Source organism: Muntiacus reevesi, chromosome 2 (assembly GCF_963930625.1).
Source record: "Muntiacus reevesi chromosome 2, mMunRee1.1, whole genome shotgun sequence".
Classification (NCBI taxonomy): Eukaryota; Metazoa; Chordata; class Mammalia; order Artiodactyla; family Cervidae; genus Muntiacus; species Muntiacus reevesi.
In genome coordinates, this window is record NC_089250.1 from 257,855,485 (window position 1) to 257,924,912 (window position 69,428).

At 50.8% G+C, this 69,428-nt stretch overlaps 4 protein-coding genes across 8 annotated transcripts in view; 2 read left to right on the top strand and 2 right to left on the bottom strand.

Moving 5' to 3' along the window:
• Positions 1 to 19,816: 19,816 nt before the first annotated feature.
• LOC136161255 (lipolysis-stimulated lipoprotein receptor-like) lies at positions 19,817 to 45,985 on the bottom strand. 2 transcript variants are annotated; one of them, XM_065925965.1, is made up of 4 exons: positions 45,622 to 45,978; positions 43,615 to 43,959; positions 38,696 to 38,815; positions 19,817 to 19,986 (listed from the first exon to the last, which is right to left on the bottom strand). In XM_065925965.1, the coding sequence occupies exons 1-4, from the start codon at positions 45,857 to 45,859 to the stop codon at positions 19,952 to 19,954; spliced, it is 738 nt and encodes a 245-aa protein (XP_065782037.1). In that variant the 5' UTR covers positions 45,860 to 45,978; the 3' UTR covers positions 19,817 to 19,951. The 2 variants fall into 2 exon arrangements, with proteins under 2 accessions (XP_065782037.1, XP_065782038.1); XM_065925966.1 differs by lacking the exon at positions 19,817 to 19,986 and adding an exon at positions 31,009 to 31,158 and having other exon boundaries at positions 45,622 to 45,985.
• On the bottom strand, positions 22,399 to 24,679 carry FAM187B (family with sequence similarity 187 member B). The gene has a single exon (XM_065921111.1). It carries the CDS (start codon positions 24,677 to 24,679, stop codon positions 23,966 to 23,968), a length of 714 nt encoding a protein of 237 aa, XP_065777183.1. The 3' UTR covers positions 22,399 to 23,965.
• Positions 45,986 to 52,722: 6,737 nt separating the features above from the next.
• On the top strand, positions 52,723 to 67,480 carry LOC136161199 (lipolysis-stimulated lipoprotein receptor-like). 2 transcript variants are annotated; one of them, XM_065925831.1, is made up of 10 exons: positions 52,723 to 53,128; positions 54,311 to 54,655; positions 60,128 to 60,247; positions 62,264 to 62,320; positions 62,845 to 62,991; positions 65,732 to 65,893; positions 66,063 to 66,122; positions 66,221 to 66,352; positions 66,636 to 67,270; positions 67,355 to 67,480. In XM_065925831.1, exons 1-10 carry the CDS (start codon positions 52,891 to 52,893, stop codon positions 67,388 to 67,390), a joined length of 1,932 nt encoding a protein of 643 aa, XP_065781903.1. In that variant the 5' UTR covers positions 52,723 to 52,890; the 3' UTR covers positions 67,391 to 67,480. The 2 variants fall into 2 exon arrangements, with proteins under 2 accessions (XP_065781903.1, XP_065781904.1); XM_065925832.1 differs by lacking the exon at positions 62,264 to 62,320.
• Positions 67,481 to 68,592: 1,112 nt separating this feature from the next.
• Positions 68,593 to 69,428, top strand: part of USF2 (upstream transcription factor 2, c-fos interacting) — a 9,716-nt gene continuing 8,880 nt past the window's right edge. The window contains exons 1-4 of one of the 3 annotated variants that reach the window (XM_065925944.1): positions 68,593 to 68,691; positions 68,962 to 69,008; positions 69,119 to 69,237; positions 69,377 to 69,428. The exon at positions 69,377 to 69,428 is cut by the window's right edge and continues 68 nt beyond it. In XM_065925944.1, coding sequence (XP_065782016.1) covers positions 68,630 to 68,691; positions 68,962 to 69,008; positions 69,119 to 69,237; positions 69,377 to 69,428 — 280 coding nt within the window. In that variant the 5' untranslated portion in view covers positions 68,593 to 68,629. The remainder of the gene's footprint in view (positions 68,692 to 68,961; positions 69,009 to 69,118; positions 69,238 to 69,376) is intronic. The other 2 variants (XM_065925943.1, XM_065925945.1) reach the window with 2 other exon arrangements.

Below are 69,428 nucleotides of genomic sequence, written 5' to 3' on the forward strand. Positions count from 1 at the left end.
GATCCCACAAGCCTCAACAAAGATGGAAGATCCTGTGTGCCATACCTAAGACTTGGCACAGTCAAATAAACATATATTTTCAAAATTCACCAGATAAACCACACGGATCAATGAATGAATGAAGGGAAAGACACGTATGTGTGTGTGCTCATTCACTCAGTTGTGTCTGACTCTTTGCAACCCCATGAACTGTAGCCTGCCAGACTCCTTTGTCCATGGAATTATCCAGGCAAGAATACTGGAATGGGTAGCCATTCCCTTCTCCAGCAGATCTTCCCAATCCAGGGATTGAATCCCAGTCTCCTGCATTGCAGGCAGATTCTTTACTGTCTGAGCCACAAGGGAAGCCCAAAGACAGGTATATGATGAGGCAAACATGGAAAAATGTCAACATTTGCAAAATCTAGATGGATATATGCATATTATGGTAAACTGCGTTTAACTTCTCTGTCGGTTTGAAAGTTTTCATAACTAAATATTGAGGGAAAAGTAAAAGCCTGGGCAACTGGTTCCACTACTGTGGCAGATACCTAAAGTAATCGTGGCTCAGACCAGGCAGAATTCTGGATCTTTCTTGGTGGCAGTCCAGTTGGCCCTTTTCTCCCGCTGCAGCGTCACCCAAGGATCCTGTCCTCAGCGGCTGATGACTGTCCATGCCCCTTGACTGCCAGGCCCTCAGCCTCCAGACCGAGGAAGTGAAAAAGTAAAAACTGCAAATCTTTGTTGTTGAGAGTTATGAAAATAACTAAAAGAGAAATCAAAAATAATGATGGTGATTTTAACAACAACAGCCAAGGTCCTGTTCTAAGGAAGTCACATGAATGAGTTCATTTACTCCTCAAACAACCTTATGAGATTTGTTGTTGTTGTTTAGTCGATAAGTCCTGTCCGATTCTTTTGTGACCCCATGGACTTTAACTTACCTAGCAGGCTCCTCTGCTCATGGGATTTCCCAATTAAGAATACTGGAGTGGGTTGCCTCGCCCTTCTCCAGGGGATCTTCCCGACCCAAGGATTGAACCTGTGTCTCCTGCATTGGCAGGCAGATTCTTTATTGTCTGAACCACCAGGAAAGCCCCTCATGAGGTAAGTTCTGTTATTATTCTCACCTATGGATTCAGAAATTGAGGCCCCAGGAGGCTAAGTGGTATCTTCATATCAGAAGAGGATGGTGGGAATCGAATCCGCATCTTCCAGGGCAGGAAGTCGACAGACAATGGCTTTGTGGGTAACACTGAGTCAAAAACCAGAGGCAGAAACATCTTGCTAAGAGATGTGGAAACTGTGACAGAGGAGGAACTACAGAATCTGTGACTACTGCCTCTGGAGGGAGGAAGTGGTGTGAGGAGGAGCCAGGGGTGGGGATGGAGACCATGGCAACATCATCATGGGCCGGCAGGAAATGAGACCGGAAGTCGTGAATCTCTGAACCTGGCAGCCTCCACTTCTGTGATTCCCAAGTGACTGTACCTCTCATTCATGTGAGTGTCCACACCCCACCGATGGTATCTGGGAAAAAGCGGGCAACAAGATGAGAGTTGATGATGGAGCTTTGGAGGCCCCCACTGGAAGCTGGACAGTCTGCCAGCAGGGAAGACTCAGCCAGCAAGCGTGAGGCCAGGAGCAGGCCACGTGAGCAAGCCCATAGCACTTTGACTGGTGTCCTGCCTAAAGCTCTCCAAAGCCAGAATTGAATGACACCAGCGTCAGCTACCGCAACAAACACTGATGAAAGGTGTGTTGGGCCAGACACTGTTGTAGGCACTACACACGCATCAGTTCATCTGATCCTTCCAACAACAAGGGGGAAACTGAGGTACAGAGGAGCAACACCTGTCTCTCAAAAAGTCATCACACTGGGGACTCCTCTGTGAACCTCTTGCCACAAAGGATCACTACAGAGTAAGAGCAAACCAAACATCAGATTTCTCCAAAGGTGGATGCTTTCTTGATTCATTTCTGGTGCCCTTGCTTGAATTTCAATCACAGTGACCAGATCATTGTCTGGGCAGGGTGCTGAGAGCATCAGTGGCAGGAAGGTGTGTGTGTGTTGTGTTAGTCGCTGGGTCTCGTCTGACTCTTTGTGACCCCATGGACTGTAGCCAGCCAGGCTCCTGTATCCATGGGATTTCCCAGGAGAGAATACTGGAGTTGGTTGCCACTTCCTTCTCCAGGGGATCTTTCTGACCTAGGGATCGAACTCACAGTTCTTGTATCTCCTGCATTGCAGGCAGATTCTTTACCACTAGCACCACCTGGAAAGCCCAAGGAGGGTGGCAGATTCTAAATGCATCAGGAGACATAGCCTGGGGGAGCCACCTTGGCATTCTTGTCAATGTGGGTGGATTATTCTGATGTAAGCCTTGGGACTACGAATAGCATTTATTAGAGAGTCGGCTGAGGCTGGGTGAGTCTCCATTTGTGGAGGGCTGAGGGCACCCCATCCCTCTCTAATGTCCCCTATTGTGTTATGATGATTGCCTTAATAAAAAGACATAAACAAGAAAGAGGAAAACATTTTAACATCAAAGAGAAAGGAAGAGTGTGGGGAGGAAGAGGTGGGTGAGGAAAGAGGACAGTAGGAGGTGGTAAAATGTTTCAAAGATTCACTTGAAAAACTGAGAAAAGACTTTTGTCCTCAAAGGAACTGTTGGCAGGGTCCTGACCAGGCAGCCCAGGTGATTTACTGGGTGGGCTGAGTCCTCCTGGATTCTATTCCCAGCTTTGCCACGTCCCAGCTATGAGGAAATGAGAGTGCCTCGGTTTCCCCAGGTGATTATGAGAACGGATGAGCCCATGTGGCAAGGCACGCTAGCTGTCTGTGTTAATGGGTGGGTGGGCTCATCTGCATTCTGCTTGTGGGATGTTACTACACTTACCCAGTTCTCAGCTGGCAGGCAAATTGAAAGATTATAAATAGTCACCTCTCAGTTTCTCATCGATGCATTAAATGTGACTTGGCAGCCTGCCCAGCCTCCCTCTCCGGGCAGTTGGTGGGCAAGGGCTGTTTTGCAGAGGTCTAGAGGGTGTCCAAGACACGGGCTCCAACCCCCAGCTGCCCTGTGACACCAGGTGTCATCCCTCCCACTCCATGCCCGCCTTGGCATCAGCTCACACAGCCTCTCCGGGCCACTGCCTGTTTGTCTGGACTCAGCCGTCCAGCCCCAGCCTGCATGAGGTCAGTCTGTTCACAAATGGGTTCTGGGAAGGCTGTGCCAGGCGGCGGGTGGAGGGGAGGGGAGGGATGGGCGGGCACGGCTGGAGAGAGCTGGGCTGTCCTGGGGCCTCCCTCCATTTCACTGCATTGACTTCTCAAAGGCTGAGCTCTCCCCTGGCTCTGGAGTGGGACCCTAAAGGCAGCAACAGATTCTGAACCCCAGTCTCTGGGTTCAAGTCTCATTTTGCCCCACATATGACCTAACACTCATTGCCTATCTTCTCATTGCCTCAATTTCCCCATCTGTAAAATGGAGATAATAACAGTGCCTACTCCATATGGTTGCTGGAAGGATTAAATGGATATTATTATTATTATCATATTCTGATGTTCCAGACAGTGTCAGAGTGCATGTGTGCTAAGTCATTTCAGTCATGTCCAACTCTATGCGACTCCATGGACTGTAGCCCGTCAGGCTCCTCTGTCAAAGGGATTCTCCAGGCACGAATACTGGAGTGGGTTGCTGTGCCCTCCTCCAGGGAATCTGCCCAACCAGGGATCGAACCCAGATCTCTTATGTCTACCTGCATTGGCAGGCAGGTTCTTCACCACTAGCACCACCTGGGAAGCCCTAGCGTCAGAGTATCTGCTGTGAATAGGGTTGGCTATTATTACTAATTTCCCACCAGACTAACTCAATTGGTAAAGAATCTGCCTGCAAAGCAGGAGACTTGGGTTCAATTCCTGGGTCAGGAAGATCCCCTGGAATAAGAAATGACAACCGATTCCAGTGATCTTGCCTGGAGAATCCCACGGAGGAGGAGCCTGGAGGGTTATAGTCCATGGGGTCCCAAGAGTCAGACACGACTGAGTGACTAACACTTTCACTTTTTTCCCCACCAGGTTAGGTAAGTAATTAAGAGTAAAATCTCTGGCACCAACCTGGTTGGGCTCAACTCCCAGCCCCAGCATTTATTACCTATGTATTACCTATTACCTTTGACATTATTTATTTATTTATTTTAGGCAGTGCTGGGTCTTTGTTGCTGCTTGGCTTTTCTCTATTTGTAGCAAATGGAGACTACTCTAGTCTCAGTATGTGGGCTTCTCATTGCAGTGGCTTCTTTTATTGCAGAGCCCAGGCTCGAGGACACACAGGCTCAGTAGTTGTGGCTCCAGGGTTCTAGAGCACAGGCTCAATAGTTGCAGTGCACAAGTTTAGTTGCTTCACCACTTCCCAGATCAGGGATCGAACCCTTGTCTCCTGCATTGGTGGGCGGATTCTTTACCGCTGAGCCAACACGGAAGCTCCCCATGTACCCTTAGATATGGGTCTTGACCTCTCTGTTCCTCAGTTCCCTCATATGTAAAATGGGGATGATGATTATGCCTTCTAGAGTGTTGTGAGGAGTGATAAATTAAACTTGCAAAGTTCTTAGAATGATGTCTGGCACACAGTGGGTGTGCCATTGTTGCCGTTGTTACTGGAGGTCTGCTCTCTTTCCATCGAGGTTGCTAAGCTGCTGTGATATGATCCTGGAGCAGCCCTCATCTCTTCTAAGGAAGCATTGCTTGAGGATTAAGGCAACACAGAAAAAAGGTGGAGTAGAGAGATGAAGGAAGATGATACTGGAGAACATTTTTGGAGCACTTGGATCTAACTGTGCCTGAAGCAAGACCTGCCCCTGACTTCTTGATTCCAGTTCACTTCAGTTCAGTTCAGTTGCTCAGTCATGTCCGACTCTTTGTGACCCCATGAACCACAGCATGCCAGGCCTTCCTGTCCATCACCAACTCCCAGAGTTTACCCAAACTCATGTCCATTGAGTCAGTGATGCCATCTAACCATCTCATCCTCTGTTGTCCCCTTCTGCTCCTGCCCTCAATCTTTCCCAACATTAGGGTCTTTTCAAATGAGTCAGCTCTTCGCATCATGTGGCCAAAGTATTGGAGTTTCAGCTTCAGCATCAGTCCTTCCAATGAACACCCAGGACTGATCTCCTTTAGGATGGACTGGTTGGATCTCCTTGCAGTCCAAGGGACTCTCAAGAGTCTCCTTCAACACCACAGTTCAAAAGCACCAATTCTTCGGCCCTCAGCTTTTTTTATAGTCCAACTTTCACATCCATACATGACTACTGGAAAAACCATAGCTTTAACTAGACAGACCTTTGTTGGCAAAGTAATGTCTCTGCTTTTTAATATGCTGTCTAGGTTGGTCATAACTTTCCTTCCAAGAAGCAAGTGTCTTTTAATTTCATGGCTGCAATCACCATCTGCAGTGATTTTGGAGCCCCCAAAAATAAAGTCTGACACTGTTTCCCCATCTATTTGCCATGAAGTGATGGGACCGGATGCCAAGATCTTAGTTTTCTGAATGTTGAGCTTTAAGCCAACTTTTTCACTCTCCTCTTTCATTTTCATCAAGAGGCTCTTTAGTTCCTCTTCACTTTCTGCCATAAGGGTGGTGTCATCTGCATATCTGAGGTTATTGATATTTCTCCCAGCAATCTTGATTTCAGCTTGTGCTTCATCCAGCCCAGTGTTTCTCATGATGTACTCTGCATATAAGTTAAATAAGCAGGGTGATAATATACAACCTTGATGTACTCCTTTTCCTATTTGGAACCAGTCTGTTGTTCCATGTCTAGTTCTAATTGTTGCTTCCTGACCTGCATACAGGTTTCTCAAGAGGCAGGTCAGGTGGTCTGGTATTCCCATCTCTTTAAGAATTTTCCACAGTTTGTTGTGACCCACACAGTCAAAGGCTTTGGCATAGTCAATAAAGCAGAAATAGATGTTTTTCTGGAACCCTCTTGCTTTTTCAATGATCCAGCGAATGTTGGCAATTAGATCTCTGGTTCCTCTGCCTTTTCTAAATCCACCTTGAACATCTGCAAGTTCATGGTTCATGTACTGTTGAAGCCTGGCTTGGAGAATTTTGAGCATTTCTTTACTAGCGTGTGAGATCAGTGCAATTGTGCGGTAGTTTGTGCATTCTTTGGCATTGCCTTTCTTTGGGGTTGGAATGAAAACTGACCTTTTCCAGTCCTGTGGCCACTGCTGAGTTTTCCAAATTTGCTGGCATATTGAGTGCAGCACTTTCACAGCATCATCTTTCAGGATTTGAAATAGTTCAACTGGAATTCTATCACCTCCACTAGCTTTGTTCGTAGTGATGCTTTCTAAGGCCCACCTGACTTCACATTCCAGGATGTCTGGCTCTAGGTGAGTGATCACACCATCATGATTATCTGGGTCATGAAGATCTTTTTTGTACAGTTCTTCTGTGTATTCTTGCCACCTCTTCTTAATATCTTCTGCTTCTGTTAGGTCCATACCATTTCTGTCCTTTATCAAACCCATCTTTGCATGAAATGTTCCCTTGGTATCTCTAATTTTCTTGAAGAGATCTCTAGTCTTTCCCATTCTGTTGTTTTCCTCTATTTCTTTCTTTCTTTTTTTTTTTCCCCCTCAATTTCTTTGCATTGATTGCTGAGAAAGGCTTTCTTATCTCTCCTTCACATAGAACCAATAAATTCCTTCTTAGCTTAAACAACTTTGCTTGGATTTCCTTACAGCTAAATCTGTTCTAAGACAGAAAGTTATTGGAGGGCTCAAATAACAGATAGGGAAGATATTAGAGGACGTATGGAAGCTGAAGAGAGGACACAGGTAATACGTCTTGAGAAGAGAAAGCTATGTGGAAGCAGTGTGCATTCCAGATTAGAATCCCAGCTATGTTACTTACTGTCCTTGGTAGAGTGATTACATAATGATTGTAATACTTCACTCCTTTATGTACACATTCTTACAATATGACTGTTAGTCTTCACATCAAAAAATGTAGTCTATTCCCCTACCCCTTGAATCTGGGCTGACCTTGTAACTTGTTTTGGCCAACAGAACATGGTGAGAGTAATGCTGAATTAGTTCTAAGGTTAGGCTTCCAGCTCCTGTTTGCTCTCTTGGACTCTTGCCATGACCTTGTGAACAATCCGGGCTCACCTATGAGCGGATAAGAGATTGGAAGTTCCCCAGCCAAGTATCTTTCGTCCCCCAGAAGCAGAGCCATCTAGCCTCCGAGAGATGACCACAGATACATGAATGAGTCCAGCTAAGACCTGAAGAACCACCCATGTGAGCCCAGCCTATACTGGCAACCTACAGATTGGAGAGAGAAAGAAGCAATTGCTGTATTAAGCTACTGAGTTTTGGGTGGTTTCTCTTCTTTAAAAAAATTTTTTTTTCATCTCTTTATTTATTTTTGACTGCATTGTATCCTAGGTGCAGCGTGTGGGATTTTCATTGCGGTGTTTGGGCTTATTTGCCCCCAGCATGTGGGATAGCAGTTCCCCGACTAGGGATCAAACCTGTGTTCCCTGCATTGGAAGGAGGATTCTTAACCACTGGACCACCAGAGAAATCTCTTGGATGGTATTATGCAGCAGTAGATAACTGATACCTTGTCCAGGGGTCTTCCGCAAACCTGACCTTCAGATTGCATAGCAAACAAAAGCCACTCTGTCCCAGTCCTGATCATGCGCTAGTTCTGAGCCTGGATCTCAAGAGGCCCTGCAGCTCCTAGTCACTTTCTTGGACTCCTGCCTCCACCTTGTGGACAAGCCTGGGTTGGTCTTCTAGAGAATGGGAGCTCACATGGAGGGGAGCCCAGCTGCTCCAGCTGATGGCACCTGGTCCAGCCTACAGACAGCCGACTCCTAAACATGTGAGAGAGCTCAGCCAAAATCAGTAGAGCCAACCCTAGCCCACTGCTGATCAGAGAGTCACGAACAATCCATCTCAGCAGAGACCAGAACTGCACAATTGGTTTGCAGACTTGTAAGCAATAATGAATGCTTACTATTTTAAATCTCTGATTTGGGAGTATTTTGTTTCGCAGCTGTAACTGATCCACTAACTTTCCATGGGCAAGTGAATTCACCTCTCTGGCCCTCAGTTTCCTCCCATGATAAATAGAAACCAGTACATGCCTATCAAAATGACCAAAGTCGAGAACACTGAATCATCATTATGTAAACTGTGGACTTGGGATGATTATGATGAGTCAGTGTAGGTTCATCAGTTGTAACAGATGAACCACACTGGTGGGAGACGCTGAAAATGGGGGAGGCCATGTATGTGTGGGGCAGGGGTATCTATGGGACAACTCTGTACTTTCTGCTACTTTGCTGTGAACCTAAAACTGCTCTAAAACTTGTCTTTAAAAAATTGAAATAGGAAACGGTAGAAAGAGGATAGCTAAAAGTGGAATATGGGGCATGTTGTGTCTTAACACTGCACTCGGAGGTGTGGGAAGAAGTGGTATTTTTCCCGCTAGGTGATGAAAGATTCTCATTGTCCAGTGGGCTACGTGGAGAGTGGCCGCTCCTCTGTGCTCCAATCTCAGGGTCGCCCCTCCCCCTACCTGTAAGGAGCTCCACCTGCCAGTATTATCTTCTTCAATGGACGTCAGATCACGTCCCTACAACTACTCAGCAGCCTCCCATGGCTCCCATCTCACTACAGTGAGTGAAAGTCGCTCAGTCGTGTCCGACTCTGTGACGCTATGGACATCTCACTACAAATAAAGTAAATCCTGGCCCACAAGCCCTACATGATCTGTCCCCTGGCTACCTGCCTGGTGTCCATCCTGCTCTCGTCAGCTCCATCCAGCACGGACATCCACTCAGAGCCCTTTTGAACACTTCCTCTGCTTAGAACTGCTTATGGTAGTAGGCTAAATAGTGTTGCCCCAAAGAGGGTCGCAGCTAACCCCCAGAACCTAGGAATATGTTGCTAACACACTGGAAGGGACTTTGCAGGTGTGACCAAGTTAAGGATCTTGGGATGGGGAGAGAATTTTGGATTATTGGGTGGGCCCAATGTAATCATGGAGTTCTTCTAAGAGGGAAGCAGGAGGACTTCCCTGGAGGTCCAGCGGTTAAGAATCCACCTTCCAATGCAGGGGACACAGTTTTGATCCCTGCTCTGGGAAGACTCCACATGCCTTGGGGCAACTCAGCCTGCACCCTGCAGCCATTGAACCTGCGCACCCTAGAGCCTGTGCTTTGCAACAAAAGAAGCCACTGCAATGAGAAGCCCGTGTACTGTAACTAGAGAGTAGGCTGCGCTCACTGCAACTGGAGAAAGCCTGCTAGCAGCAAAAAAGACCAGCCAAAAATAAAATAAATAAATTTAAAAAAAAAGAGGGAAGCAGGAGAGTCAGAGAGAGACAGAGTCAGAGAGTCAGTGAAAATATAATGTGGTGGGTCTTCCCTGGTGGTCCAGTGGCTAAGACTCTGCCCTTCCAATGCAGGGAGCCCAGGTTCAATCTCTGCTCGGGAAACTAGATCCCACATGCTTCAGCTAAGATCTGGTGGTGCAGCCAAATAAATAAAAATAAATATTAAAAAAATACAATGTTGCTGGCTTCGAAGTTGGAGGCATAGGCAAGATGGAGGATGCAAGGAAATGAATTCTCCCCCTCAAGACTCCAGAAGAACCCAGTTGCTGACACCTTGATTTTAGCCAAGTAAGACCCATTTTGGACTTCTGACCTTCAGAACTACAGGATTAAAAATGTGTATTGCTTTAAGGCCTTCAGTTCAGTTCAGTCGCTCTGTTGTGTCCAACTCTTTGCGATCCCATGGACCACAGCACACCAGGCCTCCCTGTCCATCACCAACTCCCAGAGTCCACCCAAATTCATGTCCATTGAGTTGGTGATGCCATCCAACCATCTCATCCTCTGTCATCCCCTTCTCCTACTGCCCTCAATCTTTCCCAACATCAGGGTCTTTTCAAACGAGTCAGCTCTTCGCATCAGGTGGCCAAAGTATTGGAGTTTCAGCTTCAGCATCAGTCCTTCCAAATGAACACCCAGGACTGATCTCCTTTAGGATGGACTGGTTGGATCTCCTTGCAGTCCAAGGGACTCTCAAGAGTCTTCTCCAACACCACAGTTCAAAAGCATCAATTCTTTGGCACTCAGCATTCTTTATAGCCCAACTCTCACATCCATACATGACTACTGGAAAAACCATAGCCCTAACTAGACAGACCTTTGTTGGCAAAGCAATGTCTCTGCTTTTTAATATGCTGTCTAGGTTGGTCATAACTTTCCTTCCAAGAAGCAAGCGTCTTTTAATTTCATGGCTGCAGTCACCATCTGCAGTGATTTAAGGCATTAAGCTTGTGGTAATTTGTCACAGCTGCTATAGGAAACTAACATGCCCTTCCTCCAAACCCCTACTTGCTCAGTTTTTTGTTATTCAGGCTCAATGTCATCTTTTCAGAGAAACTGTCCCTGGCTACTTCAGCTTAGTAAATATTTTTTGAATTAATCATTGAAAATGATTCACTTGACCCTAATCAAGGTTGAAGCAAGAGTTCTCAAATTAACCACCATGGGCTGAATTCAGCCTGCACATGTGTCTTATTTGACTGACACTGTGTTTGAAAACTTGTTTGAGACAACATTCATCAGTTGGACAGTTTCCCTCAAACATCTCAACTTCCAGAATCACACGGGACTTTCAGAAGAACCAGGCCCGTCACTCCGTGTTAGAACTCCCATGTCACAGCAGCCTCCCAAGGCCTTTCCCCTGACTTGTGTTTTCTGCTTGGCTCAGGGAGCCATTGACTTGGCAACATTGGTGTCTCTGTTAAGGATTCCCTAAAAGCAAATATGAAAATACTGGGTTGGCCAAAAAGTTCATTCGAGTTTTGTCTTTTTTGTTTGCTTTTTTCCCATACATTCTTTTTTTTTTTTTCCATACATTCTTAAAGAAAAATCCGAACAAACTTTTTGCCTAACCCAATAGAGTGCATCAATAAGGAGACAGAAGACACTATGAAACAACCAGATGGAAATGTTAGGACTGAAAAATACAAAAACCGAAGTAAAGGGCTCACTGGATGGACTGAACAGCAGAATGGAGATGACAGAGGAAGAAAGTGAACTTGAAGATGGATCGGATCCGTAGACATTCTCCAACCTAAACAATAAGGAATACTGGAGGAAAAATAACCAAGTCTCAGGGACCTGTGAGACAACAATAGGTCTAAATTCATGTCTTTGGAGTCCCAGGAGAGAAAAGGGAATGGGGAGCTGAAAAACTGTTTGAAGAATATTTTCTTGGGAAGCAGAGTGGAGGGACAAATGAGGCGGGGAACAGGGTAAGCTGATAAAAGGTGCCCTAATGAGCTGATGCCTTCAAACTGTGGAACAGATGCCTTTGAACTGTGGTGCTGGAAAAGACTCCTGAGAGTTCCTTGGACAACAAGGAGATCAAACCAGTCTATCTTAAGGAAAATCAACCCTGAATACTCATTGGAAGGACTGATGCTGAAGCTTAAACTCCAAATTTTGATTGTCTGATGCAAACAGCCGACTCATTAGAAAAGTCCTTGATGCTGGGAAAGATTGAGGGCAGAAGAGGGTATCAGAGGATGAGATGGCTGGATGGCATCTCCCATGCAGTGGACATGAACTTGGGCAAACTTTGGGAGATGTTGAAGGACAAGGAGGCCTGGTGTATTGCAGACCAAGGGGGTCACAAAGAATCAGACATGACTCGGTGACAGTCTGTGCCCCCTGGTGGCTGCAGCTGTGCCCCCTGGGGTCACTGGGGTTACTGGGGACCGTCTGAGAGGAGGTGTGGAATGTGCCTCTGAGTTGTACCATCCAGGACTGGTGAAGCTGGATGTCTACCCTCCCATTCCCACTCTTCATGAGTAAGGATTGCTCCTGGGAGCACTGACAGCCAGGCTGCCAGCCGGCCCCATGCCTGGCCCAGCAGGCCTCTGAGCGAAGTTAGGAAGCCACTGCTGCATTTAGGAGCCATCCATGAGAGAGCTGATGCTAGGACTTCATGGTGGGCTGGGGGATACGGCTGGATGTGCTGTGCTAAATTGCTCCAATCATGCCCAATGTTTTTGTGACCCTATAGACTATAGCCTGCCAGGCTTCTCTGTCCATGGAATTCTCCAAGCAAGAATACTGGAGTGGATTGCTTGGCTGGGTGTTATCAGTTGCCTATCGCTGCTTAAAAAATTGCCATACATTTCACAACTTAAACGGCACCATTTATGATCCCCTAGTTTCTGTGGGTCAGGAGTCCAGACACGGCTTGGCTGAGTCCTCTACCCAGTCAAGGTGTTGATCAGGATGTGTTCTCATCTGGTGGCTCAACTGGAGAAGAATCTACTTCCAAACTCATTCAAGTTTTTGGCAGAAGTCATTCCATTGCAGCCATGTGATAGAGACTCTGGCTTTCAGAGGGCTTCACCCTCAAAGGGTGACCCTTGCAGCTCCCAGAGGCTGCCCACAGCTCCCTGCCAAGTGGGCTTCCTCAACACAGCGGCCTGCTTCATCGAGCCAGAAGAGCCTCTCCTGCTCTAGATGGCTGAGACAGAGTCTTCTGTGATATAACCTAATCAAAGGAGCGACACGCAACACCTTCATAATATTCTGTTGGTTGGAAGCAAGTCACAGTGAAGGGTGGGTAGTCACACAAAGGCATGGACACCAGGAACTGGGACTCACTGGGGTCACCTTAAGGTCTACCCACCACAGCAGGGCACTAATAGCCTTGGTGTGGGTTGTATGAATTTTAGTTCAGTGCTGTGCAGATTGGCATTGGACCCATGCTTAGCTTTGGCTGTTTCACTTTCAGCTGCTATGCAGTGAGCTGCCGTGGATACAGGGCACTGCGGGTTTCCTAGGAGCAGGTCTGGGGGCCACCAAGAGGTCTCCTTTCTCTCTCCCATTGCCAGCCCCTTCCCAAGTTCACTGTGTGACCTCAGGCAGCTTGCTTGAGAGCTCTGTGCTTTAGGGTTTTCGGCTACAATAGAGAGGTTCACAGTGTGGCTCATAGTTGGCTGTGAGGACCATAACGTTGGGGTCCTGTGAGTTCTGGCCATGCCAGGTGATCCCCCAAAATAACAATAAAAATAATTGTTTTTGTTATTCTCTGCCTCTGCTTCCCAGTGGGCCCCCCTTAAGCTCTCCACAAACACTCCCCCTTTCTGGAGGCATCTTTGCCTCCCTGGGTACCACGTGAAGCCTTAGGTGTTTCACCAACAGTGTCTGGGGTGTGAGGGGTGAGCACTGCCCTCTTCTCGGGGACAGAAGTTCTGGAAGTTTCAGATCTGCCCTGTTGTTGTTTCACAGTGGAATATCAGGGCCATGAATTTTACAAGGCATTAATATTTATTTCTGACTCTTGCACTCTGTTAAGTAGTGTATAACATTTCCGGGAACAGCCAGCCAGGCCTGGTGATGGCCACAGGTCAGCTGGGCCAGCCTAGAGCCTTGTCCCAGCACAGAGGCCTGTCTCTCCTTTCTCGGGGTGTCTGAGGGAGCCCTCGCCATTGCAAGAATCAGGAGGGGGGTGCTCATCTGCTAACTGGGCCACCACTCTGGTGGCCCCTCTAACCTGGGGAGCTATGGTGAGGCCTGGAGGCCCCAGGTGCCACTGAGACGGTGGGGGAGGCGGGGTGCAAGGAATGGGCAAGGAAACACAGCAGTCCAGTGTGGATCCGGGGGGTCTGGGGTGACCCACTGCCATCCCCCAGCCCTGCCCTTGTCCTTGGAGAGTGTGGTGAGTGAGGTGGCTACAATTTACACACCCAGAGACTCACTCCCCAAATGGCCTCATTCCAGCCCTTCCTTCCTCCCTGTGAGGACCACAAGGCTTCAGACAGGCCACCTGGGTTTGAACTGGTGTCCCCCAACTCCCACCCCAGGCGACCAGATAGGAAATCTAGCCTGTTTCCTCACCTGTGGCACGGGGATTATGAATGAGTTAACAGAGCAGGACTTGGACCGGGGAGAGGTCAGTTGCCCTTAGCTGCGGCCCTGTGTCTGTTTTGGTCCACACACATTCAGAGTGAGGTGTGGGTGAGCCCAGGGCAGCAGGATGCGTGGAGCAACGAAGGCACAGGAGACCAGGTCTCCACGACCCAAAGGGCTGACTTTATTTCACCAACAACATCTTGTTTCTCTTCCATCTCCGGGAAAAGCGAAATTGTTTGAGGAGACACCCCAGCAGAGTCAAGACCGTGCCCACGAGCATCATCACGCCCAGCCCCTTAAGGACAGAGCTGTCTTTTTCTTTCCGGGTCTCCTTTGCCTCTGGTTGTTGTTCAGACTTTCCTGGGCTTAGAAACCTCAGTGGATCCACGTTGCTCTGGGAGTTGAATTGAGCCGTGAGCTCTTGCTGCACGAAGCACCTGTAAGTGGCCGGCTGGAAGACCTGCAGCCAGCTGCCGCCGTTGGAGGTGTCCATGATGGTGCTGATGCTCTTGCCGGAGAGCTGGTCCTTCCAGGTCAGGGAGAGGTTGTTCGCTTCCCAGAATACGGGCCTGCGAAGGATGACAAGGTCAGTTGCAAAACCCCAGAGAGGGGGAGGGTGGACCGATGTCTGAAAGGAGGTAGAGATGGCAGCACCCTTCTCCCTGGGAACAGCAAACAGAGCAGCCCCCTCCAAGGAGAGCTATGCAGCAAAGGACAAGGGGAAGGTGGGGGAGGATGGGTGGGAGCTCTCAGAGCCCAGCCCCTTACTTCCCCAGGACCACTTAACTAAATGCCTCTATCTCTGTTTCTTCATCTGAAATCTGAGAGTGTCATGATTGCAGTGACCTCAGAGGGTTATTTAGAGGAATTAGCAAGACACTCCCTAATTGTGTGTGTACCTCTTTACCAGCCTGACCCTATTTCCTCTGCTCTCTCTCATTCACTCTGCCCAGCCACACCTCCTAGGGGCTCCTCCAATGGCTGGGCACAGTCCTGCCTTGGGGTCTTTGCACTCAGCTTGGAATGCTCTCCCTCAATGCACACAGCTCTCTCACCTCCTCTCAGCCTTGGCTGAATGGCACCTTCTCAGGAATGCTTTCTCTGCTCTCCTTATTTAAACTTTCACCTCCCCCACTCTCACTCTCCCTCCTTTATCGCCTACTAAAATGCTGGGTTCTTAACCTTGTAAAAGCAATTATACTACAATTTTTTAAAAAATGAAATACTGTGTGTTTCATTCATGTCATTGGTTTATCGCTGCATGAGACTAGGTATCTTTTTTGGTTTTGTTCTTCATTGCCTCTCTGATGCCTAGAGTTTAGATGTTTGGTTTATAAATGCTCAGTGAAAAACATGATCAGTGAACACATGAATCAGGGATATGACATACCCATCGTGGCTGGGAAACAAAAGGGACAAGCAACAGACAATAAAGACAAGGTGAAAGATCATAAAAGCTATAGTAACACCTATTAGTGTGTGGGACCCTGTCATAAATGTCTTTACCGGCATTTGCTCTCTTAGGGATCATAATGACCCCGAGGCCAAGTCCCCCAAGACCTCTGTACTCCCCAAATTCATGTCCTAACTGGAACCTCAGAATGTGACTTTATTTGAAAATAGAGTTGTTGCAGTTGTAATTAGCTCAGATGAGGTCAGATGGGCGTTGTGAAAAGGAAAGTCACTCAGTCGTGTCCAACTCTGCGACTCTATGGACTGTAGCCTGCCAGGCACCTCTGGCCATGGAATTCTCCAGGCCCCATTGGAGTGCATAGCCATTCCCTTCTCCAAGGGATCTTCCCCACCGAGGTCTCCTGCATTGCAGGCAGATTTTCTGCCATTTGAGCCACCAGAATGGGAGTCAGGTGGGCCTTAAATCCACCAGTATAACCTGTATCCATGTAAGAAGAGAGAAGAGGCAGACACACGAGACACATGGGGAGAACCCCAGCTGGTGACAGAGGCAGCCGCTGTGGGTGCAGTCACAAGTCAAGGCAGGCCAAGGACTGCGGCCACCCCCAGATGCCAGAAAGAGGCGAGGAAGGGTCCCATCCAGCCTCTCAGAGGGTATGTGGCCCTGCTGACAGCTTGATCTGTCTGCAGAACTGAAAGAGAAGAATTCCCTGTTGGTTGAAGCCACCTGGTTGGTGGTGTTTTGTTACCGTGGTCGTAGCAAACGAATACAACCCATATTCTACAGATGGGGAAACTGAGGCCCAGAGAGGCCACAGGCTAAAGTCACACAGCAGGAAAGTGGCAGAGGCCGGGACAGTAACCTCATATGAAATGCCCTTCCCCTCAGCTCCCTGGAGACATAGCAATTCTTGAAGCCTCAGTGACCTCTCTTTTCATGTTCCCTGTGATGGGCACCCAGGTGCCCCTTACTTGGCAAAGGACATGGAATAGGTGTGCGGATCTAGATGGAAGGAGGAGTCACATGCACGTTCACATTTCTGAATTGTGGGCTTTTTTTTTTTTTTAAAGGAAGCAGGTGTTACTTTTATACTTCAAGGAGGAGGAAGAAAGGAGAAAGGGAGACAAAAAGATATGAGGAGAGAAAAAGAGAAAGAAAAAGTTGGCATAAAACTCAGCATTAAAAAAACTAAGATCATGGCATCTGGTCCTATCACTTCATGGCAAATAGAAGGGGAAAAAGTGGAAGCGGTGACAGATTTTATTTTCTTGAGCTCCAAATTACTGAGGGCGGTGACTGCAGCCATGAATTTAAAAGACACTTGCTCCTTGGAAGAAAAGCTATGACAAACCTAGACAAAATATTAAAAAAGAGACATAACTTTGCCAACAAAGGTCTGTATAGTCAAAGCTAGGGTTCTTCCAGTAGTCATGTATGGGATGTGAGAGTTGGACCATAAATAAGACTGAGCACTGAAGAATTGATGCTTTTGAACTGTGGTGCTGGAGAAGACTCTTGAAAGTCCTTTGGACAGCAAAGAGATAAAACCAGTCAATCCTAAAGGAAATCAACTCTGAATATTCATTGGAAAGACTGATGCTGAAGCTGAAGCTCCAATACTTTGGCCACCTTAGAGACAACTCACTGGAAAAGACTCTGATGCTGGGAAAGATTGAAGGCAGAAGAGGGTATCAGAGGATGAGATGGCTGGATGGCATCTCCCATGCAGTGGACATGAACTTGGGCAAACTTTGGGAGATGTTGAAGGACAAGGAGGCCTGGTGTATTGCAGACCAAGGGGGTCACAAAGAATCAGACATGACTCGGTGACAGTCTGTGCCCCCTGGTGGCTGCAGCTGTGCCCCCTGGGGTCACTGGGGTTACTGGGGACCGTCTGAGAGGAGGTGTGGAATGTGCCTCTGAGTTGTACCATCCAGGACTGGTGAAGCTGGATGTCTACCCTCCCATTCCCACTCTTCATGAGTAAGGATTGCTCCTGGGAGCACTGACAGCCAGGCTGCCAGCCGGCCCCATGCCTGGCCCAGCAGGCCTCTGAGCGAAGTTAGGAAGCCACTGCTGCATTTAGGAGCCATCCATGAGAGAGCTGATGCTAGGACTTCATGGTGGGCTGGGGGATACGGCTGGATGTGCTGTGCTAAATTGCTCCAATCATGCCCAATGTTTTTGTGACCCTATAGACTATAGCCTGCCAGGCTTCTCTGTCCATGGAATTCTCCAAGCAAGAATACTGGAGTGGATTGCTTGGCTGGGTGTTATCAGTTGCCTATCGCTGCTTAAAAAATTGCCATACATTTCATAACTTAAACGGCACCATTTATGATCCCCTAGTTTCTGTGGGTCAGGAGTCCAGACACGGCTTGGCTGAGTCCTCTACCCAGTCAAGGTGTTGATCAGGATGTGTTCTCATCTGGTGGCTCAACTGGAGAAGAATCTACTTCCAAACTCATTCAAGTTTTTGGCAGAAGTCATTCCATTGCAGCCATGTGATAGAGACTCTGGCTTTCAGAGGGCTTCACCCTCAAAGGGTGACCCTTGCAGCTCCCAGAGGCTGCCCACAGCTCCCTGCCAAGTGGGCTTCCTCAACACAGCGGCCTGCTTCATCGAGCCAGAAGAGCCTCTCCTGCTCTAGATGGCTGAGACAGAGTCTTCTGTGATATAACCTAATCAAAGGAGCGACACGCAACACCTTCATAATATTCTGTTGGTTGGAAGCAAGTCACAGTGAAGGGTGGGTAGTCACACAAAGGCATGGACACCAGGAACTGGGACTCACTGGGGTCACCTTAAGGTCTACCCACCACAGCAGGGCACTAATAGCCTTGGTGTGGGTTGTATGAATTTTAGTTCAGTGCTGTGCAGATTGGCATTGGACCCATGCTTAGCTTTGGCTGTTTCACTTTCAGCTGCTATGCAGTGAGCTGCCGTGGATACAGGGCACTGCGGGTTTCCTAGGAGCAGGTCTGGGGGCCACCAAGAGGTCTCCTTTCTCTCTCCCATTGCCAGCCCCTTCCCAAGTTCACTGTGTGACCTCAGGCAGCTTGCTTGAGAGCTCTGTGCTTTAGGGTTTTCGGCTACAATAGAGAGGTTCACAGTGTGGCTCATAGTTGGCTGTGAGGACCATAACGTTGGGGTCCTGTGAGTTCTGGCCATGCCAGGTGATCCCCCAAAATAACAATAAAAATAATTGTTTTTGTTATTCTCTGCCTCTGCTTCCCAGTGGGCCCCCCTTAAGCTCTCCACAAACACTCCCCCTTTCTGGAGGCATCTTTGCCTCCCTGGGTACCACGTGAAGCCTTAGGTGTTTCACCAACAGTGTCTGGGGTGTGAGGGGTGAGCACTGCCCTCTTCTCGGGGACAGAAGTTCTGGAAGTTTCAGATCTGCCCTGTTGTTGTTTCACAGTGGAATATCAGGGCCATGAATTTTACAAGGCATTAATATTTATTTCTGACTCTTGCACTCTGTTAAGTAGTGTATAACATTTCCGGGAACAGCCAGCCAGGCCTGGTGATGGCCACAGGTCAGCTGGGCCAGCCTAGAGCCTTGTCCCAGCACAGAGGCCTGTCTCTCCTTTCTCGGGGTGTCTGAGGGAGCCCTCGCCATTGCAAGAATCAGGAGGGGGGTGCTCATCTGCTAACTGGGCCACCACTCTGGTGGCCCCTCTAACCTGGGGAGCTATGGTGAGGCCTGGAGGCCCCAGGTGCCACTGAGACGGTGGGGGAGGCGGGGTGCAAGGAATGGGCAAGGAAACACAGCAGTCCAGTGTGGATCCGGGGGGTCTGGGGTGACCCACTGCCATCCCCCAGCCCTGCCCTTGTCCTTGGAGAGTGTGGTGAGTGAGGTGGCTACAATTTACACACCCAGAGACTCACTCCCCAAATGGCCTCATTCCAGCCCTTCCTTCCTCCCTGTGAGGACCACAAGGCTTCAGACAGGCCACCTGGGTTTGAACTGGTGTCCCCCAACCCCCACCCCAGGCGACCAGATAGGAAATCTAGCCTGTTTCCTCACCTGTGGCACGGGGATTATGAATGAGTTAACAGAGCAGGACTTGGACCGGGGAGAGGTCAGTTGCCCTTAGCTGCGGCCCCGTGTCTGTTTTGGTCCACACACATTCAGAGTGAGGTGTGGGTGAGCCCAGGGCAGCAGGATGCGTGGAGCAACGAAGGCACAGGAGACCAGGTCTCCACGACCCAAAGGGCTGACTTTATTTCACCAACAACATCTTGTTTCTCTTCCATCTCCGGGAAAAGCGAAATTGTTTGAGGAGACACCCCAGCAGAGTCAAGACCGTGCCCACGAGCATCATCACGCCCAGCCCCTTAAGGACAGAGCTGTCTTTTTCTTTCCGGGTCTCCTTTGCCTCTGGTTGTTGTTCAGACTTTCCTGGGCTTAGAAACCTCAGTGGATCCACGTTGCTCTGGGAGTTGAATTGAGCCGTGAGCTCTTGCTGCACGAAGCACCTGTAAGTGGCCGGCTGGAAGACCTGCAGCCAGCTGCCGCCGTTGGAGGTGTCCATGATGGTGCTGATGCTCTTGCCGGAGAGCTGGTCCTTCCAGGTCAGGGAGAGGTTGTTCGCTTCCCAGAATACGGGCCTGCGAAGGATGACAAGGTCAGTTGCAAAACCCCAGAGAGGGGGAGGGTGGACCGATGTCTGAAAGGAGGTAGAGATGGCAGCACCCTTCTCCCTGGGAACAGCAAACAGAGCAGCCCCCTCCAAGGAGAGCTATGCAGCAAAGGACAAGGGGAAGGTGGGGGAGGATGGGTGGGAGCTCTCAGAGCCCAGCCCCTTACTTCCCCAGGACCACTTAACTAAATGCCTCTATCTCTGTTTCTTCATCTGAAATCTGAGAGTGTCATGATTGCAGTGACCTCAGAGGGTTATTTAGAGGAATTAGCAAGACACTCCCTAATTGTGTGTGTACCTCTTTACCAGCCTGACCCTATTTCCTCTGCTCTCTCTCATTCACTCTGCCCAGCCACACCTCCTAGGGGCTCCTCCAATGGCTGGGCACAGTCCTGCCTTGGGGTCTTTGCACTCAGCTTGGAATGCTCTCCCTCAACGCACACAGCTCTCTCACCTCCTCTCAGCCTTGGCTGAATGGCACCTTCTCAGGAATGCTTTCTCTGCTCTCCTTATTTAAACTTTCACCTCCCCCACTCTCACTCTCCCTCCTTTATCGCCTACTAAAATGCTGGGTTCTTAACCTTGTAAAAGCAATTATACTACAATTTTTTAAAAAATGAAATACTGTGTGTTTCATTCATGTCATTGGTTTATCGCTGCATGAGACTAGGTATCTTTTTTGGTTTTGTTCTTCATTGCCTCTCTGATGCCTAGAGTTTAGATGTTTGGTTTATAAATGCTCAGTGAAAAACATGATCAGTGAACACATGAATCAGGGATATGACATACCCATCGTGGCTGGGAAACAAAAGGGACAAGCAACAGACAATAAAGACAAGGTGAAAGATCATAAAAGCTATAGTAACACCTATTAGTGTGTGGGACCCTGTCATAAATGTCTTTACCGGCATTTGCTCTCTTAGGGATCATAATGACCCCGAGGCCAAGTCCCCCAAGACCTCTGTACTCCCCAAATTCATGTCCTAACTGGAACCTCAGAATGTGACTTTATTTGAAAATAGAGTTGTTGCAGTTGTAATTAGCTCAGATGAGGTCAGATGGGCGTCGTGAAAAGGAAAGTCACTCAGTCGTGTCCAACTCTGCGACTCTATGGACTGTAGCCTGCCAGGCACCTCTGGCCATGGAATTCTCCAGGCCCCATTGGAGTGCATAGCCATTCCCTTCTCCAAGGGATCTTCCCCACCGAGGTCTCCTGCATTGCAGGCAGATTTTCTGCCATTTGAGCCACCAGAATGGGAGTCAGGTGGGCCTTAAATCCACCAGTATAACCTGTATCCATGTAAGAAGAGAGAAGAGGCAGACACACGAGACACATGGGGAGAACCCCAGTTGGTGACAGAGGCAGCCGCTGTGGGTGCAGTCACAAGTCAAGGCAGGCCAAGGACTGCGGCCACCCCCAGATGCCAGAAAGAGGCGAGGAAGGGTCCCATCCAGCCTCTCAGAGGGTATGTGGCCCTGCTGACAGCTTGATCTGTCTGCAGAACTGAAAGAGAAGAATTCCCTGTTGGTTGAAGCCACCTGGTTGGTGGTGTTTTGTTACCGTGGTCGTAGCAAACGAATACAACCCATATTCTACAGATGGGGAAACTGAGGCCCAGAGAGGCCACAGGCTAAAGTCACACAGCAGGAAAGTGGCAGAGGCCGGGACAGTAACCTCATATGAAATGCCCTTCCCCTCAGCTCCCTGGAGACATAGCAATTCTTGAAGCCTCAGTGACCTCTCTTTTCATGTTCCCTGTGATGGGCACCCAGGTGCCCCTTACTTGGCAAAGGACATGGAATAGGTGTGCGGATCTAGATGGAAGGAGGAGTCACATGCACGTTCACATTTCTGAATTGTGGGCTTTTTTTTTTTTTTAAAGGAAGCAGGTGTTACTTTTATACTTCAAGGAGGAGGAAGAAAGGAGAAAGGGAGACAAAAAGATATGAGGAGAGAAAAAGAGAAAGAAAAAGTTGGCATAAAACTCAGCATTAAAAAAACTAAGATCATGGCATCTGGTCCTATCACTTCATGGCAAATAGAAGGGGAAAAAGTGGAAGCGGTGACAGATTTTATTTTCTTGAGCTCCAAATTACTGAGGGCGGTGACTGCAGCCATGAATTTAAAAGACACTTGCTCCTTGGAAGAAAAGCTATGACAAACCTAGACAGAATATTAAAAAAGAGACATAACTTTACCAACAAAGGTCTGTATAGTCAAAGCTAGGGTTCTTCCAGTAGTCATGTATGGGATGTGAGAGTTGGACCATAAATAAGACTGAGCACTGAAGAATTGATGCTTTTGAACTGTGGTGCTGGAGAAGACTCTTGAAAGTCCTTTGGACAGCAAAGAGATAAAACCAGTCAATCCTAAAGGAAATCAACTCTGAATATTCATTGGAAAGACTGATGCTGAAGCTGAAGCTCCAATACTTTGGCCACCTTAGAGACAACTCACTGGAAAAGACTCTGATGCTGGGAAAGATTGAAGGCAGGAGGAGAATGGGGTGACAGAGGATGAGATGGTTAGATGGCATCACCGACTTGATGAACATGAGCTTGAGCAAACTCCGGGAGATGGTGAAGGACAGGGACGCCTGGTGTGCTGCAAATCATGGGGTCGCAAAGAGTTGGACATAACTTAGTGACTGGACAATAACAACAGAAGTCACAACTGGGATGACCAAAGGAAAGAAAACCAGGTGGAGGCAATGAAGCCAGATTCCACAGTGCCGGTAGTTGTAGAGCCCTCAAGAGGTTGCTCAGGCTCCCAACTTGCAAGGAAAGGGTTGCCACTGGCCAGTGGGGGAGAAGGGCAAGGGACATGGACAAGTATGTGTCATAAGGTCTGTGCTGCCACCTCTCACCATGGATTCCCCCAGGCATTCCTCTGAGCTGTAGTTTCCTCATCTATGAATGAGCCTTCTTGGAGTTCACAGCTCCCTGGGTGAGGGAAGAAGAATGGCAGAGGATGTGGTTTAAGAAGAATGTTTGCCTAGGGACCAGCTTATAGGGTAAGCGCTGCACTGTGAGTGGTTGCAGTTCTTATTGTTGGGGTAGTGGCAGGTAGTTGCTCAGTCATGTCTGACTTTGCAACCCCATGGATTGTAGCCCGCCAGGCTCCTCAGTCCATGGAATCCTCCAGGCAAGAATACTGGAGTGTGTAGCCATTCCCTTCTCCAGGGTCTCTTCCCCACCCTGGGATCAAACCCAGGTCTCCCGCACTGTATGCTGCTATTTTACCATCCGAGCCACCAGTCAAGCAGGTGGGCAGGGAAAAACGTGGAGGGAAAGATTTCCCAGGGGCTCCAGGCAGGAACCCTTCAGAAGGAATGGCAACCCACTGCAATATCCTTGCCTGGGAAATCCCTTGAACAGAGGAGCCTGGTGGGCTACAGTCCATGGAGTTGCAGAGTCGAACACGACTTAGTGACTCAACTACTACCACGAGGCGGGAAGACAGAACAAGAATGGGAGCTCCCAGGGACACAGGTCATGATAGGCATCCATCTTCTCATCCTAGGCTTGATGATCATCCCACATGAGCTTGAGGACTCAAGAGTCTCACAGCTTCCTGAGCTACCTGCCTCACAGCTCCATCAGTTGCCTGAACTTCTCCCATTCCAACCCTGACACCCTGGTCCATCTCCCCGCCTGGCCTAGGGGCTTCCTAAGGACCAGCGCAAGCAGCAGCAGCAGCAAGAACCAGATGTGCAGCTACCTGATGACCACCACATCCACAGCACCACCCCGTGCAGACTGGGCCTAGAGTCAGCCGAGTGCTCCCTGGGTACTAGCTGTCCTCATTCTGTCTGTGTGTGGCTCAGTGGACACCAAGAGGAATATCCAAAGAAGCCCAAGGAGAGAGACTGCGGTGCTGATTAGTGACAGAGAATCCCTCCCTCTCTGCGCAGATGGGGCCAAGGGCAGGGCTGGTACTGATTCCGTCACCTGTAGATAGATCCTAAGGGGCAGGTGAGCCACGCAGATCCCATTTTGTTTCTAAGCTGGAAGTTGTCAAAAATGATATATTTCATATCTATGAGTGTACATGGGATGTGGCAGGTTTCCACCTGCATCTCAGGCCTCAAGCGGCTGGACCACAGCTTTACATCTCCCAGATAGAGCCAGCAGGGCATCGGGTTTTCCGGGGACTCTTGGATGTAGCAGTACCCCAGGCGTTTGCGTTCCCCTGGCACCCCACAGCGGTTACAGTCCTGCCAGGGCTCCCAGTGGGTGAAGATGAGCTCCTTGCTCCCCAGACTCAGGCTCTCATTCTGCAGGGGCTTTTGGTTCAAATCTTTGTGTGTAATATGTAGGCTGACGACATCCTGGAAGTCAATTTCATACTGCACCACTTTCTTGCCATCCTTGTCGTTGCAGTGATAAAAGCCTGTATGGTAGGGTAGTGGATTTGTAATGAAGAGGCTGCCATTGGGCATTATTTCCATGTTGATATTAGTAGTGGAATTGCTGACCCAGGTGGTCTTGAGTGGCAAGAAGAACTGCCACTGTGCCCCAGGGGCATTGCACTGCAGGATGATATCATTGTTTGAGAGCAGGGCCAGTTGACAGTGCTTGCGATTAGGACAGCTGATAGAAAAGGACGACTCCTGGACCGGGAGAGCAAAGCAAAGCAACAGCCACAAGGTGGTCAGCATGGTGGACTGGGGCTGTGGAAGTGGGCCGGGCCCCACCCTAGACATTGTGAGGTCATCCACGGACCTCAGGCTTCAGCCCTGACGGCAGGAAGAACTGTAGTCCACCCCCGTGGGGTGTGAGGTCACAATTCCCACATTTGTCCTGTGACAAGTTAGTAATCCTATTTCATTTCTCTTCCAAGCCTTCCACGTGCTGGGGTAGAAGGACACAACTTGTCTATTCAGGATTTTCTCTATCAACTCCCTATTTTGGTGTTAAACTGACACATATGAACATTCAACACATTTTTTTTCTGAACACATGGACTTTGTTCAGGGTCTTCCCTGGTGGCTCAGGCAGTAAAGAATTTGCCTGTAATGCAAGAGACCTGGGTTCAGTCTCTGGGTTGGGAAGATCCCCTGGATAAGGGAATGGCAACCCACTCCAGTATTCTAGCCTGGAAAATCTCATGGACAGAGGAGCCTGGCAAGCTACAGTCCATGGGGTTGCAAAGAGTCAGACATGACTAAGTGACTAAGCTCAATGCCTACTAGTATATTCTGGGCACACTTTTGACTGCTGAGAATGGAGAGGTGAATAAATCCTCTCTGGTTCCCTTCTGACCTCCTACCCTTCCCCACTCAACTGCTCCAGCCATGCTGGTCTCCTGACTGTCCCCTGAATATACCAGGCAAGCAAATAGCCCCTGCCTTAGGATCGTTGCACATGCTGGTCCTCCCACAGATATCTGCAAGACTCAACTCATTTTAAACAAATATATTTTTTTCTTGGTGGCCCCTTTCCCAGATTCTTTCCTAAACTCCTCAGCCAAAAATAAATATTGAAAATCAAAATCACCAATAGAAACACAAAAATGCCAAAAACATGGCACTAAATAGACCATGAAGAGGACCATACTTGCTAACACAGTCCGGGAACTGAAACCAGAAGGCAGAGTGTCACCTTGTGTGGCCTTGGCTGGGAATGTGCATTGTTGGGTGACTCAATTTTCTTGCCACTCTGTGCATGTCTGCAAATGAATATGACTGTGGGTACCAACTTGGGGGTTACAAACAAATTTTAGCGAGTAGGTGAATTCACAAGTGTGGAATCCTTGAATGATGATGATCAGTTCAGTTCAGTTCAGTCGCTCAGTCATGTCCGACCATTTGCAACCCCATGGACAACAGTATGCCGGGCTTCCCTGTCCATCACCAACTCCCGGAGCTTGCTCAAACATATGTCCATCGAGTCAGTGATGCCCTCCAAATATCTTGTCCTCTGTTGTCCCCTTCTCCTGACTTCAATCTTTCCCAGCATCAGGGTCTTTTCTAATTAGTCAGCTCTTTGCATCAGGTGGCCAAAGTATTGGAGCCTCAACTTCAGCATCAGTCCTTCCAATGAATATTCAGGATTGATTTCCTTGCAATTCAAGGGACTCTCAAGAGTCTTCTCTATCACCACAGCTCAAAAGCATCAATTCTTTGGCGCTCAGCCTTCCTTATGGTCCAACTGTTACATCCATACATGACTACTGGAAAAACCGTATCTTTGACTAGAAGATTTCTTTGTTGGCAAAGTGATGTCTTTGCTTTTTAATATGCTGTCTAGGTTGGTCATAGCTTTCCTTCCAAGGAGCAAGCGTCTTTTAATTTCATGGCCGCAGTCACCATCTGCAGTGAGTTTGGAGCCCATGAAAATAAAGCCTTTCACCGTTTCCATTGTTTCCCCATGAAATGATTAAACTGGATGCCATGATTTTAGTTTTTTGAATGTTGAGTTTTAAGCTTAAGATTTTTCACTCTCCTCTTTCACTTTCTTCAAGAGGCTCTTTAGTTCCTCCTTGCTTTCTGCCATAAGGGTGGTGTCATCTGCATATCTGAGGTTATTGATATTTCTCCCAGCAATTTTGATTCCAGCTTGTGCTTCAACCAGCCGAGCATTTTGCATGATGCACTCTGCATATAAGTTAAATAAACAGGGTGACAATATACAGCCTTGATGTACTCCTTTCCCAGTTTGGAACCAGTCCATTGTTCCATGTCCGGTTCTAACTGTTGCTTCTTGATTTGCATATAGGTTTCTCAGGTGGCAGGTAAGGTGGTCTGCTATCTCATTTCTTTAAGAATTTTCCAGTTTGTTGTGATCCACACAGTCAAAGGCTTTAGCGTAGTCAATGAAGCAGAGGTAAATGTTTTTCTGGAACTCTCTTGCTTTTTCTTTGATCCAACAGATGTTGGCAATTTGATCTCTGGTTCCTCTGCCTTTTCTAAATCTAGCTTGTACATCTGAAAGTTCTCAGTTCACATACTGTTGAAACCTGGTTTGGAGAATTTTGAGCATTACTTCGCTAGCGTGTGAGATGAGTGCAATTCTGCGGTAGTTTGAACATTCTTTGGCATTGCCTTTCCTTGGGATTGGAATGAAAACTGACCTTTTCCAGTCCTGTGGCCACTGCCAAGTTTTCCATATTTGCTGGCATATTGAGTGCAGCACTTTCACAGCATCATTTTCAGGATTTGAAATAGCTCAACTGGAATTCCATCACATCCACTAGCTTTGTTCATAATGATGCTTCCTAAGGCCCACTTGACTTCGCATTCCAGGATGTCTGGCTCTAGGTGAGTGATCACACCATCATGGTTATCTAGGCCATTAAGTTCTCTTTTGTATAGTTCTTCTGTGTATTCTTGCCACCTCTTCTTAATATCTTCTGCTTCTGTTAGGTCGATATCATTTCTGTCCTTTATTGGACCCATCTTTGCATGAAATGTTCCCTTGGTATCTCTAATTTTCTTGAGATCTCTAGTCTTTCCCATCCTACTATTTTCCTCTATTTCTTTGCACTGTTCCCTTAGGAAGCCTTTCTTATCTCTCCTTGCTATTCTTTGGAAGTCTGCATTCAAAGGGGTATGTCTTTCCTTTTCTCCTTTGTCTTTTGCTTTTCTTTTCTTTTCTCAGCTATTTGTAAGGCCTCCTCAGACAGTCATTTTGCCTTTTTGAGTTTCTTTTTCTTGGGGATGGTTTTGATCACTGTCTCCTGTACAACGTGACAAACTTCCGTCCACAGTTCTTTAGGCACTCTGTCTATCAGACCTAATCCCCTGAATCTATTTGTTACTTCCACTGTATAATCATAAGGGACTTGATTTAGGTCATATCTTAATGGCCTAGTGGTTTTCCCTACTTTCTTCAATTTAAGTCTGAATTTTGCAATAAGGAGTTCATGATCTGAGCCACAGTCAGTTCCCAGTCTTGGTTTTTCTGACTGTATACAGGTTCTCCATCTTTGATTGCAAAGAATATAATCAATCTGATTTCGGTATTGACCATCTGGTGATGTCCATGTGTAGAGTTTTCTCTTGTGTTGTTGGAAGAGGGTGTTTGCTATGACCAAAGCATTCTCTTGGCAAAACTCTATTAGCCTTTGCCCTGCTTCATTTTGTACTCCAAGGCCAAACTTGCCTGTCACTCCAGGTTATCTCTTGACTTCCTACTTTTGCATTCCAGTCCCAATGATGAAAAGGACATCTTTTTTGGGTATTAGTTCTAGAAGGCCTTGTAGGTCTTTATAGAACCATTCAACTTCAGCTTCTTTGGCATTAGTGGTTGAGGCATAGACTTGGATTACTGTAATACTGAATGGTTTGCCTTGGAAACAGAGATCATTCTGTCATTTTCGAGACTGCATCCAAGTACTGCATTTTGGACTCTTTTGTTGACTATGAGGGCTACTCCATTTCTTCTAAGGAATTCTTGCCCACAGTATGTAATGGTCATCTGAATTAAATTTGCCCATCCCAGCCCATTTTAGTTCACTAATTTCTAAAATATCAGTGTTCACTCTTGCCATCTCCTGCTTGACTACTTCCAATTTACCTTGATTCATGGACTTAACATTCCAGGTTCCTATGCAATACTGTTCTTACAGCATCAGATTTTACTTTTCACCACGAGCCACATCCACAACTAGGTATCGTTCCTGCTTTGGCTCAGCCCCTTCATTCCTTCTGGCGCTATTTCTCTGCTCTTTCCCAGTAGTATATTGGGCACCTACTGACCTGGAGAGTTCATCTTTTAGTGTCATATCTTTTTGCCTTTTCATAGTGTTCATGGGGTTCTCAAGGCAAGAACACGGAAGTGGTTTGCCATTCCCTTCTCCAATGGACCACATTTTGTCAGAACTTTCCACCATGACCCGTCCGTCTCGGGTGGCCCTACATGGCACGGCTCATAGTTTCATTGATTTAGACAAACAAAACCTCGTGCATGCCAGGACCAAGGGAAAGGGGCAGTGACCCCCACGAGAGACTGAGCCAGACCTGCCGTTGAGTGTTTGAGTGTCCCGTGCTGAGGCATGGGTCAGCAGTGACCTGCCGCTGGGACAGGGGCTCTGGCTGCAGCAGACCTGGGAGGCATGGCGTGTAGCATAAGTCCTCTTGGAGGAGGTTGCCATTAGTGCCACTGTACAGCCACCAAGCAGACAGCCCACAAACTGGAGAACATTTATATCAAAGAAGTTCTCACACTGTTGCAAAAGTTCTAGGTTCCACAACGTATTTCTCAACCTGGGGATCTGGAAAAGGACTCAGAACCCCCAGGGAAGCAGACCCTTAGAGAGCACAACAAAACCTCATGCACACCAGGACCCAGGAGAAAGGAGCAGAGACCCCAAAAGAGACTGAGCCAGACCTGCCTGTGAATGAATGTCCAGGAGTCTCTGGCGGAGGTGTGGGTTGACAGTGGCCTGCCACAGGGTCAGGGGCACTGACTACAACAGTCCTGGGAGCTGCGGCATGCTGGCATAAATCCTTTTGAAGAAGGTAGCTATTACTGCCATCACCCCACCATAGTTTGGCCAGAGAAGGGAACACAGTCCCACCTATCAGCAGAAAATTGGGTTAAAGATTTACTGAGCATGGCCCTGCCCACCAGAGCCAGACCCAGTTTCACCCACAGCCAGTCCCTCCCATTCCACTGGGTCAAAAAGAGTCAGACAGGACTGAGTGACTTTCACTCAGTCCTTCCCACCAGGAGGCTTTCACAAGCCTCTTATCCTCATCAATCAGAGGGCAGACAGAATGAAAACCACAATCACAGGAAACTAACCAAGCAATGCCAAATATATTTTTATATACAAGTAATTAGAAAATGAAATGCAAAAGATGCAACTTGCATGAACAAATCAAATACAAGGAACAGATATAATAAAATACATGTAAAACCTCTACATTAGTAACTACTTGTTATTGAGAGAAATAAAAGAAAGCCTAAATAATGGAAGTGTTTACAATGTTCACGGATTGGAAGACTAAGTATTGTAATATATTGATTTTATCTTTGGATTCAATGATGTGCCAATTAAAAAAAAAAAGACGTCTTTTGGATGGAAACCACAAGCTGATTTCAACTTTTTTTTTTATAAAAAGTAAAGAATAACCAAGACAATCTTGAAGAACAAAGCTGAAAAATCTATACTACTAATATCATGGCTTATTATAAAGGTATAATAATTAAGTTACTGTAGCATTGGTGCGAGGATGGATAGACAAATTGTATCAGTCAGAGTCTAGTGAGGAGACAGAAATCACAGTAAAGTCTATGTTGGCATGAGCATGGGCCAGAATGTCTTGGTTTCTAGGTTTCGTATTTGGTCTACCCATGAATAACAGGTGCCTATGAGGGCAGGGATGAGGTCTTTGTTGGTCACCACTGTGTCCCCAACATCACCTGCCTAGGATGTGGCTCAGAAGTCGCAGTTGGGGATTCTTGCTGAGTGAACATCTGAAAAAGCCAGTGAAGAGATCCCTTCCTGCACAGATTGACCTTGAAGGCTTATGGGCTGGAAGACAGACCCTGCTTTTCTACTGGAGTGTAAGCCCTGGCCGAGGTGAACACAGGAAACAAAGCCTGGGTGGGGGTCAAAGGCAGGGCTGACGCCTGGGTCCAGTCACCTGTAGATGGACGCCAAGGGGCAGGTGAGCTGCATGTTGTTGGTTGACTGGCCCAACTTGGAAATGTCAAAGGTGAAGAACGGCTGGACGATCTCCTTACTCTGGTTGCAGGGTACAAGGCAGGCTTCCACCTGCATCTCAGGCCTCAAGCGGCTGGACCACAGCCTCACATCTCCCAGATAGAGCCAGCAGGGCATCGGGCTTTCCAGGGACTCTTGGATGTAGCAGTACCCCAGGCGTTTGCGTTCACCTGGCACCCCACAGCGGTTACAGTCCTGCCAGGGCTCCCAGTGGGTGAAGATGATCTCCTGTCTACCCAAACTCAGGCTCTGATTCTGCAGATGGTTTTGGCCTAGTCCTTTGTGGGTAATATGTAGCGTGGTGATATCTTGGAAATCTATCTCATATTCTACCACAAGGGCTGTGTTATTGTCCTCACAGCGATAGAGGCCTGTCTGGGAGGGCTGAGGTTTGTTCAGTTGGAGGCTGCCCCCAGGCAGTTTCTTTATGTTAGGCAGTGAGGAGACCAAAAAGGGATCTTCCCCCTGAAAGGAAGAAAAGTACCAGGATGCCTTGAGATGGTCACACTGCAGGACAACATCATTGCCCGAGAGCAGGGCCTGCTGGCAGAGACTCTTATAGGCACAGGTGACTAATAGCTGGGCACACAGAACAGGGAGAAAAAGGCTAAGCAGCCACAAGATGGTCAGCATGGCTATCTACATACAGACTACAGAAGGAAGCTGGGAACCACGGCGACATTGTGAAGTCACCCACAGAACTCAGGCATCATCCCTGGGCAGTGGAATGGACCCTGACCCACTGCACTTCCAGGACTCCAATTCAGTTCACGTCATCAAATACCTTAGGGTCAAAAACTAAAATGACCACAAAAGCTGGGCAGGAAACATGAGTGAACCTATGTCAAAACAAGTGAACTAAAAAGTCAAATTATTTATCCTTCACCTACTCACTCAATAGACAAAGATGGAATGGGTCAAAATGCATAATTGAGAAATCACTGGTTTCCTGTTTCGTAAATTGGGAGGGTTCCTTAATTAGCACCAAATCAGTTCCTTGAGGGGCTTCCCTGGTGGCTCAGCAGTAAAGAATCTGTCTGAAATGCAGGAGACATCAGTTTGATCCCTGGGTGGGGAAGATCCCCGGAAGGAGGACATGGCAACCCACTCCAGTATTCTTGCCTGAAGAATCCCATGGACAGAGGAACCTGGCGGGCTACAGTCCAAGGGGTTGCAAAGAGTCGGACATGACTGAAGCGACTGAGCATGCACCCACAGCTCCTTGAGGGTGGGGAACTTCCCAAATCTTTGTTCACTGTGGCTTATGTCTTCACTCTCCAGGAGTTATCCCCTTTTCCATTATCCTCCTCGGGTACATCTCAGGTGGCGCTGGAAGACGTGCCCTCCTTGGCACATGAGTTTCTCAGCCTATTTTCTGTGTCCCAAAGTGTGGGACCTAAGAATTCTTACAAGCCTCCAGTCAACTCCATGTGTTCTGTTCAGGATGTTCCTCATCTCTCACCGCATGTAACTTAGACTCTATCAGGCATCCAGCGAAAGCCAGATTCTAACCCATTTTGTCTACCTCAGACTATCCTACATGTTTCCTGGGAGTACCTCAATTTATTTACAGATAGTAACAATGGTTGAAAGTGAAAAGTGAAAGCAAAAGTCGCTCAACTGTGTCCAACTCTTTGAGACCCCATGGACTATACAGTCGATGGAATTCTCCAGGCCAGAATACTGGAGTGGGTAGACTTTCCATTCTCCAGGGGATCTTTCCAACCTAGTGATCAAACCCAGGTCTCCCTCACTGCAGGTGGATTCTTTACCAGTTGAGCCAAAAGGGAAGCCCAAGAATATTGGAATGGGTAGCCTATCCCTTCTCCAGTGGATCTTCCTGACCCAGGAATCGAACCAGGGTCTCCTGCACTGCAGGTGGATTCTTTACCAACTGAGCTATGAAGGAAGTTCAACACAACAATGGTTAATAATGATTTAATTGGTACTAATCCTTGATTTTTATCTTTGACAAAAGCCAGGTTCTAATTGGAGTTTGCCTCTCAAAGGTCTTCCCAATTTGGGGCCAACTTTGGTCAACATTCACTTCTAGTGTCCTGCATTTCAACTGCTTCCCCTAAAGCTGCACGTATCAATAAGTATGTTATCTGCTTCCCAAAGTATCTCTCTATCCTTCTGGTTTCAAATAAGTTTTCTTGCTCCCTTTGCTTAGTATCTAAGCCAATGTCATGTGTTTTTATTTTTTATTACATCAGCACCCCACTCGTGATTATAATTTGTTATCACTCCAGATAGGCTATTTGCTATTATAATACTTCACCCAAATCTCAATGACTTACAATCACACAAGTTTACTTCTCATTCATGCTCTATGTCCCTTGTGAGTTGACATTATAATCACTTGGGCACACAGGATGATTGAGCAACAGCCATCGCAAACATCTCCAGTTTTATGCCAGAGGAGGAAAAAAGATAGCTCTGTACTATTTCATACCCGTAATTAAATGCTCTAGCCTTCAGTGACACATGTCATTCGCTCACAGACCATTGGCCAGAAATGATTACATGGCACCAGCATTTCCCAACACAGGAAACGAAATTCTGCTATGTCCAGGACACATTTAGTAAATGGCCATCAGCAATGTCTACCACCAGGAGTGTTCTTTCGTGTGCTATGCTGTGCTACGTCACTTCAGTCGTGTCTGACTCTGTGACCCTAGGGACTGTAGCCTAGCCTGCCAGGCTCCTCTGTCCATGGGATTCTCCAGGCAAGAATACTGGAGTGGGTTGCCAATCATAAAGTTAATGTTGTTGTTGTTATTCAGTCACGAAGTCGTGTCCAACTCTCTGTGACCCCATGAATTGCAGCATACCAGGCATCCCTGTTCTTCACTATCTCCTGGGATTTGTTCAAACTCATGTCCATTGAGTTGGTGATGTTATCCAACCATCTCATCCTCTGTCATCCCCATCTCCTCCTGCCCTCAATCATTCCCAGCATCAAGGTCTTTTCCAACGAGTCGGCTCTTTGCATCATACGGCCAAACTATTGGAGCTTCAGCATCAGTCCTTCCAATGAATATCCAGGGTTGATTTCTTTAGGATTAACTGGTTTGATCTCTTTGCAGTCCAAGGGACTCTCAAGAGTCTTCTCCAACACCACAGTTCAAAAGCATCAATTCTTTGGTGCTCAGATTTCTTTATAGTCCAACTCTCACATCCATACATGACCACTGGAAAAACCATAGCCTTGACTAGACAGATCTTTGTTGAAAAAGTGATGTATCCACTTTCTAATATGCTGCCTAGGTTTGTCATAGCTTTCCTTCCAAGGAGCAGGGGTCTTTTCATTTCATAAAGTTAATGCCATTCCCCAAATCCTCCCGTCAGATCTCCTCAAGTTCTGTTGGCTAGAATTAGGTCCCATGTACAGATCCAAATCTGTCTCTGAGAGGAAAGAAAAGTTCTATGATTGGCTTAAGACCATGAGAATTTGTTCTCCAGGATTAGCAAAGTGTAACCTTTAGAATTTTCCATCACAAACTGCGCTTGTTATAAAGCTTTCAAGAGATTATTGATGTCAAATTCTTGGAACAGCTGGGTCTGGATTACTTAGATGGTGGTTAATTAGTAGGAATGTGGCCAAGTGGTTTCAGTCCCAGGCTCTGGGATCAGTTTTTCATTTCTTGATTCATCTTTTATTAGAATAATCCATGCTCAGCAACTTCACGTTCTTGTGCCTGGCATATCCATTTATTCCATAAATAAGTATTGCTTACTCATCTTGCAACAGGCACTAAGGATTCAGGCTAAGTCCCTGGCCTCTTGGAGCTTACATTCTAGTGAAGAAGGTATTAACTGGGATAAGTTTAGACATGCTGTGTAACAGAACAATTCTGGGATCTCAGTGGCTTAACACTTTTTTTTTTTTTTGCTCATCCTATATGTCCAGTGTGGGTTGGTAGAGAATTCCACTCCACACAGTTGCTTCAAATACCATGGCCAATGGAGGCTGCACCATCTGCAGCATCATTAGCTGCTATGGAATGGGAAGAGAGGGAAGTGAGTAACACACTGGCACTTAAACACTTTGACCTGGGAGGGATCTACATTACTTCTGTCTGCAGGCCATGAAAAATGAATCACACAGCTCCACCTAACTGTAGAGGGCCTGAGAAATGTAGGGGACCATGTGGAATATTTGCTGAGCAATATTACCTTTACCTGGGGGAAAAACAGATGGTAACAAGTAAATGACGAATACAACATCAGGTCAAGGCAGGTGCTTTGAAGGAAAACAAAGTAGGGAGAAGGACAGAGAGAGACTTTGACGAGCGGAATCGTGTCTTCTCCGATTCGTATTTGGAATCCCTAACCCCAATACCTTAGAATGCGTTTTATTTGGAGATAGAGCCTTTAAAGAGGTACTTAGGTTTATTTATTTAACAACAATCTATTTATTGATTGGCTGTGCTGGGTCTTGGTTGCTGCACACGGGCTTTCTCTAGTTGCGGTAAGCAGGTTCTCCTCTCCAGTTGCGATGCATGGGCTTCCCATTATGGTGGCTTCTCCTGTTCAGAGCACAGACACTAGGGTGCCCTGGTTTCAGCAGCTGCAGAGAATGGGCTTAGTAGTTGTGGTTCAAGGGCTCCAGAGTACAGCCTCAGTAGTGGTGATACACGGGCTGGCTTAGTTGTCCTGGGGCACGTAGAAGGAATCTTCCTGGCCCAGAAATCAAACCCACGTTCCCTGCACTGGTAGGTGGCTTCTTAACCACCAGAGAAGTCCCCAGGGACTTGATTTCACCAGGGAAGTCCAAGGTAATTAGGTTTAAATGCAGTTGTTAGGGTGGGCCTTAATCCAATATGAGTGGTGTCATTTTAAGAAGGTGGCTTCCCCGGTGGTGCTAGTGGCAAAGAACTTTCCTGCCAAGGCAGGAGAGGAAAGAGACACAGGTTCAGTCCCTGGGTCTGGAAGATCCCCTGGAGGAGGGCATGGCAATCCACTCCAGAATTCTTGCCTGGAGAATCCCAAAGACAGAGGAGCCTGGCAGGCAGCAGTCCATAGGGTCGCAAAGAGTTGGACAGGACTGAAGCAGATGAGTATGCACGCACACACGCACACACACCTCATAAGAAGAGAAGATTAAGACACAAACAACACAGACGGAAGGAGGACCATGTGAGGACAGAGTAAGAACGAGGGCGCTGGAGCGGCGAGTGGCGGCTGTGCGGCACTGGAGGGGCAAGGGGCCGAGAGGAGACAGCTCACGTCCAAGATCACAGCAACCCCAGGAAGACGGTCGGCGCTGAGTAAAGGCATCAGAGGGCAGACAGACAGAAATCACAATCACAGAAGACTAACCAGTCTGATCACATGGACCACAGCCTTGTCTAACTCAATGAAACTATGAGCCATGCGTGTGGGGCCACCCAAGACGGACGGGTCATGGTGGAGAGTTCTGACAAAATGTGGTCCACTGGAGGAGGGAATGGTAAACCACTTCAGTATCCTTGCCTTGAGAACCCCATGAACAGTATGAAAAGGCAAACAGATAGGACACTGAAAGATGAACTTCCCAGGTCGGTAGGTGCCCAACGTGCTACTGGAGATCAGTGGAGAAATAACTCCAGAAAGAATGAAGAGACGGAGCCAAAGGAAAAACAGCACCCTGTTGTGAATGTGACTGGTGATGGAAGCAAGGTCTCATGCTATAAAGAGCAATATTGCGTAAGAACCTGGAATGTTACGTCCGTGAATCAAGGCAAACTGGAAGTGATCAAACAGGAAATGGCAAGAGTGAATGTCGACATTTTAGGAATCAGCAAATTAAAATGGACTGGAATGGGTGAATTTAACTCAGATGACCATCATGTCTACTACTGTGGGCAAAAATCCCTTAGAAGAAATGGAGTAGTCGTCATAGTCAAAAAAGAGTCTGAAATGCAGTACTTGGGCGCAATCTCAAAAATGACAGAATGATCTCTGTTTGTTTCCAAGGCAAACCATTCAATATCATGGTAATCCAAGTCTATGCTCCAACCAGTAATGCTGAACAAGTTGAAGTTGAATGATTCTATGAAGACCTATAAGACCTTTTAGAACTAACACCCAAAAAAGATATCCTTTTCATTACAGGGGCCTGGAATGCAAAAGTAGGAAGTCAAGAAACACCTGGAGTAACAGGGAAATTTGGCCTTGGAGTACAGAATGAAGCAAGGCAAAGGTTCATATAATTTTGCCAAGAGAACGCAATGATCATAGCAAACACCCTCTTCCAACAACATAAGAGACAACTCTACACATGGCATCACCAGATGGTCAATACCAAAATCAGATTGATTATATTCTTTGCAGTCAAAGATGGAGAAGCTCTATACAGTCAGCAAAACCAAGACCGGGAGCTGACTATGGCTTAGATCACTTCAGTTCACTTGCTCAGTCATGTCTGATTCCTTGCAACGCCATGAACCATAGCACGCTGGGCCTTCCTGTCCATCACCAACTCCCAGAGTTTACCCAAACTCAAGTCCATTGAGTTGATGATGTCTTCTAACCATCTCATCCTCTGTTGTCCCCTTCTCCTCCCGCCTTCAATCCTTCCTAGCACGCCTGAGCCGTACATCAGCACCCCATGCTGCCTGCCACCTGGAGGGGAGTCCAGCAGGTAGAACGTGGTTCTCAAAGTGTGGTCCCATCCCGGAGGTCAAGCAATGTTCCTGATAACTAAGCCACTGCCCTTTTTACTCTCCTTCAATAGAGATACAGCAGAGCTTTCCTGAGGCTCCACCACATGTGATGATGTCAATCGCTCTGATGGTAAAACTTGTGTGCCAGTTTCAATTTCTAATATGTTGCTGCTGCTGCTGCTAACTCACCTCAGTCGTGTTTGACTCTGTGCGACCCCACAGATGGCAGCCCACCAGGCTCTGCTGTCCCTAGGATTCTCAAGGCAAGACATTGGAGTGGGTTGCCATTTCCTTCTCCAGAGCATGAAAGTGAAAAGTGAAAGTGAAGTCGCTCAGTTGTATCCAACTCTTAGCGACATCATGGATTGCAGCCCAGCAGGCTCCTTCATCCATGGGATTTTCCAGGCAAGAGTTACTGGAGTGGAGCCATTGCCTTCTCTGTATAATAATGTTAAGCAACTGTAAATGTAACCAACAAAAACTTAAACGTTCTTTGAAATCCTCAGTAATCTCAGTGCAACTGGATCCTGAGACTAAATTTTGAGACGAGCTGAGACTATGTATTTTATTGAAGAACACGCACGAGTTCTGTGGGCCCTGGGTGCATGCATTCTGTCACCCAGACGTGAACTCTCGTCACGTGATCTGAGCACCCTGGGGCGTATCCGCATCATGTGGGCTCGTTCTCACATGTGCCACCTTGTATCATGCGTGCGATGATGGCAATGTGTGGCCCGACAGCATGTCACATATAGCACGTGCCACATGGGACTGACTATATGTGTCAACCGAGAACAGAGCATCTGGCTAACAGCAGCATCCCTTCCACACGGGGCAGGGGGGCCTCACAGCAGGACAGGGGCTGCTGGCGGGTATCCCAGCCCACTCCTGGGCACATGGGGGGAGGGCTTGCTTGAGGGGAGCACTAACTATGCAAGCCACACAGCACCATCCCAGCAGGGCAGAGGGACCTCGGGGTGAGATGTGCCTTAGGTTGGGGAGGGGGCAGAGCTGAAGCGGCCTCTTGATTACACGCACCATCACCCCTCCGGGCTCAATGCCCATCACTCTGACCACTTCTGTGCTTTTAAAAACTGAGACCAGGAAGGGACAGAGGTCCCATTCCTCTCCACTCTTGGTTTGGCTCTGGCTTATTTGAAATGTTGCAGGGTGGGGGAGGGGGTCCCTGTCTGGGGTGCAGGGTACAGAGAAGCCCAAGTGACTGGTGGTGCTGTGAGGGGAGAGCGAAGCAGGCGACAGAGCCCAGAGAGAGGGCAGGAGGGCAGAGGGCGGACACACAGAAGTAGCAGGAGAGGCCCATCCCCGACCTGTCCCTCAGGACCCAGACTCACCCAGGACGATGAGCTCTGCATAGGCCTCGTTGTTCCCCTGGAGGTCCTGGGCAGAGACCACGGAGCAGTAGTACACGCCGCTGTCCCCCCAAGCTGTCTGGTCGAAGGTCAGGTCAGCATCTGCATCAGGGGCAGACAGGTGAGTGAGGGCCCTGCGCAGGAGGGGCGACTCAGGGGAAGGGGGCCGGGGCGGGGGCGGGGGATTCAATCCCTCATCCTGAGGGCCTGACACCTCTCAGGCTCTGTTCTAAACCCGTCACAAGGGGAACTTCAGTCTGTGAGGTGGGACTGTTATCTTGCCTGTCTTGGAGAAAAGAGCAGTCTGCGGAAATTACTGATGAGCTCTACAGCTGTGGCGAAAACGGGGATGGTGGGCTGGGATGGTCTGACCCCACTCAGCTATGGGCTCCACACACCCCCCATCCCCTTCCCCTCCCCTCCCCATCCCACCTCTCAGAACAAAAGTCAACCCCCTGACATGACCCACTGCGGAGCCTAGGGCAGACCCAGTGTAAGGAGGCAGATAAACAGGCCAGATTCCAGGAAGCAGGAGACTCCTGCACCCAGCAGAAGGCGGGGGTGTGAGGCAGAGACTTAGACCGGTTCCCTCCTCCATCCAGCTATCAGTCCACACATTCCAGGTCAAGGCCCAGGGCTGGGGACGCTCCCCGTGACACAGCCCCAGGCAAGGAGCCTGTTAATGACCGCAATAATGAAAGTCTTTCCCCACATCCGGTTTCCCCTCTACTCCTCAGGCCCTAATTAGTTAAATCCCTCAGCCATTCTGCAGGGTGGGGTCCGCTGGGCAACTCCACCTTGGGCCTGTGGAGCACTGGAGGTAGGAACAGGCCAGAGACACCCTCACAGAGCATCCTCACAGCCTTTCTCCCCAGCTGCTCTGGTTCCCGGGGACCTACCCACCACCTGCCCCACGGACCGCCAGCCCTTCCCCAGGACGGCTCAGAGGGCAGCCACTGTGTGTGCCTCACTGCAGCACCCAGGAGTGAAAGAACCAGAGCCTTCTTCCTTCTTTGGAAAGAAGACCTCACATCCATAGTAAAACCTCCTTCCAGTGCCTATCGCCACCATTACAAGGGCACCCCGTGGCTTAGCAATCAAGAATTCGCCTGCCAGTGCAGGAGATAAAGGTTCGAACCCTGCGTCGGGTAGATCCCCTGACGAAGGAAAAGGCAACCCACTCCTGATTTCTCACCTGGGAACACAGATTACAAGCATGTGTTATCACAATATACTGAATGCAGAAGCTGCTTTGAGAATCCAGCTTCTATGCAGCCAGACTGTAAGGAGACGTGCAAAAATATAAAAGCAACGCCATACATTTTCATTAAAGTTTTTTGTTGGGGAAATATGGTTACCTTTTCATAAAAGGATGTTATTTAGACCAATCTATAGTTTATGAGGGCTTCCCAGGTGGCGCGAGTGGTAAAGAACCCACCTGCCAACGCAGGAGACAAGAGATATGAGTTCCATCCTTGAGTCAGGAAGATCCCCTGGAGGAGGGCATGGGAACCCACTCCAGTAGGTGGAGAACCCCACAGACAGAGGAGCCTGGAGAACCCCACAGACAGAGGAGCCTGGTGGGCTACAGTCCAGAGGGTTGCAAAGAGTCGGACACATCGCACAGCACGTGAAGCGGCTGAGGTCAGCATGCATACTTTATGATCATCATTAAAAAATTTTTTTTAATTTCTCAATGTTCTAGCTGTGAGAACAAAGTTCTTTGAAGACCTCAGTAAGTGTGTAAAGTGACCCTAAGACCCACATGTTTGAGAACCACTGCTCTAGAGGACAGCTAGGAATCCCCGCCCAGACAGGGCTCAAGCTTCTAACTGGAAAGAGAGACAAATAAAAATTTTAAACATATTGTGCTTCAGATGGTGATAAGCAGCACAGAACTCAGCCAGGAAGTGCCTCTGTCGTGGAGGTGGCGACTGAGTTTAAAGTGACAGGAAGGCAGGGTGACCTTGGGCACTGATGCTCTCCTTTATGGTCAAGCATCCAGCCCCCAGTTCCTGATGTTTCACTATGTCTTAGGTCCCTTTGTATATATTCTTTAATGGAATCATCCTAAAACCCTAACCTACATTCTCCCAAATCCTCTGAATTCTCTGTAACACCCTCTCGGCCCATCGTTTTGTCCACTTGTATCTTTGAATCAGACTCTGAACGCACCTCTCTAAAACCAGAACCCTAGACCAGGGCCCTGCCCAAAGCTGGAGTGGGGCTTGAAGGCAGCCCCTGACCCCTCCAAGAGCTCCTAGGCCTGAAGCTGAAATCTGGTCCTGTGGGCCGGATCTGGGCCTCAATGCGTTTTGTTTGGCCTATATGATGTTTTCAAAACTCACGAGAAACATGGCTTTCCGGCTTCTTTTGATCCGTTCTAAGGCCTGAGTTCACCTCCTTCCTCCCGGCCGCACCCTGTTCCCCGTCTGGGTCTGGGCCTGACATCACCTGGGCTGGGCATTGCTCGAATTGTTTTAGATAGAGGGAGAAAATGCCAGGTCTGCAGCTGGGCACAGGGGCTGGGCCTCCCTCCACCTCCCTGGGCCTCGGGTTCCTCATCCGCACACAGCAGAGGCGGCCCTCGTGATCTCAGAGGGCCCACAAGCTCTCAGGTCCAGCGTTACTAAGTGGGGGTGCACACGGTTCCCAAGCAGCCTGAAGAGGTAGATATAGGGCACCGATCCAGGCGCTGAAGAATGGAAGTGGAAGCGGAACCACCCAAGCGGAGGCACACCACTCTGGCTTCCCCAGGACGACTTTCACTTTTAAAACCTGGGTTGCTGGTGAGCCTAGGAACAGCGAAGGCAACTCTGCTTTTCTCCATCCTCAAAGCTGAAATGGAGGAAACTCCCGTGGCTACTGGGCTTCCTGAAGGGACATATACACAATGGATGTTTATAAATCATGGCCTGTATCAAACCCAGGCCCAGGTCAAGACAACTTGAAAACCCAGGACCTGTGGGCCTCTGAAACAGGAAGAATCTGCCCCAGATGGAGCCCGAAGGTCACTCCAATGACGGACTCAGCAAAGGGGACATGATTCCAGCCAGCCTTCAAGGGCACTCTCAGTAGGGGAGTTGTCCTGACAGTGCTGTACGGTCACACCTGATCCAGGCTGGAGAAGCCCCTGGATTATGGGGTAGGAGCCTATACAGGCTGAACCCCCCCCCCCCCCCCCCCACCGAAAGTCTATTATCCACAGAAACAGCTGCCCAAGGAAATTCAGGGCCGGCAGGGCTAGTCCCTCCCGAAAACAAGACTGAGAGGCTGGGTTGCTGCCCATGGTCCAGACAGAGACAGAAGGGGTGTGCTCTGAGGCCTGGTTCCGTGGGGTCTGCAAAGGGGTGCCCCCTTCCCTCCTCTGCCCCCATGCCCATGATTAAAACACTTATCATCCATCCCTTGCCTGCTGTTGCCCGTCACCCTCCTCTCTGCCCCCTTGATTCTGTAGGGCCCAGTCCAGTTCCTCGTCAAATTATATACACCACAGTCTTGAGTCATGATCACATATCACCCAGGTGGGTTTTCTTCGGAGCACTCTGCGGCACCTTGTAAAATCTTGTTACTCTTTTGCTGCTTATTTGTTGCTATTTCATCCCACGGAAGCATCACCTCCTTGAGGCAGGGATCACCTGTCCTGATAACCTCTCTAGCCCCAGCAACTACCATAGCCTCTGCTGCTTAGAAGATGCCCAATAAAGGCCAAGGGAATGGATGGATGAATGAATGACTTCCCCACCCCTAACCTGGTCCCAAGAAGCACCTCCTATGAGCAGGTAGCATGACGATGAAGGACAAGGGCTAGGTTCAAATCCCAGTGCTAGCCCTTGACTGTGTGAGCACCAAGATGAACTATTTGATCTCTCTGTCACTCAGTTGTCCTGAGTATAAAATGGGCATAAAGCACCTGGCAAGATGTAAGCTTTCTCCATTAATATCCGTCACTACTTTGGTTCACTCCTGTTCCCTCCTCCAGGTGGGTTCTTTGCTGACCTTTCTGGGCAAGCAGAGGGGTTATTAGCTTGGAGACTAGGCCCCAAAGGGCTGACTTATAATGCCACTAGCTGTGTGACCCTATGCAAGTCATTTTAACTCTCTGGGTCTTTGTAAAGTGACAGAAACAGAAGCTACTTACTCCATTATTACCATCTGAATGAGCTAATTCACATCAACCTGGATTAGAGCCTGGCACACAGGAGGCCTTTTATAGGTTATCAGTTATACGCGTGCGTGTGTGCTAACTCGCGTCCTGCTCTCTGTGACCTATGGACTGTAGCCCGCCAGGCTCCCCTGTCCAAGGGATTCTCCAGGCAATACTGGAATGGGTTGCCATGCCCTCCTCCAGGAGATCTTCCTGAGCCAGGGATTGAACCCACGTCTGCTGTAGCTCCTGCATTGCAGGTGGATTCTTTACCACTGAGCCACCAGGCAAGCCCCTGGTACTTATATAAATTTTACTTATTGTTGCTGATATTACAAGTATTATTACAGAACCCCCGCCCCTCTCCACTACCCACTTTTCTTTACCTTTAAGCACTTGAAAGTACGTGTTTATTAGTGTTGTTTATTTGCTAAGCCGTGTCCGACTCTATTTTGACACCATGAACCATAGCCTGTCAGGCTTGGGTTTGCCTTATTTGTCTGTCTCATTGGAATTCAAGCTCCAGGAGGGAAGGCCTTTGATAATTTTGTTTACTGCTGTATTTCCAGGGCCTCAAGTGGTACTTGGTATGCATTAGGTGCTTGATAAATCTTTGCTGTTAAATAAAGGGATGGGTGGATGGGTAGAAGGAAGAATCCATCCCTTGGCCAGTGCTTTCAGACACCTATGCTGATGAACCTCTCAGAGGGAGCCTACACCACCACTCAGGCCCACCCCATCCAATCCCACGTACTTCCTGTGATGGTGATCCTTCGGCCCTGATAGTAGTCTCCCAGGGTCACGGCATTGCCCTGCTTGACGGCCACAACCCTGACGGTGCGTGCACTGTCCTGGCACTCCACGTAGGGGTTGTACCCTGGGTTACCAGCTGCCAGCTGGGCGTTGAGCTGGTTATCAACACTGGCAGGAGAGAAGGCATCAGCGATGCGGTCCCGGCAGAAAGACTTATACTTCCAGATCACGATGGGCACTGTGGTGGTCGCGGTCGACTGGTAGGTGCAGGGCAGGGTCACGGGTTGGAATAGGTTCACCACGTGGTAGGGGTCTGACACAGTCACCTGGATGGCACTGGTGGGGCCTGAGGACAAGAAAAGAGTCAGCAGAGGGACCACTGTGAGCGCAAGCAAGTACCTCAGCAGGAAGGAGCCACATCACTTGTCACTTATCAGGACATTTACAAGTGTGCGATTTTAGAGAGTGCCAGGCACACACTGTTCCTTAATCCCCAAGGCAGCGCTGATAATCATGCCCATTAAGAGACCCAGGGGTTAAAGTGGCCACCTCAAGGTCACACAGCCTGATTCCTTGGAACATTCTGACCATTCCTCTAACCAGAGTGCAGCCTCTGAACTGCTTCCAGTCCCCTCTTCCCTTGGCTACCCTCTCATGGAAAGGGTCTGTGGCCTGTACAGACAAGCCCAAATGGTCCCCCAAAAGCCCACGGTGCTCGAGGCCCCCCTTTTCAAAAACCAAGTGTTCCAAGTTACTCCAGGTTTTGTGAATTGGGGCGGGGAGGGCCGGGGGATTCTGGAGTTGTTTGGGTTGCTTCGCCATATAGTATCTAAATCCCCAGTTATGTCACCACCAGCCTTTCACCTTGCCCTACCCAAATCCATTGCAAATGAATATGCCAGAAGTGTTAGGGGAAGCACACTGATTGAAACCGCCCACCCTGGCCAGGCCCCATAGTAACCATTTGAATGAGTTGTTTTATGACAGGAGATCCTGATAAGGAATACGGAACTAGTAAGCCACCACCAGCAGGAAGAGTTCTGAAAAGGTCAAGAGGAGACACTGCCTGTAGGTCCACTTCCCAGAATCCTTCTTGCTAGCATCCATCTTGACTGAGCGATGCGTGCGCCACCAGGAAAGACTCTGAATTGGAATGATTGGCCAAAGACTACCCGGAAACGAATCCCATCACCATAAAACCCAAGACTTCGAGCCATGCGGCAGAGCAGTGCTCCTGGGTTCCCCTACCCTCCTGCTCTCCACCCGGGTGCCCTTTCCCAATAAAATCTCTTGCTTTGCCAGCACATGTGTTCCTCGGACAATTAATTTCCGAGTTAGACAAGAGCCCAGTTTCGGGCCCTGGAAGGGGTCCCCCTTCCTGCAACAAAAGTGCTTGCTGAAAGATAAAAGTCCCCCTGAAACCCCTGCCCAAACAAACATCAGATCCAGCAGAAGATGGTTTCCAAGTTAGTTCATGAGTCCGTTTCGCCTGACTCTTACGCAGATATTCTTACGACACGACTGGGTTAGGGAGTGGGGAATTTTCAATACCGCACCCACACGACGCCTGGGCGCTGCTTCTTGATCTCACCCCCTAGGAATCGTCCGATCCAGCCATCAAGTGCCTTCTCCCTGTTACCCCAAGACTCAGAAATCCCGACCTGCTACCGAGTCCTCATCCCCGCCTTTCTCAGTGATCGGGTGGTCCTTCACCCTTACCCCACAAAGGGTCCCATTCTCCCTGCGGCTCCCGGGTTCGCTGTCCCGGGAGTTTCACTTCCTGTTATCTCTGAACAAGGGCGGGGGCGCGCTCTCAGGCAAGAACAGAGAATTCCTCTCCCTCTGGCGCACAGGGGATCTCCGGAGACCTTGGGGATCAGGAGGTCTTAGTCTCTGCGCTCCCCCTCCCCCAGTTCTCCTGCCTCCGGGGCGCTGTGGAACTCCAGGCATCGCCCTTCTAGAGCGCCCTCCCGGCGTCCCGCAGCACCAGGGGCCCCGCGCTCCGTACCTGTGCACAAGGTGCTCAGAAAAAGCCACACGCAGACGACCGCGCCCCAGCTCAGGGCACGCGGGCAGGACTCCGGTCCCCCGGAGAACTGGCGGGCCAAAGGCGCCATCGCTGCCGTCTGGGCGCGCCGTGCCCGCGCGTCCCCTCCCTGGTACCGGGAGGGTAGGGGGCGCGGCGCCCACCAAGACTGGGAGGGGTGCCTGCTCCTCCTCTTCGCGCTTCCGCTCCTTGTCTCCATTCCAAGCCCACTCTACCCTATTCTAGGATTTTAACTAGAGGAAACCTCGTGGATGAAGAGCACGCGTCCAGCTTGCGGGGAGAAACTTGCTTGTCCCACTGTGGCTCTGCGAGCCACTCCACCCCCCCGTGGCTCCGGGGAATGGATCGGCCCAGGTACACAGGGTGAGAGCGGAGGGCAGGGCTAGGGGGTGGGCGGCGGGGAGGGGCTCCCCCACCTCCCTCCCCGGAAGTGGGCTGACCCAGGTGCGCTCCGGCCCAGAGGGTTGGAACCAAGTGACCAGCCCGCCGGGAGGGCAGTAGAAGACCGGGGATCGCGGTCCGGCCCTCTCCTGCTTCGGTCACGCCGAGCAGAGTGTGAATCACGAGAACAGAGACTCAACTGCGTTGATTCACCTGTTGAGAGAGGCGGGACGCGCCGCGCACCTGTTCCCTCTCTTCCCACACCCCTCTCCTCGGCTGGCGATGGACCCGCCTAGGTACACCCTGCGGGGAGGGGCGAGTCTGAGCGAGGTTTGGGCTGGAAAAGGCTTGTTAGCTGCCGCGCTTGACTTTCCCACTAGCCCTGGGGGTCCTCCCGTCCCCGGGGACGGAGGCGCCGCAGCCCTCTCGCGCCTTCCACTTAGGTGATATGAACAACCGAGGCACGTTCTTGGAAAGGAAGTCTGACGCCTTGAGGGGACGCCCGAGGAGAATCGAGCCCAGGGAAAGTTGGAATTCTACTTTGGAAGTTTTCTCCGCCTCTACACCCTCCTCCACCCCCATTCCTAAGTCTTGGTTTGGCCTCCGGGCGTCCATCGCCCCGGGTCAGGCCTCCGGAAACTATGGCTCTTAAAGGGGCCGAGCGGAGGCAAGGGACTAGGGACGGGTTTCCGCCTAAGGATTCCTAGAGACCCGGCCACCTGCGCCGAGGGCGGGGCGGGCGAGGCCAGCCTCCGGGAGTGCGAGGCGCTCACGCGGCTCTGTTGCCTCCCGGTGGCGGCTAGGGGAAATGCATCCTAGGGAGCGAAGAGCTTCTGAGGAGACTCCGTGGGAGGCAGGTTAGGTACCCAGGGATGCTTTGTTCCACGGATCTTCTTACAACCCAAGTTGGATCCCGACCCTCTGCTCAAAACTTTCCCAAGAAGTCAAAATACTTTCCCAGCAGAAGTCAAAATACTTACAGTGTGGCCCGATCCCTCTCTCAACCTCCGTACTCACCCCGTGGCTTACTCAACTGGACACCTCAGCGTTCGGCAATGACTCTCACCCTCCCAACTTCAGGCCCCTTGCCTTCACTGTTTTGGGAACACTTTCCCCTCAGTTATCCACCTGATCCTCCACATCCTTTAGGGCTTTACCTAAAGGTCACCTTTGCGGTGACACCTTCCCTGACCACTTTTATAAAATTTCAACCGGCTCACATGCCTCCCTCCACCCACTTCTTTTTTGTTACTTTATTGTGATAAAATATACATACCATCGGAGAAGGCAATGGCACCCCACTCCAGTACTCTTGCCTGGAGAATCCCATGGACGGAGGAGCCTGGTAGGCTGCAGTCCATGGGGTGGCTAAGAGTCGGACACGACTGAGCGGCTTCACTTTCACTTTTCACTTTCCTGCATTGGAGAAGGAAATGGCAACCAACTCCAGTGTTCTTGCCTGGAGAATCCCAGGGACAGGGGAGCCTGGTGGGCTGCCGTCTATGGGGTCGCACAGAGTCCGACACGACTGAAGCGACTTAGCAGCAGTAGCGGCATACATACCATGAGATAGTTTAATCATTTGCGAGGATACAATTCAGTGGCAGTAATTACATTCGCATGGTTGCATACTCATAACCACTGCGTGCATGCTAAGTTGCTTCAGTCCTGTCTGGCTCTTTGTGACCCTTTGGACTGTAGCCCACCAGGTTCCTCTGTCCATGGGATTCTCCAGGCAAGCATACTGGAGTGGGTTGCCATGCCCTCCTCCAGGGGATCTTTCTGACTTCTCTTATGAGATGGATTTTTAAAAATTGAAAGCATTTCCCCTGAAATCAGGAACAAGACAAGGGTTCCCACTCTTACCACTACTCTTCAACATAGTTTCGGAAGTTTTGGCCACAGCAATCAGAGCAGAAAAAGAAGTAACAGGAATCCAGATAGGAAAAGAAGGAGTAAAACTCTCACTGTTTGCAGATGACATGATCCTCTACATAGAAAACCCTAAAGGATCTATCAGAAAATTACTAGAGCTAATCAACAAATATAGTAAAGTTGCAGGATATAAAATTAACACACAGAAATCCCTTGCATTCCTATACACTAACAATGAGAAAACAGAAAGAGAAACTAAGGAAACAATACCATTCACCACTGCAACAAAAGGAATAAAATACTTTGGAGTATATCTACCTAAAGAAACCAAAGACCTATACATAGAAAGCTATAAAACACTGATGAAGGAAATCAAAGAGGACACAAACAGATGGAGAAATATACCGTGTTCATGTATTGGAAGAATCAATATTGTCAAAATGGCTATACTACCCAAAGCAATCTATAGATTCAATGCAATCCCTATCAAGCTACCAATGGTATTTTTCACAGAACTAGAACAAATAATTTCACAATTTGTATGGAAATACAAAAAAACTTGGAATAGCCAAAGCAATCTTGAGAAAGAAGAATGGAACTGGAGGAATCAACCTGCCTGACTTCAGGCTCTACTACAAAGCCACAGTCATCAAGACAGTATGGTACTGGCACAAAGACAGAAATATAGATCAATGGAACACAATAGAAAGCCCAGAGACAAATCCATGAACCTATGGACACCTTATCTTTGACAAAGGAAGCAAGAATATACAATGAAAAAAAGACAACCTCTTTAACAAGTGGTGCTGGGAAAACTGGTCAACCACTTGTAAAAGAATGAAACTAGAACACTTTCTAACACCATACACAAAAATAAACTCAAAATGGATTAACGATCTAAATGTAAGACCAGAAACTATAAAACTCCTAGAGGAGAACATAGGCAAAACACTCTCTGACATAAATCACAGCAGGATCCTCTATGACCCACCTCCCAGAATATTGGAAATAAAAGCAAAAATAAACAAATGGGACCTAATGAAACTTAAAAGCTTTTGCACAACAAAGGAAACTATAAGCAAGATGAAAAGATAGCCCTCAGATTGGGAGAAAATAATAGCAAATGAAGCAACAGACAAAGGATTAATCTCAAAAATATACAAGCAACTCCTTGCAGCTCAATTCCAGAAAAATAAATGACCCAATCAAAAGATGGGCCAAAGAACTAAACAGACATTTCTCCAAAGGAGACATACAGATGGCTAACAATCACATGAAAAGATGCTCAACATCACTCATTATCAGAGAAATGCAAATCAAATCCTCAATTGAGGTACCATTACACGCCAGTCAGGATGGCTGCTATCCAAAAGTCTACAAGCAATAAATGCTGGAGAGGGTGTGGAGAAAAGGGAACCCTCTTACACAGTTGGTGGGAATGCAAACTAGTACAGCCACTATGGAGAACAGTGTGGACATTTCTTTAAAAACTGGAATTAGAACTGCCATATGACCCAGCAATCCCACTCCTGGGCATACACACTGAGGAAACCAGATCTGAAAGAGACATGTGCACCCCAATGTTCATCGCAGCACTATTTATAATAGCCAGGACATGGAAGCAACCTAGATGCCCATCAGCAGACGAATGGATAAGGAAGCTGTGGTACATATACACCATGGAATATTACTCAGCCGTTAAAAAGAATTCATTTGAATCAGTTCTAATGAGATGGATGAAACTGGAGCCCATGATACAGAGTGAAGTAAGTCAGAAAGATAAAGACCAATACAGTATACTAACGCATATATATGGAATTTAGAAAGATGGTAACGATAACCCTATATGCAAAACAGAAAAAGAGACACAGATGTACAGAACAGAATTTTGGACTCTGTGGGAGAAGGCGAGGGTGGGATGTTTCGAGAGAACAGCATCGAGACATGTATATTATGTACGGTGAAACAGATCACCAGCCCAGGCTGAATGCATGAGACTAGCGCTCGGGCCTGGTGCACTGGGAAGACCCAGAGGAATCAGGTGGAGGGGGAGGTGGGAGGGGGGATCGGGATGGGGAATACATGTAAATCAATGGCTGATTCATGTCAATGTATGACAAAAACCACTACAATATTGTAAAGTAATTAGCCTCCAACTAATAAAAATAAATGAAAACAAGAAAGTAGTAACTTCCTTATGGGCTTCTCCGGTGACTCAGCGGTAAAGAATTCACCTGTCAATGCAGGAGACACAGGTTTGATCCCTGGGTTGGGAAGATCCCCTGGAGAAGGAAATGCCAACCCACTCCAGTATAGCTGCCTGGGAAATTCCATGGACAGAGGAACCTGGAGGTTACAGTCCAAGGGGTCACAAAAGAGTCAGATGGGACTTACTGAGTAAACAACTTCCTTATATTGGAGCATTGGTCAAAATGTATGATACAAGTGTACATTTCTCCGGGGGGGGGGGGGTCAAAGTACCTACATCAGGTGAATTTTCTGAATTGCTTTTAGATGTAGGATTTTTAAGCCATATAAGATTATTAGAAGCAATGTATACAAACAACATGTGTAATATAAGCCACATCTCAAATTTAAGCTGCATAACTGAACTATTTAAATTATCTCAACTAATATTTGCTAATATTAAGAATACTGCATATTTTCAGTAACTTAAAAGGGAGAAATCTTGATTTTTCTATATGCTACAGTGTAGATGAATCTTGAAACATATGTAGTGAAATGAGCCAGATACAGAGGTCAAATGTCATTGATTCCACTTAAATGAGGTACCTAGAATAGGCAATTTGATAGAGAAAGAAAGTAGGATAGAGGTTACCAGGGGCTGGGGGCAGGTGGGAATGGGGAGTTATTGTTTAAAAGGTACAGAATTTATATTGGGGGTGATGAAAAGATTAGCGTGTACATAGTGGTTATGAGTGGGCTTTCCAGTTGGTTCTAGTGGTAAAGAACTTGCCGGCCAATGCAGGAGACATAAGAGATGGGGTGGGAAGATCCCCTGGAGGAGGGCATGGCAACCCACTCCAGTATGCTTGCCTGGAGAATCCCATGGACAGAGGAACCTGGTGGGCTACAGTCCAAAGGGTCACAAAGAGCCAGACAGGACTGAAGCAACTTAGCATGCACGCAGTGGTTATGAGTATGCAACCATGCGAATGTAATTACTGCCACTGAATTGTATCCTCGCAAATGATTAAACTATCTCATGGTATGTATGCCGCTACTGCTGCTAAGTCGCTTCAGTCGTGTCGGACTCTGTGCGACCCCATAGACGGCAGCCCACCAGGCTCCCCTGTCCCTGGGATTCTCCAGGCAAGAACACTGGAGTTGGTTGCCATTTCCTTCTCCAATGCAGGAAAGTGAAAAGTGAAAGTGAAGCCGCTCAGTCGTGTCCGACTCTTAGCCACCCCATGGACTGCAGCCTACCAGGCTCCTCCGTCCATGGGATTCTCCAGGCAAGAGTACTGGAGTGGGGTGCCATTGCCTTCTCCGATGGTATGTATATTTTATCACAATAAAGTAACAAAAAAGAAGTGGGTGGAGGGAGGCATGTGAGCCGGTTGAAATTTTATAAAAGTGGTCAGGGAAGGTGTCACCGCAAAGGTGACCTTTAGGTAAAGCCCTAAAGGATGTGGAGGATCAGGTGGATAACTGAGGGGAAAGTGTTCCCAAAACAGTGAAGGCAAGGGGCCTGAAGTTGGGAGGGTGAGAGTCATTGCCGAACGCTGAGGTGTCCAGTTGAGTAAGCCACGGGGTGAGTACGGAGGTTGAGAGAGGGATCGGGCCACACTGTAAGTATTTTGACTTCTGCTGGGAAAGTATTTTGACTTCTTGGGAAAGTTTTGAGCAGAGGGTCGGGATCCAACTTGGGTTGTAAGAAGATCCGTGGAACAAAGCATCCCTGGGTACCTAACCTGCCTCCCACGGAGTCTCCTCAGAAGCTCTTCGCTCCCTAGGATGCATTTCCCCTAGCCGCCACCGGGAGGCAACAGAGCCGCGTGAGCGCCTCGCACTCCCGGAGGCTGGCCTCGCCCGCCCCGCCCTCGGCGCAGGTGGCCGGGTCTCTAGGAATCCTTAGGCGGAAACCCGTCCCTAGTCCCTTGCCTCCGCTCGGCCCCTTTAAGAGCCATAGTTTCCGGAGGCCTGACCCGGGGCGATGGACGCCCGGAGGCCAAACCAAGACTTAGGAATGGGGGTGGAGGAGGGTGTAGAGGCGGAGAAAACTTCCAAAGTAGAATTCCAACTTTCCCTGGGCTCGATTCTCCTCGGGCGTCCCCTCAAGGCGTCAGACTTCCTTTCCAAGAACGTGCCTCGGTTGTTCATATCACCTAAGTGGAAGGCGCGAGAGGGCTGCGGCGCCTCCGTCCCCGGGGACGGGAGGACCCCCAGGGCTAGTGGGAAAGTCAAGCGCGGCAGCTAACAAGCCTTTTCCAGCCCAAACCTCGCTCAGACTCGCCCCTCCCCGCAGGGTGTACCTAGGCGGGTCCATCGCCAGCCGAGGAGAGGGGAGTGGGAAGAGAGGGAACAGGTGCGCGGCGCGTCCCGCCTCTCTCAACAGGTGAATCAACGCAGTTGAGTCTCTGTTCTCGTGATTCACACTCTGCTCGGCGTGACCGAAGCAGGAGAGGGCCGGACCGCGATCCCCGGTCTTCTACTGCCCTCCCGGCGGGCTGGTCACTTGGTTCCAACCCTCTGGGCCGGAGCGCACCTGGGTCAGCCCACTTCCGGGGAGGGAGGTGGGGGAGCCCCTCCCCGCCGCCCACCCCCTAGCCCTGCCCTCCGCTCTCACCCTGTGTACCTGGGCCGATCCATTCCCCGGAGCCACGGGGGGGTGGAGTGGCTCGCAGAGCCACAGTGGGACAAGCAAGTTTCTCCCCGCAAGCTGGACGCGTGCTCTTCATCCACGAGGTTTCCTCTAGTTAAAATCCTAGAATAGGGTAGAGTGGGCTTGGAATGGAGACAAGGAGCGGAAGCGCGAAGGGGAGGAGCAGGCACCCCTCCCAGTCTTGGTGGGCGCCGCGCCCCCTACCCTCCCGGTACCAGGGAGGGGACGCGCGGGCGCGGCGCGCCCAGACGGCAGCGATGGCGCCTTTGGCCCGCCAGTTCTCCGGGGGACTGGAGTCCTGCCCGCGTGCCCTGAGCTGGGGCGCGGTCGTCTGCGTGTGGCTTTTTCTGAGCACCTTGTGCACAGGTACGGCGCGCGGGGCCCCTGGTGCTGCGGGACGCCGGGAGGGCGCTCTAGAAGGGCGATGCCTGGAGTTCCACAGCGCCCCGGAGGCAGGAGAACTGGGGGAGGGGGAGCGCAGAGACTAAGACCTCCTGATCCCCAAGGTCTCCGGAGATCCCCTGTGCGCCAGAGGGAGAGGAATTCTCTGTTCTTGCCTGAGAGCGCTCCCCCGCCCTTGTTCAGAGATAACAGGAAGTGAAACTCCCGGGACAGCGAACCCGGGAGCCGCAGGGAGAATGGGACCCTTTGTGGGGTAGGGGTGAAGGACCACCCGATCACTGAGAAAGGCGGGGATGAGGACTCGGTAGCAGGTCGGGATTTCTGAGTCTTGGGGTAACAGGGAGAAGGCACTTGATGGCTGGATCGGACGATTCCTAGGGGGTGAGATCAAGAAGCAGCGCCCAGGCGTCGTGTGGGTGCGGTATTGAAAATTCCCCACTCCCTAACCCAGTCGTGTCGTAAGAATATCTGCGTAAGAGTCAGGCGAAACGGACTCATGAACTAACTTAGAAATCATCTTCTGCTGGATCTGATGTTTGTTTGGGCAGGGGGTTTCAGGGGGACTTTTATCTTTCAGCAAGCACTTTTGGCATATTCATTTGAGATGGCTTTGGGTAGGGCAAGGTGAAAGGCTGGTGGTGACATAACTGGGGGTTTAGCTACTGTATGGTGTAGCAATCCAAACAACTCCAGAATCCCCAGGCCCTCCCCACCCCCAATTCACAAAACCTGGAGTAACTTGGAACACTTGATTGTTTTTGAAAAGGGGGTCCTCGAGCACTGTGGGCTTTTAGGGGGGCCATTTGGGCTTGTCTGTACAGGCCACAGACCCTTTCCATGAGAGGTTGGCCGAGGGAAGAGGGGACTGGAAGCAGTTCAGGGGCTTCACTCTGGTTAGAGGAATGGTCAGGATGTTCCAAGGAATCAGGCTGTGTGACCTTGCAGTGGCCACTTCAACCCCTGGGTCTCTTAATGGGCAAGATTATCAGCGCTGCCTTGGGGATTAAGGAACAGTGTGTGCCTGGCACTCTCTAAAATTGCACACTTGTAAATGTCGGTGATGTGACAAGTGATGTGGCTCCTTCCTGCTGAAGTACTTCCTTGCGCTCACAGCGGTCCCTCTGCTGACTCTCTTCTTGTCCTCAGGCCCTACCAGTGCCATCCAGGTGACTGTGTCAGACCCCTACCATGTGGTGATTCTATTCCAACCCGTGACCCTGCCCTGCACTTACCAGTCGACCTCGACCCCCACGGCGCCCATCGTGATCTGGAAGTATAAGTCTTTCTGCCGGGACCGCATCGCTGATGCCTTCTCTCCTGCCAGTGTTGATAACCAGCTCAACGCCCAGCTGGCAGCTGGTAACCCAGGGTACAACCCCTACGTGGAGTGCCAGGACAGTGCACGCACAGTCAGGGTTGTGGCCACCAAGCAAGGCAATGCCGTGACCCTGGGAGACTACTATCAGGGCCGAAGGATCACCATCACAGGAAGTACGTGGGATTGGATGGGGTGGGCCTGAGTGGTGGTGTAGGCTCCCTCTGAGAGGTTCATCAGCATAGGTGTCTGAAAGCACTGGCCAAGGGATGGGTTCTTCCTTCTACCCATCCACCCATCCCTTTATTTAACAGCAAAGATTTATCAAGCACCTAACCCATACCAGGTACCACTTGAGGCCCTGGAAATACAGCAGTAAACAAAATTATCAAAGGCCTTCCCTCCTGGAGCTTGAATTCCAATGAGACAGACAAATAAGGCAAACCCAAGCCTGACAGGCTATGGTTCATGGTGTCAAAATAGAGTCAGACACGGCTTAGCAACTAAACAACAATAATAAACAGGTACTTTCAAGTGTTTAAGGTAAAGAAAAGTGGGCAGTGGAGAGAGGGGCGGGGGTTCTGTAATAATACTTGTAATATCAGCAACAATAAGTAAAATTTATATAAGTAACAGAGGCTTGCCTGGTGGCTCAGTGGTAAAGAATCCACTGCAATGCAGGAGCTACAGCAGACGTGGGGTCAGGAAGATCTCCTGGAGGAGGGCATGGCAACCCATTCCAGTATTGCCTGGAGAATCCCTTGGACAGGGGAGCCTGGCGGGCTACAGTCCATAGGTCACAGAGAGCAGGACGCGAGTTAGCACACACGCACGCGTATAACTAATAACCTATAAAAGGCCTCCTGTGTGCCAGGGTCTAATCCAGGTTGATGTGAATTAGCTCATTCAGATGATAATAATGGAGTAAGTAGCTTCTGTTGCTGTCACTTTACAAAGACCCAGAGAGTTAAAGTGACTTGCACAGGGTCACCCAGCTAGTGGGATTATAAGTCAGCCCTTTGGGGCCTAGTCTCCAAGCTAATAACCCCTCTGCTTGCCCAGAAAGGTCAGCAAAGAACCCACCTGGAGGAGGTAACAGGAGTGAACAGAAGGAGTGAGGGATATTAATGGAGAAAGCCTACATCTTGCCAGGTGCTTTATGCCCATTTTGTACTCAGGACAACTGAGTCATAGAGAGATCAAACAGTTCATCTTGGTGCGCACACAGTCAAGGGCTGGCACTGGGATTTAAACCTAGCCCTTGTCCTTCACCGTCATGCTACCTGCTCATAGGAGGTGCCTCTTGGGACCAGGTTAGGGGTGGGGAAGTCATTCATTTGTTGATCCATTCACTTGGCCTTTATTGGGCATCTTCTAAGCAGCAGAGGCTATGGTAGTTGCTGGGGCTGGAGAGGTGATCAGACAGGCGATCCCTGCCTCAAGGAGGTGATGCTTCCGTGGGATGAAATAGCAGCAAATAAGCAGCAAAAGAGTGAGAGGATTTCAGAGGGTGCTGCAGTGCGCTCCGAAGAAAACCCACCTGGGCGATATGTGATCATGACTCAAAACTTTGGTGAATATAATTTGACGAGGAACTGGGACTGGGCCCTACAGAATCAAGGGGGTAGAGAGGAGGGTAATGGGCAACAGCGGGCAACGAATGAAGGATGAGTGTTTTAATCATGGGCATGGGGGCAGAGGAGGGAAGGGGGCACCCCTTTGCAGACCCCAGGCCTCAGAGCACACCCCTTCTGTCTCTGTCTGGACCATGGGCAGGGACCCAGCCTCTCAGTCTTGTTTCGGGGAGGGACTAGCGCTGCTGGCCCTGAATTTCCTTGGGCAGCTGTTCCTGTGGATAATAGACTTTCGGGGGGGTGTTCAGCCTGTATAGGCCCCTACCCCATAATCCAGGGGCTTCTCCAGCCTGGATCAGGTATGACCGGACAGTACTGTCAGGACAACTCCCCTTCTGAGAGTGCCCTTGAAGGCAGACTGGAATCCTGTCCCCTTTGCTGAGTCCGTCATTAGAGTAACCTTCGGGCTCCATCTGGGGCAAATTCTTCCTGCTCCAGAGGCCCACAGGTCCTGGGTTTTCAAGTTGTCTTGACCTGGGCCTGGCCTTATAAATACAGGCTGTGATTTATAAGCATCCATTGTGTGTATGTCCCTTCAGGAAGCCCAGTAGCCACGGGAGCTTCCTCCATTTCAGCTTTGAGGATGGAGAAAAGCAGAGTTGCCTTCGCTGTTCCTAGGCTCACCAGCCACCCAGGTTTTAAAAGTGAAAGTCGTCCTGGGGAAGCCAGAGTGGTGTGCCTCCGCTTGGGTGGTTCCGCTTCCACTTCCATTCTTCGGCGCCTGGATCGGGGCCCTATTTCTACCTCTTCAGGCTGCTTGGGAACCGTGTGCACCCCACCTTGGCAACGCTGGACCTGAGAGCTTGTGGGACCTCTCAGATCACGAGGACCGCCTCTGCTGTGTGCGGATGAGGAACCAGAGGCCCAGGGAGGTGGAGGGAGGCCCAGCCCCTGTGCCCAGCTGCAGACCTGGCATTTTCTCCCTCTATCTAAAACAATTCGAGCAATGCCCAGCCCAGGTGATGTCAGGCCCAGACCCAGACGGGGAACAGGGTGCGGCCGGGAGGAAGGAGGTGAACTCAGGCCTTAGAACGGATCAAAGGAAGCCGGAAAGCCATGTTTCTCATGAGTTTTGAAAACATCGTATAGGCCAAACAAAACGCATTGAGGCCCAGATCCGGCCCACAGGACCAGATTTCAGCTTCAGGCCTAGGAGCTCTTGGAGGGGTCAGGGGCTGCCTTCAAGCCCCATTCCAGCTTTGGGCAGGGCCCTGGTCTAGGGTTCTGGTTTTAGAGAGGTGCGTTCAGAGTCTGATTCAAAGATACAAGTGGAAAACGATGGGCCGAGAGGCTGTTACAGAGAATTCAGAGGATTTGGGAGAATGTAGGTTAGGGTTTTAGGATGATTCCATGAAAGAATATATACAAAGGGACCTAAGACATAGTGAAACATCAGGAACTGGGGGCTGGATGCTTGACCATAAAGGAGAGCATCAGTGCCAAGGTCACCCTGCCTTCCCGTCACTTTAAACTCAGTCGCCACCTCCACGACAGAGGCACTTCCTGGCTGAGTTCTGTGCTGCTTATCACCATCTGAAGCACAATATGTTTAAATTTTTTGTCTCTTTCCAGTTAGAAGCTTAAGCCCTGTCTGGGCGGGGATTCCTAGCTGTCCTCTAGAGTAGTGGTTCTCAAACATGTGGGTCTTAGGGTCACTTTACACACTTACTGAGGTCTTCAAAGAACTTTGTTTTTACAGCTAGAAAATTGAGAAGTTAAAAAAAATTATTTAATGATGATAATAAAGTATCCATGCTGTGCTCAGCCGCTTCACATGCTGTGTGAAGTGTCCGACTCTTTGCAACCCTCTGGACTGTAGCCCACCAGGCTCCTGTGTCCATGGGATTTCCCAGGAAGAAATTGGGAGTGGGTTGCCTTTTCCTTCGCTAGGGGATCTTCCTGACTCAGGGATGGAACTCATATCTCTTGTCTCCTGCGTTGGCAGGTGGGTTCTTTACCACTCGCGCCACCCGGGAAGCCCTAATAAAAGTATAGATTGGTCTAAATAACATCCTTTTATGAAAAGATAACCATATTTCCCTGAACAAAAAAACTTTAATGAAAATGTATGGCGTTGCTTTTATATTTTTGCACATCTCCTTACAGTCTGGCTGCATAGGAGCTGGATTCTCAAAGCAGCTTCTGCATTCAGTATATTGTGATAACACATGCTTGTAACCTGTGGAAAACTCCACAGGTTACTCATGAGATTAAGTGAAAAAGGCAAATATCTTACTATTATGGTGAAAAGACCCCCTGTGAAAACGTCTTGGGGAACCCGAGGCTCCACGGAGCACTTTTGAGAACTCCTGCTCTCTAGTATGGCAGTCTGCCTGAAACATCAGATGCACTGAGTGCGTCAAATCCTGAATGACTGTATCATGTGCCTACTTGAGGACAGCCACGTGTCCAGAACGCTGAGGAAAGTCAGTGTGAGGAGGAAAGGGGCTCGTTTCCAGATACTGACCAGGGCCTGGGGACTCCAGGTTCTGCTCGCCTGGAGCCCCCCTTCCCCTGGGGATGGGCTCACGGCCAGTCAGCCCCTAAGCAGGCTGATAGAGTTTGGCAGTAGGGCAGGGGAGCTGTGCCAGGGGGGTGGAACCAGCCCTGTGAGGGTCGGAGAACACAGAGTCAGGCCAGAGGAACAGCCGGGGTGCACGCCAAAGCGGGGTGAGCCCAGCACATGGTGGGGGACGATGAGCAGGCCGGTGTGTCTGGGATCTGGCCAATAGAGGAGGACGGTGCGCAGGGGGCTGGTGTGGTAGCCAGTGGTCAGAGGGCTCCAAGGCCTGTGGGCCTGGGTGAGGCGCTGGATCGGTGTGCTGTCATTGTTGTTCAATCACTAGGTTGTGTCCGACTCTTTGCCGCCCCATGGACTGTAACCCACCAGGCTCCTCTGTCCATGGAATTTCCCAGGCGAGAAATCGGGAGTGGGTTGCCTTTTCCTTCATCAGGGGATCTACCCGACGCAGGGTTCGAACCTTTATTTCCTGCACTGGCAGGCGGATTCTTGATTGCTAAGCCACCAGGGAAGCCCTTGGAATGGTGGCGATAGGCACTGGAAGGAGGTTTTACTATGGATGTGAGGTCTTCTTTCCAAAGGAGGAAGAAGGCTCTGGTTCTTTCACTCCTGGGTGCTGCAGTGAGGCACACACAGTGGCTGCCCTCTGAGCTGTCCTGGGGAAGGGCTGGCGGTCCGTGGGGCAGGTGGTGGGTAGGTCCCCGGGAGCCAGAGCAGCTGGGGAGAAAAGCTGTGAGGATGCTCTGTGAGGGTGTCTCTGGCCTGTTCCTACCTCCAGTGCTCCACAGGCCCAAGGTGGAGTTGCCCAGCGGACCCCACCCTGCAGAATGGCTGAGGGATTTAACTAATTAGGGCCTGAGGAGTAGAGAGGAAACCGGATGTGGGGAAAGACTTTCATTATTATCGCGGTCATTAACAGGCTCCTTGCCTGGGGCTGTGTCACGGGAGCGTCCCCAGCCCTGGGCCTTGACCTGGAATGTGTGGACTGATAGCTGGATGGAGGAGGGAACCGGTCTAAGTCTCTGCCTCACACCCCCGCCTTCTGCTGGGTGCAGGAGTCTCCTGCTTCCTGGAATCTGGCCTGTTTATCTGCCTCCTTACACTGGGTCTGCCCTAGGCTCCGCAGTGGGTCATGTCAGGGGGTTGACTTTTGTTCTGAGAGGTGGGATGGGGAGGGGAGGGGAGGGGGATGGGGGGTGTGTGGAGGCCATAGCTGAGTGGGGTCAGACCATCCCGGCCCACCATCCCCGTTTTCGCCACAGCTGTAGAGCTCATCAGTAATTTCCGCAGACTGCTCTTTTCTCCAAGACAGGCAAGATAACAGTCCCACCTCACAGACTGAAGTTCCCCTTGTGACGGGTTTAGAACAGAGCCTGAGAGGTGTCAGGCCCTCAGGATGAGGGATTGAATCCCCCGCCCCCGCCCCGGCCCCCTTCCCCTGAGTCGCCCCTCCTGCGCAGGGCCCTCACTCACCCATCTGCCCCCTGATGCAGATGCTGACCTGACCTTCGACCAGACAGCTTGGGGGGACAGCGGCGTGTACTACTGCTCCGTGGTCTCTGCCCAGGACCTCCAGGGGAACAACGAAGCCTACGCAGAGCTCATCGTCCTGGGTGAGTCTGGGTCCTGAGGGACAGGTCGGGGATGGGCCTCTCCTGCTACTTCTGTGTGTCCGCCCTCTGCCCTCCTGCCCTCTCTCTGGGCTCTGTCGCCTGCTTCGCTCTCCCCTCACAGCACCACCAGTCACTTGGGCTTCTCTGTACCCTGCACCCCAGATAGGGACCCCCTCCCCCACCCTGCAACATTTCAAATAAGCCAGAGCCAAACCAAGAGTGGAGAGGAATGGGACCTCTGTCCCTTCCTGGTCTCAGTTTTTAAAAGCACAGAAGTGGTCAGAGTGATGGGCATTGCGCCCGGAGGGGTGATGGTGCGTGTAATCAAGAGGCCGCTTCAGCTCTGCCCCCTCCCCAACCTAAGGCACATCTCACCCCGAGGTCCCTCTGCCCTGCTGGGATGGTGCTGTGTGGCTTGCATAGTTAGTGCTCCCCTCAAGCAAGCCCTCCCCCCATGTGCCCAGGAGTGGGCTGGGATACCCACCAGCAGCCCCTGTCCTGCTGTGAGGCCCCCCTGCCACGTGTGGAAGGGATGCTGCTGTTAGCCAGATGCTCTGTTCTCGGTTGACACATATAGTCCCATGTGGCACGTGCTATATGTGACATGCTGTTGGGCCACACATTGCCATCATCGCACGCATGATGCAAGGTGGCACATGTGAGAACGAGCCCACATGATGCGGACCACGCCCCAGGGTGCTCAGATCACGTGACGAGAGTTCATGTCTGGGTGACAGAATCCATGCACCCAGGGCCAACAGAGCTCGCGTGTGTTCTTCAGTAAAATGCACAGTCTACATCAGCATATCTCAAAATTTAGTCTCAGGAGCCAGTTGCACTCACATTACTCAGGATTTCAAAGAAGGTTTGTTTACATTTTTGTGGGTTACATTTACAGTTGCTTAACATATTAGAAGTTGAAACTGGCACACAAGTATTAGCATCAGAGCAAAGACATCATCACACGTGATGGAGCCTCAGGAAAGCTCTGCTGTATCTCTACTGAAGGAGAGTGAAAAGAGCAGTGGCTTAGTTATCAGGAACATGGCTTGGCCTCCGGGATGGGACCACACTTTGAGAACCACGGTTCTACCTGCTGGACCCCCCTCCTGGGGGCAGGCGGCATGGGGTGCTGATGTATGGCCAGGCGTGTGGACACCCCTTGAGATACAGCACTTGTGTGACACAGAGTGGTGGGTGGCACCTAAAGGAGGCATCAGCTGGGCCATGAAACTTGCACAGGGGACTTTGGTGGGCTGAGAACCAGGGCCATGCTGTGACCTTTATGGGCTGTAAGGCACTTTTAAAAAAAATATTTATTTTATTTGGCTGTGATGGGTCTTTCTTAGTTGCAAACTCTTAGTTGTAGCATGTGGGATCTAGTTCCCTGAGCAGGGATTGAACCCAGGGCCCCTGCACTGGGAGCAGGAGCATGGAGTCTTAGCCACTAGACCACCAGAGGTCCCCTGGAATGTATGCACTTTTGCTTTCAAGGGCCTCTTCCTCCAGATTAAAAACAAAAATTCTTTTACAGTGAGATTGTTACAAAGACCATTTATTACTATGTATTCAGTATTATTACATTTTCTTCTTCAGACTTTACAATTAAAACATTTTCCTGGGCCCTAGTGCACTGTCTTCCTGAGCTTCATGGACTAGGACTGTCCTTCTTACCTGGGATGGTAGGACCACGTGGGTGTGGAAGAGATGGAATCCCAAACTGAGGTCCCACCTCCTGAACCCATGGGATGTGTCCTGGCACCCTTCTGGGCAACAGAATCCCCTGTGGGGACAGTGAGTGAGTGAATCATGTGACAGAAGCCTTCTGAAAGACAGCACCCACAGGGGACGGGGGTGTGGAGGGCAGGAACCGCATGCTAGGACCCTCCTAGGCACCTACCCCGTCTCTTCTGCAGAGCACGCCTCCACCCTGATGAGCCTGGAGCTGGGCTTCAGGGCAGGGATGGCCTGGGCTGGCTCTGGTCAGCATAATCTGTCTCTCTTTTGTCCCTCCAGGCAGGACCTCGGGGGTGGCCGAGCTCTTACCTGGTTTTCAGGCGGGGCCCATGGAAGGTACGGGGGTGGAGTCCCCCCACATACCACTTATTGCTTCTAAGTATCCTCCCCCTGTTCTAAACAGTTTGCTCGGGCCCCACTAATAACCCCACCAACTCCGGGCATCTGGTGACCTGGTTCTGGGCTGTGGGGTGGGCTGGGCTGGCTGACAACGGGCCTGGGGTGTAGACAGGGGGCTCCTGTGACTGGTGTCTGTGGTGGTCTTCTAGCGGTCGGGGTCTGGGCAGCTGGCTCTGTCCCCTCTCAAGGCTACAGCCCATCTTCTTCTGGCTAGGTCTGCTCTTGTTTACTGCCTTGTCCAGATGAGCCCAGGGTGGGTTCCCTGACCTTGGGGCTGACCTGGGTTGTAGTGGAGCGGGCATCCCTCTGTGGCTGCACCCCAGCCCCTGGCGTGGAGACTCCAACAAGGGCTGGGGCTGCAGCTTCTCCGATGGGCTTTGCAGACAGGCCCCGCCCCAGTGCCCACATCCCTATTCCCTCCCAGGCCTCCTGGCTCAGGGCCAGTTCTCGTGTCCCCGCAGACTGGCTGTTCGTGGTCGTAGTCTGCTTGGCTGCCTTCCTCGTCGTCCTCCTGCTGGGCATCTGCTGGTGTCAGTGCTGCCCCCATACCTGCTGCTGCTACGTCAGGTGCCCCTGCTGCCCGGAAAAGTGCTGCTGCCCCGAGGCCCGTGAGTACCCCTCACCCGCCGCACGTCCACTCCCACTCGGCATCCGTCCTGGGTCCAAGGGGAGGAGGCGCCCATCTGCCTGCCTCCTGGGACAGTGTCACTCTGGAGGTCACGAGGGGAGTAGTTTGGGGAAAAGTGGGCCAAGGAGGACCTGCTACTTTACATTATCATTTACATACTTTCACTCTTCACTTATTTTTTTACTTTTCATTTATTTCAAGTCTTTTCTTTTGAAGGTATAATTTATGCACAAGGTAAAAAAAAAAAAAATTCAACTAGTACAAAACATTGTTCACCGGGAAGTAAAAGTCCTTTTAAAAACAAAATCTGAAGTGAAAAAGGTCAGAAACCAAGTGAGGTTTACAGCCCCACCAAATTTAAGCACCTTTTAACCACCCACATCCACATAAGGATGCTGGATTTTTCCACAGATGCCGTTTAAGGACCATCCAGCGCATCAGAGAGGGTCTGGGATTAGACATGGGACCAGAGGTGGAGGGGGAAGAAGCAAACAGGAGAGGCGGGAAAGGAAGAGAGAGCCTCCTTCCTCCTGCTTCCCCACTCTCCGCCTTGGGGACGTAGTGCTGCCGAGAGCACCTCTGTACTCAGTTATTGGGAAGTTTCCATCAACTCTGACATGGAAGTTCACACAGGCCAGTTACACCCAGACATACCTGCTCTCTTGTTCCTTGTACTGAAAGTAGGCCGTGAGAGCATGCTTCTCTACTAGTTCTCAGTGAGGGTACCTCACCTTTTCCTTTGTCATTGTCAAGTTCATCATATCTTTGGTTGACGAACAGATGACCCTGGCGGCTAGAAAGAAAGAACTTTACATGTTAGGAGCACCTAGACTATGAGAGACCAAAAGAGGGACAGACCTGCCCCCTCTCAGGGCACCAGCTCATTTCTAGGCCAAGAGTGAACACGTGGTAGAAAGAATTACCCAGGTGGCTCAGATGGATGTGTGTTAGCATCCTTACATTTAAGGTTTCCATGTTCCGTGACTCCAGTGTAACACAGTACACTAAAATCATAGGGAGTCAAGCTTGGGCAGGTGGAGGTTCGAGGCCTGGCTGGACCCCTTTACCTGTTGGGAAGTCCAGTGAAGGACTTCTCCTCTCAACCTCAATTTCCTCCTCTGTAAAATGGGGCCACGCAGAGCCCGCTCTACAGCATGAGTCAGGATCCAGTGAACTGGTGTGTCCTGCATTTAGAGTGGGGCTTGGCCTACACAGCATTCCACGCCCACCAGCTGCCAGACATTGCTGCTGTCAGCATCTGTAATGACCAAGGGCCAGGATGCAAATTAGAGCCCCCGCCACTCACACCATGTGACCTCAGGTGAGCACCTGGTTTCCTTCTCTGCAGGGTCCTGCCATCACGGGGTGTCATGAGCATTAAGGGAAACGCTGTGTGTCAGGACCCAGCACGGGGCCACGGCTCAGATCATGCTGGCAATTTTCTGGTCACTGAACTCAGCAGTGGTCAACCTGTTTCACCACTGCCTGGAGAAATAAAATCCACTGCTCTCTGGAGGCCCGTGCTGGCCATCCCCTCCCTCTCAACATTTTTAGTTGTGGGCATCTTGCTCGTTACTTGGGGGGATGGGTGTTAGTCCATTTCACAGGGGGTGGGATCCCCCCAGGGCTGCAAACAAGTTTGCAGTTAACCCCGCTAATTAAGGCAGGGACCAGGACTGTGAAAGCCAGTCCCAGGGCCCCATTTCCTCCATCCTGAGGCCCTGCTCCCCCAAACTGAGATCCCATTAACTCCCCGCCAGAGGCCCTGTTATTTCTGCCACAGCCACAGCCCTCCTGGGCCGTCCTAGAGCAGCAACTCCCAGAGCTAATTATAAAACAGCACATCTGCCAACGGCTGAGGGGCTGCTTCGGTGTGGGGGGTGTGGTGGGGGTGAGCACTGAGCCTTCTGCTGCCCAGCTGAATTGGGGTGAAGGGAGCTTTCTGAGCACAATGCCCCACTCCATCTTCCCATCGGAGTTCCGGGACAGAAGCGACTTCCCTGGGTCCGTGACTCTCCCTCAGAGCAGCCACCGGACCCCAGCCTCTTGCCCAGGGAGGAAGGTGCTGGGGAGGATGTGCCCTTGAGCTGTCAAGCCTAGAACCGGGCGGGGGCAGGATGAGTACAGTCCCCAAGGTGGAAACACTAGAGGAGACGCTTTGCTGGTTGGCTGAGGAAGTGAATGCTGAGGCTCCCAAGACGGCTTCCCATCACCTCGGGGTCTGGAAGACCCTACAGGGAGGACCCAGCAGGCATGAAAGGGGAGCAGGCACAGGATCCCGCCCCCAGATGATCCATTTTTCTAGCGCAAGGGCTCGGATGTCAAAGGGACCACTTGTTTCTGGCTTGTGGGTCCAACACATGGGTGTTTATCTACAAGACACCTCTGCCCCTGTTGCTCTGTAAGGACACAGGTCCAGGGTGGCCATGTCCTATGGTAAGTTGGCAGCAGAGCTTGACGTAAAACCTTGTCAGATGTTGGGAAACCATTGTACCATCAAACAAACTGGCATTCCTGACTGGGGCTGCCGGTGCACACCCTCCCATCCTAAAACTCCTGTGAAGGATGGCATAGGAGGTGTGAACTCAACGCGGCTCATGTCCTCTGACCTCAGGGACCCTATAGCAACCAACTAAGCACCCAGGGAAGCTCCTCAACAGGGGACTGGGGAGAAGGCGTGTGGCCCCTGGGGCCCTTCTCATGCTGTGTGTTCTCTCCAGTATATGCTGCAGGCAAAGCTGCCACTTCGGGTGTCCCAAGCATTTACGCCCCCAGCACCTATGCCCACCTCTCCCCTGCCAAGACCCCGCCCCCACCAGCCATGATCCCCATGGGCCCTCTCTACAATGGGTACTCTGGAGACTTCGACAGAAATAGCTCAGGTGAGGCCCTGGGGACAGCCAAGAGTAGCTGGTGGGAGGTGGGGGGGGGCGGTGCAGGGAGACTGGGCCTTTGGCCATTAAGGGATCTGGAGTTGGAAGAGGGGGTTGGGGGCAGAGGGGAGGGGGCTGGGAATGCAGGGTTTTGCTCCTGACAGCCAGTCTCCCCCAGTTGGCGGCCACAGCTCCCAGGTACCCCTGCTTCGTGACACAGACAGCAGTGTGACCTCTGGTGAGAACCAATCCTTATGAAATTGGACATGCCTATAGGGGAGGGGGGTGGTCAGCATCCAACCTCTGGAACTGATCACCTCCAACTCCTGTCCCTAGAGATTCGCAGTGGCTACAGGATTCAGGCCAACCAGCAGGACGACTCCATGCGCGTCCTATACTACATGGAGAAGGAGCTGGCCAACTTCGACCCTTCTCGACCTGGGCCCCCCAATGGCCGTGTAGAACGAGGTAAGCCTTAGGATCTGAGGGATTCTTGAGGGGGCTGGGGGAAGCTGGTCTCCCTGATAACTGCCCAGGGACGCTTGCTCCACATCCTGAACACAATCCCTCATTCCCTACCATGGCCACAGTGAAGTGTAGAGAACCCTGCAGATCATCACTAAATAGGTGAGAAGCCTGGGGCTCCCTTGAGAATGTATGCGCCAAGTGAGTGACACCGCTGGGCCCCAGGGCTCCTGACATTCGCTCCTGACCACCTCCCACCAGTAAGAGACACCTTCCTTCCCTACAGCCATGAGTGAAGTCACCTCTCTCCACGAGGACGACTGGAGATCCCGGCCTTCACGGGGCCCTGCCCTCACCCCCATCAGGGATGAGGAATGGGGTCACCACTCCCCCCGGAGTTCCAGGCGGTGGGAGCAAGAGGCCCCCCTGGAGCGGCCAGGGAACAGCCGAGGTGCGGGGCGGCCCCGAGCCCGCTCTGTGGATGCTCTGGATGACTTTACCCGGCCGGCCTCTGCTGAATCAGGGAGGAGATCTCCCCCAAGCAGCGGGAGGAGAGGCCGGGCCTATGCACCCCCGCGAAGTCGCAGCCGCGATGACCTCTACGACCAAGACCAAGACGACTCCAGGCACTTTCCGCACTCCCGGGATCCCCACTACGATGACTTAAGGTCTAGGGAGCAACCTCACGCTGACCCTCGGGCCCGCTACCAGCGCTCCCGGGACCCTCGGGATGATGGCTCCAGATCCAGGGATCCCCCCTATGACGGGCGGCTACTAGAAGAGGCCTTGAGGAAAAAGGGGCCAGCGGAGAGGAGGCCTTACAGGGAGGAAGAGGAAGAAGAGGAGGCCTACTACCCTCCAGCGCCTCCCCCATACTCTGAGACTGACTCTCAGGCTTCACGGGAGCGGAGGCTTAAGAAGGTGAGTGATAGGCCCTGAAAGCCTTCCTGGACCCTCTTCTCGAGTCTTCCCCGGCTCACATCCTTCTTTCTTTCTCCCTTGCAGAACTTGGCCCTGAGTCGGGAAAGTTTAGTCGTCTGATCTCAACATTTTGTATGTAGTTTTTGTACTTTTTTTTAATTGGAGGGATTATTGATGATCTCGTAAAACTAATAAAACTTATAATCACAAGTCCTGAGTCTGGAGGAAAGCATTTGTTTTGCCGCGCGAGGTGGGGAGCCCGGACAGCTGATGTGTGTCTGCAAAAGGCCGCGCGTGTCCAGTTCTCCCATGGGACGTGTGTCCCGTGCCAGGAGGAAAAGACCGGCTCTGCCTTCTCCGACTCTGCACCGACCGGAGTACGTGCCCCACGCTAGCTCCGCCCCGCCCTGCGTGCGCGCTCCGGCCCCGCCCAGACGTGCGCATGCGCCTGGGGCATCCGCTTTCGCGCACTTCAGTACGGTCGGCGGGGGCGCGCGTGCGCGCTCCCCTCCATCCACCCAACGCGCCCCCCCCCCCCGACCTACTTTACTGTCTCCAAACCCAGCCGCCTGCCTCGTCCCCGGCGACCAGAGGCCTTCTTCCAGGTCCCCCGGTGTTCCATCCGGGCCCACGTTCCACTCGGGCGGCCCGCCGGCGGGTGCCGGGCGACGGCCGCGCAGACGGCGGCAGCGACCTCGCTCCCAGCCGAGACCTGGGCCCGCGCGCCCGCCCTCCGTCAGAGACAGACAGCGCGCGCGCTCCCCAGGGGCTGCCCTCCCCCCTCGCGCGCGTCGGTCCCGGGCTCGCGCCGCCGCCGCCGCGCGCGCGCAGCTCAAGTAAAGGAGGAAAAAAAAAGGGGGAAAAAATAGAAAGCGGCCGCGGCTGCAGCAGCGATCCGCCGCCGTACTGGGCCAGGCCGGGCGGCGGACGCGCAAGCCGGCGATCCGGGGGAGAGGCGGCGGCCATCCAGGGCGGGCCGGGTTTAAAAAAAAAGTCGCGGCAGCGGCGGCGGCTACTCAGGGAAGGAGGCCCGAGGGCCGCGTGCAGCGGGCGGGGGGCGGCTGCGCTGCGTCCCGGAGCCTAGAGCCGCCGGGAGCCGGCCGGCTGGCGAGCGGGCGGAGGCGGCTGCTGGAGCAGCGGCGGCGGCGGCGGCGGCGGCGGCATCTCCTCCTCACATGACCCCACTGTTTGTCCCCGTGATCAGCGCGAGCGGCTCCCGTGTCTCCTCCGTCCCCTCCTGCCGCGCGGCGTGAGCGCCGGGCTCGGGGCCCCCCCGGCCGCCCGCCCCCTCCCCTCCCTCCCCTCCCCTCCCCTCCCCTCCCCCCCGGGCCCGGCGCCCCCCCCGCCCCCACCCCCCCCATGGACATGCTGGACCCGGGTCTGGATCCCGCTGCCTCGGCCACCGCTGCTGCCGCCGCCAGGTAAGGGAGCCCGGCCGGCCCGTGCCCCCGCGCGCCCTGGTCCCGGCCCTTCGGCCTGGCGACCGGGCCGCCATGATCCCGAGCGGCCGCCCGGCCCAGCTCAAAATGGAGGCCGCGTGGGAGGGGGGACCGGCACGTATACCCCTGGTCCCCGGTCCCCGAGGGGCCGCCGTCCCAGACTGCGCCGGGCGGGATGGGGGCCCTGCACCTGGGCGAAGGGGCGGGGGCGCGGGCAGCCCTGATCCCCTCTTCTTCCTGTGCTCCCCGCAGTCACGACAAGGGACCCGAGGCAGAGGAGGGTGTCGAACTGCAAGAAGGTGAGTGCTCGCGGGGCCCACCGGGGCCGCGACTTGCGCCCGGGAGGGCACTGGGGGCGCCCTGGCCCGCGCCACCTCTGACCATCCCCGCGACCCTCCTCCGACCGCAGGCGGGGACGGGCCTGGGGCGGAGGAGCAGACGGCGGTGGCCATCGCCAGCGTCCAGCAGGCGGCGTTCGGCGACCACAACATCCAGTACCAGTTCCGCACAGAGAATAATGGAGGACAGGTGAGGCGGCGGCCCGGAGCCGGGCGGGCAAGTGGAGGGTTGAGTCCCCGGGCGGGAGGGCTGGCGGGCTGGGAGGGGCTCGGACCTGGCCCCTGCCTGGGCCCCAGCGCGGGTCTCGCTGCTCTGCCGCCCCCTGCAGGTGACGTACCGCGTGGTCCAGGTGACTGATGGTCAGCTGGACGGCCAGGGCG

Coding starts and splice junctions, on each gene's coding strand:
- LOC136161255 (XM_065925965.1), bottom strand. CDS start 45,859: ATGGAGACAAGGAGCGGAAGCGCGAAGAGGAGGAGCAGGCACCCCTCC. Junction 38,816..43,614: donor AAGGATCACCATCACAGGAA/GTACGTGGGATT, acceptor CCCCTGATGCAG/ATGCTGACCTGACCTTCGAC. Junction 19,987..38,695: donor TGCAGAGCTCATCGTCCTGG/GTGAGTCTGGGT, acceptor CATCCTTCGCAG/GCCCGTATTCTGGGAAGCGA.
- LOC136161199 (XM_065925831.1), top strand. CDS start 52,891: ATGGAGACAAGGAGCGGAAGCGCGAAGGGGAGGAGCAGGCACCCCTCC. Junction 60,248..62,263: donor CGCAGAGCTCATCGTCCTGG/GTGAGTCTGGGT, acceptor TTGTCCCTCCAG/GCAGGACCTCGGGGGTGGCC. Junction 66,123..66,220: donor AGACAGCAGTGTGACCTCTG/GTGAGAACCAAT, acceptor TCCTGTCCCTAG/AGATTCGCAGTGGCTACAGG.
- FAM187B (XM_065921111.1), bottom strand. CDS start 24,679: ATGCTGACCACCTTGTGGCTGTTGCTTTGCTTTGCTCTCCCGGTCCAG.